General features: G+C 35.2%; 1 protein-coding gene, 1 long non-coding RNA gene and 1 other non-coding gene across 3 annotated transcripts; 1 reads left to right on the top strand and 2 right to left on the bottom strand.

Annotated features, from left to right (window-relative positions):
• The first annotated feature begins 5,126 nt into the window (after positions 1 to 5,126).
• LOC128296301 (uncharacterized) lies at positions 5,127 to 6,208 on the top strand. The gene is made up of 2 exons (XR_008286864.1): positions 5,127 to 5,190; positions 6,073 to 6,208. It is a non-coding gene; the product is annotated as an uncharacterized LOC128296301 (long non-coding RNA).
• A 12,100-nt stretch (positions 6,209 to 18,308) lies between these two features.
• Positions 18,309 to 18,415, bottom strand: LOC128280205 (small nucleolar RNA R71). Its single transcript, XR_008270386.1, has one exon. It is a non-coding gene; the product is annotated as a small nucleolar RNA R71 (small nucleolar RNA).
• Positions 18,416 to 37,236: 18,821 nt separating this feature from the next.
• Positions 37,237 to 40,655, bottom strand: LOC108468891 (protein trichome birefringence-like 43). The gene is made up of 5 exons (XM_017769758.2): positions 40,196 to 40,655; positions 38,302 to 38,473; positions 38,037 to 38,215; positions 37,792 to 37,950; positions 37,237 to 37,685 (listed from the first exon to the last, which is right to left on the bottom strand). Exons 1-5 carry the CDS (start codon positions 40,465 to 40,467, stop codon positions 37,385 to 37,387), a joined length of 1,083 nt encoding a protein of 360 aa, XP_017625247.1. The 5' UTR covers positions 40,468 to 40,655; the 3' UTR covers positions 37,237 to 37,384.
• Between the last annotated feature and the right edge of the window lie 31,434 nt (positions 40,656 to 72,089).

Here is a 72,089-nt window from a genome sequence, read left to right on the forward strand (position 1 = left end):
TTGTTGAAACCATAAATGAATTGCATATAGAACCAAATAAACATAAATGAATGAAAATGATGAAGTTAGAGAAATGGGTCACATTCACAAATGAATATATTTTCTCACTAATTATAGAAATGACTTGAGAATTAATTTAAGGTTTTTGAATTATTATTTAATTATAATTAAATAATTGAAGTTCAAATTTGGAATTAAATTAGTTGGTCATTATGAATCCATTGAATAAGAAAATTAACATACTTCATCATAGAATTTTTTATGATAAAGTTGTTATGACTTTAACGAATTAGAATTAGGTTAAGAAAATTATTTAATTGAGAAATTAATTTAGGTAATTTGATTAATTAATTAATATTTATTTTGGGAAATAGAAAATAAATATTGGGTTGAATTAAATTATAAAGTATTGGGTAAAAATCCAATAAGCATATATAATTGGACACAATATGTGATAGGCCTAATCCTCCTCAATGATTAGTGAGGGGCGACAACCCTAGTAATGTTTATTAGGGAGTGCCACCCATCACTCTCTTAGTTAGACTAAGGGAGTGTTTTCTATTAAATAAATATTACTTGTTATTCTTATTCAACCAAAATTCTCCTATCTGTCCCTATAAATAGATGACATTGGTAGGGTTATTTACACATAGGTTTCATATATTGTTATTTTGCCAAAAAGTAATGGGAATTTATTTTCTAAGAATAACTTCTATTTTTTGGAAATTACAATTTCTACCATTTTCTATTAAGAGAATTACTTTCCTATTGAAAGTAATTAAATCGTTTCTTGATCTGTGTTTGGTTTGTGTTGCTCGTGCCCACAATCGGCGCAATTTAGGATATGAGGATAATGGAAAAGGTCGTTCAATTGAAAGTCGATAATGATTTAAATATATTTCTCTCAAAGCACAAGTACTTTTCGAGAAAAAAATTATTACTATAAAGATAACAAACCGATTTGGTTTTCAAAAATTTAAACTTCCGCTATAACTAAAAATCATTTTCTTAATCGAATTTTCCCAATATTCAACACTTACAAAAAGTTATATTAATCTATCACTCACTCATGACAATTTCCTCACCATTATACCTTGAAAAATGAAACTCTTACCATTAAATTTACCCCTCTGAATTTTGCAAGTAAAACCACAACACAAAAGGTTTTGCTATAAAAATAGACTTACAAAATATAGTTACTCACTTGAAAAGATTATATGCTCAATCTTTTAGTACGATAACCTAAATGGGTCTCTCAATTATATAGAATATTTCGAGACTTGCTAACATAAGAAGGTCTATATCAATCCCTATTAAACAACAATGAAATAAGCTAGATATAATATAATAATGAACAAAGTAAATATGAACTCTTTGGTAGCTAAGAATACGACGTTTCAATCTAATCCAATATCCATGATCCAAGGTATCGGATAGGGGTTATCCGACCCAATTTGATCCTCGAAATATGTTTCCCCAAATAATATAATCTTTATTGATGTACTAGATATCATCTACATAGTCAGAACAAACCATAAACACGATTCAATAAATTTTCAACATTACAAATATGAAAATTGCTTTAACCTAATGTAGTGGTCCAAGGAATGGGCACTCCTCAGACACTCAATCAACCTTTCCATATTTTTCAACAAAGAAGTTTATATATATTAATTTGTATATTGGTAAAAAAAACTAGTTAGGATATATGAATTCCAATAAAATTAATTCATTATAATGGAACCATTGGTGAATTCTAGACTTGTTCATGGGGCGAACTACCCATCCAAGCTTAAAGGTTCACTGAAAATTTGGGAGGAGGGTTGAGAAAAAAATTAAGAACGAAAAATGAGCTTGGATAAAAAATTAAACCCGTTTAAAGTATGGGTTGGACTTGGGCTTGAACATCAAGGTCCAAGCTAAGCCTATTTTAGTGTTTATGTATATTATATTATATTATATTATGTTATTTTTATATATTATGTAATTTATAAAACATAAACTTTAATTAATATATAATATTATAATGTAAAATTAAAGAAATATTAAGATGGCTATATATACAATTTTTAAAAATGAAAATATAAATTATTAAATATTAAATTAAAATTATTTAAAAATAATATGGGTAGGCCTAAAAATAACTTACCAAGTCATTTATAAATATGAGTGAATTTAAACATATTTTTAAACTTATATTCCAGATTAACCCAAACTTAAATAATATAAAATATATTAATATCATACTGAAATCGCCTACCTTTACTCATAATCACCTTTAGTGAATTCCAATAAAATGCATTTATTATTATAATAGAAAAGGTCAAAATAGACTCTACGACATTTATGATAAGTAAAAAATATTTCTTTCCAAACTTCATTTAACCGAAGATTGGAGATTAGACAATGGAGGTCGGTTTTGTATCCATCCCGGCCATTGCGCATCAAATGATTATTTTTTTACCAGTAAAAATTTTGATCCGTATCAATCGTATTGATTCGTTTCGATCAATATTAATTACATTGAGTGAAAAATAGTGTATCGATCTATACTTCAAATAATATTAAAATTAACTATTTATAATTTACTTTATTTAAAAATTTGAAAAATCAACAGTTACAACTAAAAAAGAAAGAAGCCTGCCCTTAATTGGATAAACTTTAAAATTTGAAATATAAAACTAAAATATAATGAAAAAATAAACTCTCTTGGGAGTCAAAATAATTTTCCACACCTTTACTTTCTTTTACCAAAATAAGGAAGGAAGCTGAATATCTGAATCTCTAAAATTTTACCCTCCAGCTTTAATACTTGAGATTTTTTCTTTATTAATTTTGGATTTTTGAACGATATATTTTTAAGTTAGAGTTGATTGGTGAGTATTTTATATAATTGATAAATATTTTATATTTAAAATTTATTTAATATCATTCATTTAATATTTTAAATATTAAAATAAATATGTATTAAAACTTTTTATTTTTATTATAAATCGGAATGATACGTCATAACAAACTAATATCAGTTTTAATAAAAAACGATACACCCATCAATACAATACTAATTTCCTTGAATTAGACCGATTCAATTTGTGTCTGATTTTAAAAACATTGTGGGTGACTTTGATTTTCCACTCGGAGTGATATGCTCATGGTTAATATTCTAAAATCCCTTAAATTGTTACACTTTATTTAAAAAATCTTTTATCTTTTAAAGTTAAATAAGCTCTTATTAATTTTACCTCTAAAACTCTTAATTTTAATATTAAAATAAAATTATTTTGAATTTAGATTCTTTATCTTAATTTATTGGGTGAGGCAATAGAAAATTTATACAATTTAACATTAACCTAAATTTAAAAGAATAATTAAAATTTTTAAAAGAGTAATTAAATTTGTTGTGTATATAAGCACTTTCAAAACAAATTTTTAAAATATGATTTTATTTTTATTTAATTAGGAAATTCATATCAGCATGCAAATTAGATTAAAACTTTTACTTTTACTTTTACTTTAATATTAAAATGTAGGAAGTTATTTAACTAAGGGTGAGTTTGGATGGACGGTGTGTTTAGCTGTAGTTAGTGTAAAAACAGCGGTGGCGGTGAGATTAGATACTGTAGTGATACTGTAGTGTGAGACAATGTAACGCCCCAATTTTCGGGAATTCTGTGAATATTGGCATAGGTTTAATTATGTTAGTGGGCCTCTAGAAGGCCCGAGCTTAAGATAGAACCCGGTAATTTTAGTTAATTTTTGTTCCATAAGAAAAAGGGAGTGAAATTATGAAATAGGACCTATGTGAAAATGTTTGAAAATGCTATAGGCTAAATTGAAGTGGCCAAATAAATAGGAGTGCAAAATAGGAGGATTTGCATGACAAATCTCCCATTTTACATGAAGTGACCAGCCATCATGTTGTTGTAGACAAAATGTGCACTTGATATCTATAATTTATGGTACAAATTGATAATGGGTTAGGTAAATGTTCGATGATAATGGGTTAGGTAAATGTTTCATGATAATGGGTTAGGTAAATGTTCCATGATGGGAATTTCATGTATTTTGTATTAAAGAATTAAATGGATGAAATATGAAGTTTTATTAAAAGAAAAATGGGTGAAAAGAACAAAGTTTTGTCCATCTTTGTTCATCATAGCTGAAAGTTAGAGAAGAGAAACGAGAGGAGAAAGCTCTTGAGTATTCAGTCATTAGGAGGAGGAAAATTGAAGGTAAGTTCTTGGTACCTTGCTTCTATTTTGAGGTTCATGAGTTCTTCTTGATTCTACCTTAACTCTTGAAGTATATTTTGATTTTTAGTTGTGTTGTGACCATTTAGTCATGAATTAAAATGAAGGAAATGGTTGTTGTTTCATGTTCTTTTGATGAAAAATGGAAGATAGGTGAAGTTGAGCCAAACAAATGAGCATGCATGTGCCTTAGATGCTAAAGGGAAAAATCGACTAACATGTTGTGCTTTAAAATGATGAAATGGAGATTATACTTAAGTAAAATCATAGATATGTGATGATTGATTGGTGATATACATGTTTAAATAACATGCATGTAAGGTATGTGTGAAAGAGTGATTTGGTAATAAATCTGCTTGGGACAGCAGCAGTAACGTGACTTTGGAAAATCACCATAAATTGTGGGAGATGAATTAGAAGCTGAATAAATTATGTAATTAAAGCTTATTGAGTCTAGTTTATAATGAAATAAACAAGAACATATTTTGAATTCTGTACAATGAGAAATTTGATTCGTAATGAAGAGTGGTCAAATTAGTCAAACAGTGAAACATGGGAAACTTTAAGAAAAATCTGGTATTGATTGGCCAAACCAAAAATTCTGAAAATTTTATGGATAGAAGATATGTGAGTCTATTTTCATGGAAAATTAACGGCACTTGATTTGGAGTTTCGTAGCTCCAATTATAAATGATTTAGTGACTGTTGCTCAGGAAGACAGCTTGCAATGGAATTATGATTATGTGGTAAACATTGACAAAAATTTGTTAATGAGTTGCTTATTGATTTTTTATAAGCTTACTATGATCTGTAGGTGTGGTTGGCCGAATATCGTAAGGGGTTAATACGTAGTTTGTATTTGAATAGTTAGATTAACGTGTTAGTAATCCAATTGTAGGCGGTTCGTGTGTGGATCTCGTCAGCATATCGTTGCAAACAGGTGTGTAACTAACACCCTCTTTCTTAGTCTAGATCGGCAAAAGTCGAAAAGCTGAAATGCCGAAAACCGGTATTTTGTAGATTTGCGAGTGTGTGAATGCTCATGAGGTAAATCGATTAATGTTTTTGGTAAGCTGCAAAATTTGGACTGCAAAGTTCATCATTTCTGTGCCCTCGATATTTTTGGGCTTAATGGGCCAAAATTGGAATGATGAATAACGGCCCAATTCGGTAAGAACCCTCGATGCGTAATTACATTAGTACGTAAAAGGTAGGAATATGCATGAAAAACCCTAAAATAGATAAATTACTGAAATACCTTTAAAAGTGGAAAATTTACGCTTTACCCCTAAGAGATAAATTACCAAATACCCCTAGGGTTAAATTGACCTAAATGCATGTTTGATTGTTGTTATTTATTGCATGCCATGTTGTTATTATCGATGCATGGGATTGGGATATTGACGGAGGAAGTACTAAAAGTGGCTTGTCCACGTCTTGGAGGCTTTGCCTCAATTCTTTGATAATCGAGCGACAAAGTACAAGCAATCGTGGATGTTGAAATTGGGTGGGTTGAGCTATTCCCCACATGGAGTGTATGGCTGGTACGGGTGGAGTGTAGTGGTTGGTGGGTTGAGTAGTCTCCCCAAATGGGCTTGCATATGTTTACTGATGTTGCATGTATTTTGAAATGGGCCTATGGGCCATACTGTTATCTGAATAAGGGCTAAGGCCCGTTTATTGTAATCTAAAAGGGCTCGGCCATACCACTATTACTGAATGGGCTTAGGCCCAATGGGCTTGAGCTGACTTGGGCTTTGAATGGGTTTTCCTTACACACTGAGTTTCCCCAAACTCACCCCTTTTATTTTCATCCACGCAGGAAATCCCCAACCATAGTGGGCTTGGAGCTGTGAGGGAATTCGGAGTGGCCACCCGTTCTGAAAGTTTGATTTTCTTCTGGTGAACTGGACATCCTTTTAATTACGTTTGAGGTTTTGGGCTTTTAAATGTAATAAGGCTGCTTATTTATTTTGATGGTTTTAATATGTATTACTAAGATAGGTAATACTTATTTTAACTGTTGAAATTGGATAGCTTTAGGGCGCGTTTTCAAAAACAACAGTTGATTTTAAAATAACACGACAACAAGCAAAGCTTCCGCAATGAAAGTATTTTCCAAAATTAATCACTTTTCCTAAAATGACTTAATCAAATCGGTTTCCTAGAAATATCCATGACGTTAAGGTGTGGCAATGGCGGTATGCATGTCTAGGATTGGATCCGAAGGAGCTTGGTATAAGCGATCCGATGGACTCACCACCTCTTTTCCGGTTTCCTACCTGGTGCACAGCTTCCATTCACTTTAATCCTTAATGAATTAATCTTTTGAACATCAAGTACGATTTTCTGGACTTAGAATGGAAATTTTTTTTAACGTTTTTGATGTGGCATGCCGGATCCTGCCAAAACTTCTGGGCCGGGTTTGGGGTGCTACAGACAAAAAGTAAGTTAAACGCACCGCACCGCAGTCAATCGCCCATCCAAACGAAGCCTAAGTATTATAATAGTCGAAAGGCCTTTTTTATTATACTAGTCTATAGTTCTAAATCTTGTTTACGCCTGATAGCTCCATTTCTAAATCTGTTAAAAGATTGTTTTCATGCAGGCCATTTTGCTCGAGCCATGCAGGTTGCAGCTGAAGAACATGTTGTTGTTTTGTTGATTATTTGATGTTTTGCTACTTAGTTACATTTTAACTAAGTATGTAATGTATTTTTTGTAATTTGGTGTGGATGGATGTGATAAATCAACTTAACCAAGTGTGCAAGCAATGTTTTATAACTTTCAAGACTTTGTTAGTGATGTTAGGTGTGTTTAGGTAGCTTTTTAATTTTCAATCAAGCGGATTACTTGATATATGTAATGAGACAATTTTTAGTAATGCAATGTTGAATCTTTCAGAAAATTTCTCTTCTTGTTTTGGTTCTTATTGAGCAATCTGTTCTTGTTACAATTTAAACACGATTTCTTTGTTTGTTTAGCAAGGCATTGTAGCTTCAAGTAGGAGACTCTGCTATGATTTCTTGATTTTTTTCTCAAATCCTACAATTGGTATAGAGAGCCAACTTCTTAGAGGACATTTTTCTTTTCTACTCTAAAAAACAACATGTCTTCATCAGGTTTGTAACACCCCTAACCAGTATCTGTCGCCGGAACAGGGTTATGGAGCATTACCAGAGTTTGCAAAACAATTACAGATAACTCATTTCATTTATTATTCATATCCGAAACTAATCATATCATCCTTTGAATGGACTCTCGAGGCCCAAATTAAACATTTAAATCAAGTTGGGACTAAGTTGAGAGCTCGAAATTTTTTTTGCAAAATTTCAAATTTTTTCTTATATACAGGGGTCACACGCCCATGTGAGTAGGCTGTGTGACTCAAATGGCCAAGTGACATGCCCATGTCTCAGGCTGTGTGGGCATTAGATGTGAGGCACACGGCTGTGTCCCAACTTGTGTCCTTACCCATGTAACTCTCTGACTTGTGCCACACGGCCTGCCACACGCCCGTGTGCTAGGTCGTGTTGTCAATTTAATTTTCACAAGTTAGGTGCAGGTTTCACATGGCCAAGACACACGCCCGTGTTTTAGGTCGTGTAACACACATGCCTGAGACACACGCCCATGTCTCTACCTGTGTGCCCAATTTTGAGCATTCTGTTTCTCAATTTTAAGATGTAGGGAACACACGGCTAAACCACATGCCCATGTGCTAGGCCGTGTGTCACACACAATCAAGACACACACCCGTGTGCCTACCCGTGTGGACAAAATAAAGCTTTTTCCTAGCTTTATTTCTTACCCAAAATTTTCCATTAACCTACAACCACACTTGCACATATATAACAACCAAATTCCAAGCATTAAACCAATGAATCATCATTAACATGCATGAAATAACATCACCTATTTTCATATAGTCAAACTTACCCTTTTTTTTAGTAAAGGCATATGTTTTACTTTAATTCAACCAAACCATACCATATACATATATATTAACATGATATAACCTTATAATAATATACCTAATCAAACCATTACTAGCCATTCTAATGGCTAGATTACAAACATCCACTCCATGCCAACATTGGCAAAGTTAGCCTATACATACCATTATACTAAAAAAAGTTTACTATTTATACTAAAATTTGCTGAAGGATAGTGTGGTGATGCTCCGACCGTTTCCAACCTTTATGAGCTTCCGAGCACTATAAAACAAGGAAAATAAAACCTAGTAAGTATTTAATGCTTAATAAGTTCATATAACGGAAAATAAACTTACTAATTATATTCATTTAAATAAGCATAACAATAACATGCTTTCCAACAAATTAGCAAATTTTCCTAATCACATACACTCAAATAAGCAAGTTAGTCACATAATTCACATATACAGCAAGTAAGCATGGATGAGCTCATCATGCTATAAACTTTCAAGTATTTCAGAAGCATTTGAGATGTAGTTCTCTTAGTCTCATAATTTCTCATCTCAAGAATTTATTCCATTGAATTATTGATATATTGATGGATACTCAGGTAGTACACTCAAGGTGTACAAAGCTGTAAACCGTCAACTCATAATCAGGGGTACCCATTAGGGCACTTAATCAGAGAGCATACTCTCGAGCCATATATCAAGATGCTCAAATGAGCTATGTAACAGGACACTTATCCAAGCTAAACAGGAAACTCATAAGAGTTTTATTTAGGGAGCTTATCAGGTAACTCCGAAGAGTTATTATGAGGGAGCACCGGATAAGGTAACAGAAAGTTAAAGCGAGTCGTGTTAGGAAGCCCATAAGAGCGTATATTAGGACGCTCACAAAGAGCTGCGTTTGTGCCTGCAATAAATGCTGGATCACAACCAATCAAATCATGTAAAAGGAGACGCTCACAAAGAGCTATGGTAGTGCACAATACATGCAGAATCACTACCGATCATGATACTCGTAGGAACTATATAACAAGATGCTCGAGAGGGCTTATAACAAAATTGCTCGTCCGAGCTATATTCTGTCTATAACATGTGTAGGACCACATTCAATACGGGAAATCATGTATCCATCGAATTTCTTTATTCAAACGGAACTTATCATTTTCTGAACATTAATGGGCATGTGATTATTTCATACATTTATAAAATTTATATAATTCATATAAACACATACCACACTCAATTCAAGCATAAAAATAAACAAAATTTAGTTACACGAACTTACATCGATAATCGTTCGTATAAGAAAATCTCTTAATTCGAAACATTTTTTTCCTCGATCTAGCTTCGAATTTAAGTTGTCTGGATCTAATTAAGCTTGATTAGTTTCCTTTCTCTCTCATAAGGTTTCCATGAAAATTTTGGGGAAGATGATATAAAATGATGAGATTTTTCTATTATCATCTTTTAATTATTTTAGTTTCCAATTTAGTCCCTAGCTTTTTTTAATTTTTCCATGGATGAATCACCAAAAATATTTACTAATTTTTCTTTAATGGTCTAATTACCATATAAGGACCTCAAGTTTTGATGTCCATAGCTATTTGATCCTTCTAGCTACTAGAATTCAACTTTTTCATTCTATGCAATTTAGTCCTTTCCATAATTAAGCACATAATTGATAAAATTTTCTTATTAGAATTTTCATATAACATTCCTATCATAATATGGACCATGCAATAATATTAAAATAAATTTCTTTCTAACTTGAATTTTGGTCCCGAAACCACTGTTTCGATTTCACTGAAAATGGGTTGTTATAAGGTTTCTCTCCAACACCACCACTAGTGTTCAATGATGATCAATGGTGAAGGCTACCACATTTGGGTAGTGAAAATGAAGACCTACCTGCAAGTATCTGACCTGTGGGAGGTTGTCAATGCTGATCTCGAACCACTACTTTTAAAAGCTAACCCCATGGTAGCTCAGATTAAGCAACACTTCGATGATAGAGCTAAGAGGTACAAGGCAATGTCCTGCCTCCAAACAATGTGTCAGACTTGATTTTCAAGGAATTGAAAAAACAAGACAACAATAACTCATAAAAATAAGGAGGGACTTTGAAAGCTTGAAGATGAATGAGTCAGAGATAGTTAAGAAATATTCAGACAGGATCATGGCTATTGTAAACAACATCAGACTACTCGGGGAACAATTCAGTGAAAGTAGAATAGTGGAGAAGGTTATTTCAACCTTACTTGAAAGACATGAAGCCAAAATTTCTTCCCTAGAAGATTCGAGAGATATGTCAAGCATCTCTTTGACTAAGCTGATTAATGATCTTTATGCTCAGGAAAAAAGGAGAGCTAGCAGACAGCAGGAGCATTATAAAGGTGCATTCTAAGCCAATAGCAGACCAATCTCGAGCTCCTCTAGCTACAAAGGGAAGAAAGCTTGGTTAGACAAGCCTAAAAGAGATAGAGTAAGAAGAAGATATCCACTCTGCTCACATTATAAAAGGATTAGCCATCCAGAAGCAAATTTCTAGTACAGACCTGATGTGCAATACAAGGTTTGTAAGTAGATGGGCCATGTTGAGAAGGTTTGTAAAAATAAAGGCCAACAAAAACAACACCAACCTCAGCAACTTAAAACAAAAGCTCAAGTGGCAGAGAAGAGTTGTTCTCAGGAAGAGCAAGTATTTGTTTTCTCTTGCTCTACAACCAGAAGAAAAACCACAAAAAGGTGGTTGATTGATAGTGGCTGCACCAACCACATGATAGCTGATGTTGCTATCTTCAAGAGCATAGACATAAGCTTCAATTCAAGAGTAAAAGTGGGAAATGGTCAATACATCAAAGCAGAAGGGAAATGAGATATGTTGATTGACACTGCTTTAGATACCAAACTTATTTCCAATATTTTCTTAATACCAGAAATTGATAGAAATCTGCTAAGTATTGTTCAATTACTTAAAAAGGGATATTATGTTGTGTTCAAATGCAAATACTGCCTGATTAGTGATCCAAGTGGATCTAAGCTCATGTCAGTAGCCATGATTGACAGAAGCTTTGTTGTTGATTAGAGTAAGGGGTTAATTAGTGCCTACACAACCTCTTTAGATGAGTCCAAATTATAGCATAGAAGGTTGGGCCATGTTAACTTCAAGTCACTGCTTCAGTTATCAAAGCAAGACTTAGTTGAAAACTTATCAAAAGTTATTGAACAACAAAATGTGTGTGAAGTGTGTCAACTAGGAAAATAAGCTAGGCTGCCATTTCCAGTAAACAAGGCTTGAAGAGCCTTTGAAAAGTTGTAGCTAGTCCATACTGATGTGTGTGGCCCTTAGAAGACATAATCCTTGAATGGTAGTGGGTACTTCATATTCTTCATTTATGACTACTCTAGATTTTTTTAGGTTTATTTTCTCAATTTCAAGTTAGAAGTAGCCTTAGTGTTTTGGAAGTTCAAGGCAATAGCTGAGATTCATTCAGGTTGCAAGCTTAAGACAATAAGGTCAGGTAATGGGACAGAGTACACCTCTGATGTGTTTCAAAGGTTCTGTGAAGAATCAGGGATCAAACACTAGCTTACCAACACCTATACACCTCAGCAAAATGGTGTCAATGAGAGAAAGAATTGAACCCTGATGGATATGGCCAAATGCGCGATGTTTGAAAGGAGTTTGCCTAGAAGTTTTTGGGCTGAGGCAGTCAATATTGTAATATATCTTCAAAACAAGCTACCAACTAAAGTCTTGAGTGAAAAGACTTTATTTGAAGCATGGTTTGGATTAAAACCATCATTGGCTTACTTAAAGGTCTTTGGTTGCATCTGTTATGCACATGTTCCTGCAATTAAAAGGGGCAAATTGGCAAAGAAAGCTGAACCTGACATCCTTATAGGTTATACCAGTGTTAAAAAGGGCTATAGAGTTCTGGATCCAACAACTTACAAGGTTTTTGTAATTAGAGATGTAATATTTGATGAGATTTCATGTAACGACCCGTTTTCAGTAAAATCAGAACAGTGGTTCCTGGACCACAAATATGAGGTCCTAAAATTTATTTTAATATTTTTAAGTGGTCTACAACATGATAATATGATAGTATAAAAAATTTCATTATGAAATTTTACCGTTTGTATGCTTAATTTGTGAAAAAGGACTAAATCGCGTAAAATATAAAAGTTATCTTCTATTAGCTAAAGGTGTTAAATAGCTATAGAACTTTAAAGTGGAGGTCCTTATATGATAATTAGACCATTAAATGAGTTAGTGGATGTGCATGGCATGGTAATTGAGTAATTTTCGAAATTTGGTAAGGGTAAAATGGTAATTAGGTAATTAAAAGTAAATTAAATAAAACAAAAGAAAAATTCTCCATTCTTTCTTCATATTCCACCGATTTTTCACCAAGAAAATAGCCATTGGAGAGTTCAAAATTTCAGAAACATAAACCCTTGCATGTAAGTGGTTTTTAAGTCATTTTTGATGATTTTTATGTTTTCGAGATCGTTGTAGCTTAACCTAGCTAACTAAGGGACTAATTTGCAAAACTATTGAATAGTTTGAGATTTTCCATTGATGAAAATTCTAGGTTTTTGAAATTTAATGGAAGAAAATGAATCTTTGTTGCTAAATAAACAACTTTTGTTAAAGGAATTTTAATGAAATTACCAATTAAAGGTTAAATTGTGAACTGTGAAAATTGTGTTAAATGTGTGAATTTGTGGAGTGTGTGGGCTGCTATATGCATATAATAAATTCAGGTAGGCTTAGTTGGGGATGAAATTGCATGAATTTCATTTTACGAGCCAAGCGACTAAATTGTAGAGAAGTCAAATGTTTAGGGGCAAAATGGTAATTTTTCCATAACATGAAATTTGGATTGAATTGATTAGAATAATGATTGAATAAGTTAAATTTAATTATATAGATCAAGAAAATCAACATTCAGAACTAAATCGGGGAAAAGATAAAGTCGTGGACTAAACAATCGTATTTCTCCGTTCAAGTTTGAGGTGAGTTTGTGTAGATAAATTGCGTATTTATATGTTTAAATTGAAATATATGTATCTGAATAGTTTAATTATTATGTATAATTATCGAGCACATAAACGGTGATGTATGAAGAATACCGAGCCCTATTTGAACCTTAGAAATTTGTAGGATACAAATGACATGTCATTAGGGTTATTGTTTTGGTTGAGGTCCTGCATGTATTGCAGACTCACCACAGCTCGCATGAGCTTACCAATATTCAGCTCTAAGGAGCTTACTATTTATCGCTCATATAAGCCTACATGTACAGGAATTGACAGATTACAGTTCAGTACACCTCGTGTGTACTACCCGAGTATCTAACGAGATTCTAAGCGGTTCAATGGGCATAGTGTTATTATGAGATTATACAAGTTCAATACGAACTATTACAGCTAGTTACATGGAGATGGTTTATATATATATATATGATAAATGGATATACGGTATAAATGTTACATGTACATGGAATGTTAATAATTGTTGAATTCATACATGATTCTCGGTTTTTATATGTATACATGTCTAACTTGGTGAATGGTTATGTGATAGGCTTTGACCCAAGTTAGTGAGTTACACAGGGTCGAACACGGGCTGGGACATGGCTGTGTGATCCCACTTCGAATGCTCACACGGCCTGAGGCACAGGCGTGTCTCTTTGCCGTGTGAGACACACGGCCTGGCCATACGGGCGTGTGTCCTTTGCACTTTGAAAATTTTCCATGTTTTTCTAAAAATTTCTTAAGTACTCGGTTTAGTCCCAAACCACTTCTAATGTCTATTTAGGGCCTCGAGGGCTTGTATTAGAGACTATATGAATGAATTTGAATGGCTTTTGTTGGAATGAGAAATGAATATGAAATGTATGATTGTTTGAGTTATAAGTCCAGTAATACTCCGTAACCCTCTTCCGGTATTAGATATGGGTTAGGGGTGTTACATGTCAACCTGGAATTGCGACAAAAGTGAACTAGAATGTGCTGCTAAAGATTTAGTGACAATGTAAAATAATGTTGATCAGTGTGATCAAGAGCTGGACATTGATCATATACCGGTTAGGGGAACAAGATTGATCAATGAAGTATATGAGAGAGCTGATGTAGCTGCTGTTGAACTAGTTAGTCAAGAAGAAGCTCAAGCACAATAAGGTTGGAGGCAAGCTATGCTTAATGAAATGAGCATGATACATAAAAACCAGACTTGGGATCTAGTTTCAAGATCAGTTCACAGAAAGGTCATAGGAGTAAAATGGGTGTTTCGAGCTAAACACAATACTGATGGAACTTTGAACAAGCTAAAGGTTAAGGTTAGTTGTGAAAGGATTCAATCAAAAGTATGGGATTGATTATTTTGAAACATTTGCACCAGTGGCAAGACTTGATACCATCAGACTCTTGGTGGCATTGGCTGCTCAAAGGCAATGGAAAATACATCAGCTCGATGTAAAATCTGCCTTCCTCAATGGTTTTATTGATAAGGAGATATATGTTGAATAACTAAAGGGTTTTAAAGTTGCTGGAGAAGAAACCAAGGTGTACAAGTTGAGAAAAACCTTTTATGGCTTAAAGTAGGCATTAAGGGCCTGGTATGACAGAATCGACAACTACCTATCAAGCTTGGGGTTCGAGAGAAGTTTTAGTGAACCAACACTGTATATGAAAAAGAAAGGTGATGAAATATTGCTCATACTCTCCTTGAATGTGGATGAATTTATAGTGACTGGTGGAAATGATGTTATGTTGACATATTTCAAAAACAAAATGAGGAGTATGTTTGATATGACTGATTTGGGTGAAATGTCTTATTTCCTTAGCATAAAAGTATCTCAAACTCAGCAAGGGATCTTCATAAGTCAAAAGGCATTTGCCTTGAAAATTCTAAATAGATTTTCCATGCAAAATCACAAAGCAACTAGTACTCCATTTGCTGTTAAAGAAAATTTGTCTAGCCAAGGTGATTTCAAGAAAGTGAATGAATCAACCTATAGGAGCTTAGTGGGATGTTTGCTCTATTTAACAGCCAAAAGGCTAGACATAATGTTTGCAATCAGTCTCCTATCTAGGTTCATACAGTGCTGTAATGTGTACCATTTTCAAGCTACAAAGAGAGTTCTGAGGTACATCAAAGGAACTCTGAGCTTTAGAGTTATGTTCACCAAGGTTGACAACATGAAGCTCATTGGTTTTGCAGATAGTGATTGGGCAGGTTCAATTGATGACATGAAAAACACTTCAGGATATCTATTTACCTTTGGATCAGTTGTTTTTTGTTGGAGTTCAAAGAAACAATCTATTGTTGCTCAATCAACAGCAGAAGCATAATATGCTGCAAAACAATAGCTGTTAATCAAGCAATATGGCTAAGAAAACTCATGGTAGATATGAACTTACACCAAAAAGAAGCAATAGAGATCAGAAGTGACAATCAATCTATTGTTGCAATTGCAAATAATCCAATATTTCATGGAAAAACAAAGCATTTTAAGATTAAGTTTCATTTTATTAGAGAACTGGAACAATCTCAAGAAATCAAACTGGTTCATTGCAGTTCTGAAGATCAGTTGACTGATATATTGACAAAGCCTCTTGGTGTATCAAGGTTTGAGAATTTTAGAGCTAGATTGGGAGTTTGCAGCATAAAAGCCAATGAGGAGTGTTAAAAGATGGCTTTCATTCATGCCATTCTACTCGCGCCATATAGGTTGCAGCTGAAGAACTTAATGTTGTTTTGTTGATTATTTGATGTCTTTCTACTTAGTTACATTTGAACTAAGTATGTAATGTATTTGTTGTAATTTGGGGCAGAAGGATGTAATAAATCAGTTAAACCAAGTGTGCAAGCAATGTTCTATAAGTTTCAAGACTTTGCTAGTGGTGTTAGGTGTGTTTAGGTAACTTTTTGATTTTTAGTCAAGTTACTTGATATATGTAATGAGATGATTTTCAGCATTAGAAATGCAATGTTAAATCTTTTAGAAAATTTCTCTTCTTGTTTCGGTTCTTATTGAACAATCTGTTCTTGTTACAATTTAAGCTCGATTTCTTTATTTGTTTAGCAAGTGATAAACCGCAATTTATACATATTTTTATCCCATGCTTAGCACATTTATGGATGATTTCTCCTTAGATTTGGTGAATTCGATGCTCCTAATCCTTTAAATTCATGTTTAATACTTAGGTGAGCATAAGAGAGTAAAAAGAGTGAGAGACAGGCAGAAAATGGAGAAAATGGACCAACATGTGAAATCAACACGGCCTAGACTTTCGTATACGGGCAGACCACACGCCCGTGTCCATTCAACAGACTCGTACACGGCTTGAAGCAATTGCATATGGGCGTGTCACATGAGCGTGCCCTTGTCGAGCCCAAGTCTAGTCCTATTCAAAAAATGCCACTCTTGAGGGTTTAGAAGCATTCTAAATCCTATATAAACACCCTAGGAGGTACCAAAAAGGGACACACAAAGTAGGAGGCAAGGAATTACTCGAGGGAAGCCGATTGATCCATCTAAGAAGCCGGATTCACCTTCAAGACTGAAGATCTCCCTTCAATTCCCTTCAAGAGTTCTTGGGTTTTCTTTATGTTTTGTTATCATTATTCTTTTTAGATGTTTTCCTTCATAAATATGAACTAAACCCCCTAAATACCTAAGGGGAATGAAACCTAAGACGGATCTTGTTATTATTATCTGAATTGTATGATAAATATTTGACTTGTTCTTAATTATGAATTCTTAATTCTTGCTTTAATATTCCAGGATATTGATTCCAGTATTGATGTGCTTATTCAGAGGAGCAAAAGTCCCTGTTTAAGAGTAGATCTACATAATTAAGCAGAGTTAATTGCACGCCTAGAGATAGGGTGACAAGATTTTTCCGAATTAGGGTGAAACCTAATAAGGGAATCTATAGATTAAGTTAATGCAACACTAGACAGTTAATTAGAAAGAGATTTTAATTAATCAACCTAGGGTTAGACGTTTTTAGTCTCGAGAGAGATAATAATATAAATTAGGGATTTTTACGGATCAAGTCAAGTGAATAAATCGTCTGATTCAGAGTCAATAACAAGTGAAGTCTAGGTGGAAAAGTTATTTCCCCAATTTATTTTCTATGCATTCTTAGTTTAGTAATTAGTTTAGATAAAATAAACCCCTTTATTTTTAGGCTAGATAATAAAAAGAAAGTTAATACTAGTACTTTTAGTTCCTTTGGGTTCGACATCTCGGTCTTGCCATAAGCTATACTACTGTTCGATAAGGTGTACTTGCCTTTGTTGTGATAATAGTTAGTTTTCAAGGACAGATATTCATAAATTATAAAACTTATTATGATTCACATCACATCAAGTTTTTGGCGCCGTTGTCGGGGAGCTAAGAGATTAGGAACACTCGATTTTTATTACCTTAGCCATTTTACTTTTATTGCAATTTAAATTTTTACTTTCTTTTCTAATTTTTCGTTTATTTGCTTCTGGCAGGTTTTTATAGTGCACGACTAGAAGAAACCCGTCGGGATCATTACTTTTTGATAGTGAAATCGATCTCACAGCCCGCAAAAACCGAAAAGAAATAAGACGAAGCCTAAGATACACAGAGGAAGAGCAAGAGGACGATATTTCCACCACAATCGATGAGATGGCTGAAAATCAGGAAAACTCGCTACCTCCTGCGATAGCTGCTAATCCAGTAAATCAGAATCTTACTCCACGTACTATTTATAATTATGCTAAACCTACTTTTACAGGAACTGAGTCAAGTATATTTAGGCTTGCTATTGCTGCAAATAATTTTGAACTGAAACCTAACACAATTAAAATGATCCAACAGTTTGTTCAGTTTGATGGTTTGTAGGACGAGGACCCAAACGCTCATTTGGCGAATTTCTTAGAGTTTTGTGACACTTTTAAGATCAATGGCATTTCTGATGATGCCATTCACCTTCGGTTGTTTCTCTTTTCGTTGAGGAACAAAGCTAAACAGTGGTTGAACTCATTACCACGAGGGCCAATCACTATTTGGGAACAAATGACCGAAAAAACTTTACTTAAATATTTTCCACTAGCTAAAACAGCTAAGTTGAGGAATAATATCTCTTCTTTTGTGCAGATGGATCTAGAGACACTCTATGATGCATTAGAGAGATACAAGGACCTATTGAGAAGGTGCCCTCACCATGGGTTACCTTTATGGTTGCAGGTTCAAACGTTTTACAACGGCGTGAACCCCTCAACAAGGCAACTTATCGACGTAGCTACTGGTGGGACTATCAATAACAAAACACCTGAAGTGATTTACGAATTTATTAAAGAGATGTCACTGAATAACTATCAATGGCAAGTCATGAGAACAAAGCCGACAAAAGCAGCCAGTGTTTTCAACCTCGATGCGGTTACTATGCTATCTAACTAGGTAGAACTCTTAAATAAAAATATTGACAGTTTGTGTGGTTCTACTCAGGTACATCCAGTGATGAGGTGCAATTCAAATGGAGGAGGAGCATACACAGAATATCAACCCTTCAACCCCAGCACCGAGGAGGAACAAGTTCAATAAATGGGTAATAATAATTCCAGATCTCAAAATAACTCATGTAGTAACACATATAATGCAGGTTGGAGGAACCATACCAACTTCTCGTGGGGTGGTCAAGAGAATCAAAGGCCACAACATCCTCTAGGTTTTCAACAACCACCTTACCAATAGGAAACGAAGCCGAGCCTTGAGGAGATGCTAACAAAGTTTATCTCGGTGTCGGAGACTCACTTTCAGAATACCGAAACAGCACTTAAGAATCAACAAGCATCGATCCAAGGGCTCGAAACTCAGATAGGCCAACTTGCCAAATTGATTTCTAAATGACCACAAGGTAGCTTGCCGAGTGACACTGAATCTAACCCAAGGGAACAGCTCAATGCAATTACCATTCAAGATAAGGAAGGGTTAGTCGAACCTGAATCAGAATCGAGGCAAGAAATTGTGGTAAGTAAAAGTAAAGGTGAGGTAGACCACAATGAACAAACACTGGTAAGTAAAGAGTACAAACCTCGTGTGCGATACCCCAATACAACAAGGAAAGACTACACAGATGAACAATTCGGTAAATTCCTTAAATTATTAAAAAAATTACATATCAACTTACCGTTTATTGAAGCTCTTTCGCAGATGCCAAACGTAGTCAAATTCTTAAAGGAGCTTTTAACAAACAAGGGAAAGTTGGATGAAGCGTCACATGTGGAGTTAAATGCAGTTTGCTCAGCCATACTACAGAATAAGCTAGCCAACAAATTAAAAGATCTAGGGAGTTTTACGATTCCTTGTTTAATTGGTAGCTTAGATGTTAATAATGCTGTGGCTGATTTAGGGCCTAGTATCAATATCATGCCTCATAAAATGTTTAAACAACTAGGTCTTAGGAAACCCAAACAAACTAGGATGAGCATTCAGTTAGCAGACAAAACAATCAGATTTCCTAAGGGTTTATTGAAGATGTACTCGTTAAAATTGATAAATTCATATTCCCAATTGATTTTGTTGTTCTAGACATAGAAAAGGATAGTGACGTGCCTTTAATTTTAGGAAGACCCTTTTTTGCAACTGCTAGAACTATAATTGATGTTGGTACAGGTGAACTCACACTTCGTGTGGATGAAGAAACAATCACTCTTCAAGCTCGTAATTCAAGTAACACATCAAATATTAAGGGTGATTGTATAAATCGTACTATTAATACTGATCATGTGGTAAAACCTTCTTTGCAGGAAACATGTTCAAAGAACACACTTGAGCCATGTTCGAGTAACGACAAAGGACCCATCTATGAAGAATGAAGTCTATAGGTCGAGGAACTAGATGAGTGGCGAACACAGAAATTGAGATCACACGATAAACTGAAACCATGCCATGATGAGCTCAATATTTCACCAAATCAACTTAAGGTTGGAGACAAAGTACTATTAGATGCAGCAGACCCTCGGTTTGCCACCTCTGAACCTAATGGAGAAATCCCTCTTACGGTACTTAGCATTTTCCCATACGGCACAGTCGAGGTAATTCATCCTAAATTTGGTACATTCAAGGTAAATAGTACTCGTCTAAAACCTTATTTTAATAAAATTGATAGCAGAGATGAGGCGTGTAAACTCCTCGCACCACCATGACCATGTAACAGAGAGGTAAGTCGAGCTTAGACTATAAATAAGCGCTTCTCAGGAGGCAACCCGAGCACTAACGATGTTACTTATTTAAATTTTAGTTTTTAACATTTAATTCACTAACTAAGTCACTGAACATAAGTTTTCCAGAACCACACGGCCAGGCCCACGGGTGTGCCTTAGGCCGTGCCCACGCCACGGAAGGCAACACAACTGTACGATAAGGCTGTGTAAAAACAGGGAAAATTTTTTCCCAAACACAGGAGTCGATAAGTCACCACAGCCGTGCGACATGGTCGTGGGTGAATCTGTCAAAACAATATGGGCGTGCGACACGCCCGTGTCTAGATGCCATGGTTGAAACTGAAAAAGTAACACGGGCGTGTGGTATGCCCGTGCTCACTACCCGTGGTCAAGACTGACAATATAACACGGGCGTGGACATCCATACATGGGCCTGAGAGAAGCGAACAAAGTAGAACACGGTCGTGTGCATCAACACGCCCAAAGAACACGGCCGTGGGCCGAATTTCAGACACGCCCAAATTTGAAAATCACGATACACACATGCTAAAATTAGGGCTCATGCCCGTGTGCCTCAATATCTATATAAACCCCTCACTATTCATCATTCTCTTTCCTAAAAACTCTAAACCCTAGCCGCCGCAACCCCTCCCCCACCGCCGACTGGCCACCCTAGCTTTCCTTTCTCCTTTATTTTTCTCCCCTCTCTCCCTCCACTCCTTTTCTTACCCTTGCGTACCACACGACACACCGCCCACGCCCGTGGCAGACTTCAACCGCTCCCCACCATTACACCATTGCTCCTCCGGCTACCACTCCTCCATTAATGGTTTTCTCTTCTCTATTACTTCATTTGGATGCTTATTAACATGATAATCCTAATTTTTATCCTTTTATCGCTTTTGCTTCTAATTGTTTATCACATCATCTTCATTTTTAGGATTTAATTCACCATGCTTAGATACTTTCATTTTGAATTTAGTCCTACTATTACTCTGCCATGTACCATAAAATCTCTATCAAGTTTGATTGCTTTTGGTTGAGTCTTGTTAGTGTTAATAGTTTTTGATTGCATTTGTTAGTTCAATTCATGGTTAACTCTTTTTTGAATTTGTTAATATATGTTATCTTTTACATTCATTAAGATTTAAGTTCCTTTTGCAGGTATATCATGTCGAATCCACGCAGAAAGAAAACCGCAGTCCCTGCCTCGAAAAAGAGGAAAGGAGCAGCATCATCCTTTGGTCCTATCGAGGAGATCAGGCACCTATTCCTCCAATTCCCATCGGGACCGTAGGAGGAACTATTTCAAAAACTACGAGCCCGACCTCTAGGTACGGGCCGTTGCATTGACTGGGCTACACCTGAACAAATCCAACTGGCTGACGCGGTCCGAGCCCTTCTCATGACTGACCTATGGGAGCTCTTTTTCGAGATCATCGAGCCGACGTACCTCGAGCTCAGACTTGAACTCTGCTCGACCTTCCATCTTCAAGTAGTTATGATAGAGTTCGATGATCCTGGAACGGTCTAGTTCAGTCTCGGTGGTTTAGTCCGCCAGTTGAGCGTATCTGAGTTTGGCGCCACTTTGGGGCTCTATACAGGGGAGTTCATGGACGACGATGATTTTGACACCCTCCATTGCCACATCCACTTGTCTCCCTCCAATTGGTGGAGGGCCCTCGTTCCTGCTTCAGCCACCTATGATCCCAGACGCTCTAAGGCATCGGCCCTCGCCCCATCCTTGAGGTACTTACACGCCATCTTGGCCTACACTCTGACAGGGCGACGAGAGAGCACCGATGTCATCAACACTCACGAAGCCTACTTTTTATGGAGTATGATGAACAAGCATGTCTTCGACCTTGCCTATTTCATTGCCCTCGCCATTCGCCACCAGACGGAGCGGCATAGGAAGGGAGTCATATCCATCGGCCTTTATGTGACTCGCCTAGCGCGGTATTTCGGCCTACTCAACACGGCGGCACAAGCATCTTCCCTCACCCTCATTGATCAGATGTCCCCATAGGGCATCTCGAGTATACTACATATGAGGATGATTGAGCGATGACATGGAGTTGACCCTCCCCAGTACCGCCTGGTCTAGTCCACCGAGGAGGAAGACCCAGAGGACATTACTGATGATGTCCCTTTACAGCACAAGGAACCACCATCTCAGCCGCCGCCATTCATTGCCCAGTTCATGCGGCTGCTTTATACTCTGACATCTCTGAGTGCCTTACTCGATTTGAGCAGCAGTGTTTTCAGCGCTTTGATCACATTGATGCTACTTTACATCAGATTTGTCAACACTTTCACATCTCATCACCACCACCACCTCGCGAACCATCCAGCGATGACGATGTTTAAAGACTTTTTATTTCTTATTTTTATTTTCACTTTTATCTTTATTTATCTTCTTTAAGTACTTTTTATTTTATCTTCCTTTAATACTATTTCATTTTTAGGTTTTATAATTTTTATTGAACAATTTATATATTCGGCTATTTCATTACGAGTAATTATGCTTCTTTATATTTCCTAAAGAGTTCTTTATTTTATCACAGTTATAAAGAGCTCCAAAGCACCATCACTTAGGAACTTGAAACTCCATTGGAAAAGGTTCTCCATGACTGCCATGTCCTGCCCAACCACCACACGGCCAGCTATCCTCTTCGCTGGACACTGTGGTTGTGGAACCCAACCTCTACCACCATCGGAGTATCCTCCTCCAATCTTATCATTGCCTTGGCCGATTATTCTCCATACCTCCAATTCAAGGATTCCATTCAACATTTAAGAAGTTTCACTTCTCTCCCTCTCTTTTCTGATATTATCTTTATATCACTATTATATATCTTTGTACATTGAGGACAATGTACATCTTAAGTGTGGGGGGGATATTTATATCATTATCAGAAAAATCCCTAAATTTTGTCTTGCTCTCAAATGATCTTCTCATATCATTATTAGAATAAATTTTGATTAATTTATGATTTTTATTGATATGTCTTGAATTAAAACATTGGCATTTATGCATTGATTATTAGACTTTAAGGAATTAGAGAATCAAGCATGATGAGTTGATTTTTGATATTTAAAAATTTTTAGGTTGTTTTCCCAAGTTTAGGTACTATCTTGAGTTGAAATTCACAAGTTTAAACATCAAAAAGCCATAATTTTTGTGAGATCTTGAGCCTTTAGAGCATATATTATTTCTTTCATGGTCACATTTATTGTTGCTTTGAGTGCGTTAATATTGATATGTTATTTTAGAACTTACTTGATTATACATGTCAAGACCACACCATTTGATTTGATATGTCAAGTTGATAAAGGCACTTAGGTTTAACCCACTCACTCCATAAAAGCCTACCTTCATAATAAATCTTTAGTGAACCCCCTTGAGCCTAACAATCCATTAATTGATTTGCCCTCAATACTAACCCATAACCTATTATTGTTGAAATCCCATAAATTAATTTGATCCCTATTTTTGTCGAGATTTGATTTGAATAAATTGCTTAGCTATGTTTTATTTTTGATTGCTAGCCTATGTTATTTGACTTGTTCTTAAAAAAAAAAATTAATACATACATATGTATTAGTAGTAATTCTTGGTTTTTGAGCTTAAGTGTTTAATTCCATATTCTGAGAAAAAGCTCACATATATTCAATTGATGATTAATTATTTTTCTAGTTAGGTAATTTTTTTTTTAATTCAATCTAGATTCTAACCTTCTTTTCCAGCTTGTGACCACACCCCTAACCAAAGCTACATTATAACCCTCTAAAGACCTTTTGATTGATGTTTCATCTCAATTTATAGTGGTGGAGATTTGATTTTCATGCAAGCCTATGGTAATAGCTTTTTATATTGACTATTGAGTGCTTAATGTAACACCCCGTACTCGAGTCCGTTACCGGAATCGGACACGAGGTGCACACAGACTTAACTATTTTCACAGTCCATTTAGAAATTTCCAGACTAGCTGGTCACTGCATCACTGTCGCCTTAAAAATCATATCTTGAGTTTAAAAGCTCGAAAATTAGTTTCGTAATTTTTTCCTGAAACTAGACTCATATGTACATCAACAGATTCTTTTCTAGAATTTTTGGTCAAGCCAATTAGTACAGTTTATTAGTTAAAGTCTTCCCTATTACAGGGTTCGACTACACTGACCTTCGTGCATTACGAATTGAATATCTCCTTGTAAAGGGATTTAATACTGATGCCGTTTGTTTCTATAGAAACTAGACTCAGAGAGGAATCTATAAATATATGGTATGACTACTAATTATCTCTGGTTAATTTACAATGAATTTCCAAAGTCGGAACAGGGGATCCAGAAACCGTTCTGGCCCTGTTTCACGAGAACTTTAATATCTCTTAACATATAACTCATATGACTGTTTCGTTTCTTCCATATGAAAGTATATTCATCAAAGTTCATTTAAATAATTTATTCACTATTTAATACCATTCCTACTATTTTTAATGATTTTTCACATCCACATCACTGCTGCTGTCAGCATCTGCCTTTAAGGTAGGCTTTACCTATTTCATGATTTCCATGATTCAATTAGCCCTTTTTGCATACATAGCACAAAGTGTGATCATGATTAACCATTCCAATGGCTAATCATTTCAAAACAATTCCATACCTCATAATGATCAACATACAAACAATTATGGTACTATGCTAAAAACGTATATAAGCCATTTTCGCATGGCTTCCAAGTTTACACAAAACCGAAAGGTACATGACCTTCAACAAAAGGGTAGTCCTATACATGCCATTTCAAAGTTCAACCAAAATTGTACCAAAATGGGGGCTTTGATAGTGTGGGAGACTTCGACTTCCAAAAATCCCGAGTTTGATAACTGACGAGCCAAAATCTATAAACAAAGAAACAGAGAAAACGGAGTAAGCAATTTATGCTTAGTAAGTTTGAGCAAGAAATTCCAGCACAACAAAAGCATAGCATTCATAAAGCTAACGGATAATTTCATATGCACAAATTCTCAATATCCTACTCATTTCACATTCCAACCCCTATGTTCATACATAAGGGATCATCTTAGCCAAATACCGGAAACTCATTACTCGACTGAGCGAATATTATTCGAAGGGAATCAACTAATTCAAGCACATACGAACATACCTCATTGCTGGAATTTTTCAAGCGTATTAACTGAAAATTTTACAGCAAGATCGCTCATTCTCGAATCACGTACCTTCGGAACTTAACCGGATATAACGACTCGCTCAAATGCCTTCGGACGAAGCCGGTTATAGTGACTTCGCACGAATGCCTTCGGGACTTAACCCGGTTTAATAACTTGCACAAATGCCTTCGGCTTAGCCCGATTTATTAACTCGCATACGAATGCCTTCGGATCCTAGTCCGGATATAGTCACTTAGCACAAAGCCTTGGGACTTAGCCGGACATCATTCAATAACCGAGCACAATTATCAATAAATTATGACACATTCGTATTTCATTTTCATTAGCAAAACTCAAACACAAGGCACTTTTCACACTTGCAATTTCGGCTCAATAGCCACACACAAAGAGCATGATTTTAATTTGCTTTAAACATGATCTAATCAATTCAAATTTAAGCTCTATTACTCAAGAACTTACCTAGGATGTCGTCGAGCGATTTCAATGGCTATTCGACCACTTTTTCCTTCCCTTTGTCGGATCTAGTTCCCTTTGCTCTTGAGCTTAATTTAACAAATAAATCGATTTAATCATTTGAGCATCGAAGAGGAATACAAGGTACTTAGCCAATATATATATACTCATTAGGCATCAAAGTCGCATGTGTACGAAATCATGAATCGAACTCAACACATTAGTTAATATTCCTCTTAGCGAATTTTCTAAGCCAAGAATAGGCATCAATATGCTTGCCTCTAACCGAATGCATGCACACCAATTTCCCCTCATGTGGCGAATATGCATGTCCATGTTGAGGCCAATTATACACTTAATACCACACAAAACAGCATACATTTTACTAACTAACGCATTACATATCGTAGCTCAATACACATCTCTCATTTACTTCATAACCAAAACATCATCACAAGCAAATATACACCTTGAAATAGTATATATGTCATACCAATACATCATGTACAAACATATATACATATATATATGCTAGAGCCGAATCTCAAGTTGATTGTAACTAAACATGAACATAATTTCAAAACACAAATCTTACTTTCCATGCAATGAGCATAAATCACACTTTTGGATGTACCATGGCCGAATACATCACAACACCATAATTTTGGTCATGATTAAACAAAGAACTTAATGTCTTACTCAAAAATACTAAAAAGAAAGTCCAAGAGCCATCAATCCACCATCACATATATCATTAGCAAGCTTCATATTTAACATGCAATGGCATTAACACAAAATCCACCTTGGCCAAATACCATCCCCATGATATAACAAAGATTTGAACCATGGGCTAACAAGAGCATCAAGCTATCAACTAAAAACATGCATGAATCTCATGGCACAACCTCAAACATACCTTAATCTTGATGCAAGTATAGCCAAACCTCTTCCTAATCCTCTTCCAAACCAAGCATGAAGCAAAATTCCTCCTTCCCTCTAGTATTTTCGGTCAAGAGAGAATGAAAAATGGATGAACAAATTTTTTCTTTTCTCTTCCTCAATACACGCAATGGGGCATGCATGAGACCATTTTTTCTTTTTCCATTTCTTTATTACCCATGCTCATTAATTTATTTTTTCACCCATGATTCACCAACAAAACATGTCTATGACATGTTTTGCCCATATTCTTTGTCATGGCCGGCCATCACTTGTAAAAGAGGGTATTTGACATGCAAGGCCATTGTTTTGCATGCATGCTTTAATTAGTCATCACACATTCCCCCATCATACTTTCAAAGTTTTCTACTAGGTCCTTTCTAGTGAAATTCACATTTATAACTCTAAATTAAAGCATCAAAAATGTCACACATGAGTTAACACATATTATAGGCATCAAAATAAATATCAAATTATTTTTATGCCTCGTTTTTTTGTGGTCCCGAAACCACATTCCGACTAGGGTCGTTTTAAGGATGTCACAACTCTCCCCCACTTAAGAAATTTTTCGTCCCCGAAAATCTTACCGGTAAATAGATTTGGGTATCGCTCTTTCATAGAGTTCTCGGGTTCCCAAGTAGCTTCTTCTATTCCGTGTTTGAGCCATAATACTTTCACTAGCGGGACCCTTTTGTTTCGCAACTCTTTTACTTCACGAGCTAGGATACGAATCAGTTCTTCTTCATAACTCATATCGGCTTGAATTTCAACCTCTGATGGACTAATTACGTACGACGGATCAGATCTATAGCGTCGAAGCATTGAAACATGGAAGACGTTATGAATCTTTTCGAGTTCAGGGGGAAAAATCAAATGATACGCAACTGGGCCAACTCGTTCAGAGATTTCGTACGGCCCAATGAATCTCGGGCTCAACTTGCCCTTACTAGAATCTGAGTATCTTTTTCCAAGGCGAAACTTTAAGAAACACTTTATCTCCCACGATACTCAATGTCCTTTCGTTTCAAATCCGCATACGATTTCGACGATCCGTGGCCGCCTTCGACTTTCACGGATTACCTTTACCTTCATTCAAAGATCTTTAATCAAATCCACTCCGAAAATTTTGTTTTCACCGAGCTCGGTCCAAAACAATGGTGTACGACATTTACGCCCGTACAAAGCCTCGTAAGGCGCCATCTTAATACTTGATTGAAAACTATTGTTGTGCTTAATTCAATCAAAGGTAGATACCGCTCCCATGAACCATCGAATTCGAGGATGCAACATCTCAACATATCCTCAAGTATCTGAATTATCCGCTCGGATTGACCATCGGTTTGAGGGTGAAAGGCGGTCTGAAATGCAACTTGGTACCCAAAGCTTCTTGCAATTTCTTCCAAAATCGCGAGGTGAACCTCGGATCTCTATCCGACACAATGTAAATCGGTACCCGTGTAATCTCACAACTGAGAAGCGTACAATTCAGCTAGTTTATCCAATGAAAAATCCGTACGCACAGGGATAAAGTGAGCCGACTTAGTCAGTCTATCAACAACAACCCAAGTCACATCCTTCTTACTTGTTGTCAATGGCAGTCCGGACACAAAGTCCATTGTGACTCGATCCCATTTCCACTCGAGTATCGTAATCGGCTGAAGTAATCCTGAAGGCACTTGATGTTCCGTTTTCACTTGTTGACATATTAAACATCTCGAAACAAAGTCGGAGATGTCTCGTTTCATACCATGCCACCAAAACCGACGTTTCAAATCGTTGTACATCTTCGTACTCCCGGGTGGATTGCCATTCGGCTACAATGGGCTTCGTTCGAATTATCGAAATAAGTTCTCAATTCTTTGGAACACACGACGACTTCGAACCTCAAACAATCGTCATCATCAATTTGAAACTCGATTCCTTGTTCGAACACACTCACCCGTTTGCAACCAACTTATCGTCGACTTTACGAGCTTCACGAATTTGATGAGTCAATAATGGTTTGGCCTTTAATTCAGCTACTAACACATTGTCGGGTAGAATAGACAAGTGTACATTCATTGCTCGTAAAGCAAACAGTGATTTCCGGCTCAAGGCGTCCGCAACCACATTAGCCTTTCCCGGGTGATAATCAATGACAAGCTCATAATCTTTTAACAACTCGAGCCAACGTCTTTGTCGCAGATTTAAGTCTCTTTGAGTCATCAAATATTTGAGACTTTTGTGATCCGAATACACATGGCACTTCTCACCAAATAAGTAATGTCGCCACATCTTTAAGGCGAATACGATGGCAGCCAATTCGAGATCATGGGTCGGATAATTTTTCTCATGTGGCTTTAATTGTCTCGACGCATAGACCACAACTCGACCTTCTTGCATCAATACGCAACCTAACCCAAGTAGGGAGGCGTCACTATAGATGACAAACTCTTTGCCGATTCGGTTGTACTAATCTTTGGAGCTTCCGTCAAATGAGTTTTCAATTGGTCGAAACTTTTCTGACACTTTTCCGTCCATTCAAACTTGACATCTTTCTGAAGCAGTTTCGTCATGGGTGTGGCTATCATCGAGAATCCTTTTACAAACCGTCGGTAGTAACCGGCAAGTCCCAAAAAGCTCCGAACCTCGAATATTTCTGAGGCTTCCGATTAAGTATGGCTGAAATTTTACTCGGTCGACTCGAATACCGATGCGAGATACCACATGGCCCAAGAAGCTAACCTCGCTAACCGAACTCACACTTGCTGAACTTAGCATATAGTCGCTTATCCCGTAAAATTTGCAACACTAATCTCGGTGCTCGCATGTTCGGTCTCATCTCTTGAATAGACCAAGATGTCATCAATGAACACAACTACTGAACTGATCCAAATACGGTTCGAAGATCCGATTCATCAAATCCATAAATACCGCGAGGGCATTAGTGAGCCCAAACGGCATCACTAAGAACTCGTAGTGACCATATCTTGTTCGAAGGCGGTTTGGGTATATCCGAATCTCGGATTCATGAATCGATAATAGCCCGATCTCAAATCTATTTTGAGAACACCGAGGCTCCTTCAGTTGATCGAACAAATCATCGATCTGTGATAGCGGATATTTGTTCTTTATTGTCACCTTATTAAGCTGACGATAGTCGATGCACAACCTCATGGTTCCGTCTTTCTTTTTCACAAACAACACTGGTGCACCCCAAGGTGAAAAACTCGGGCGAGCAAAACCTCTATCCACCAACTCTTGCAACTGAGCTTTCAACTCCTTTAATTCCGTTGGTGCCATATGATACGGAGCTATCGAAATCGATGTGGTCCCAGGTACAAGCTCAATACCAAACTCTATCTCCCGAACAGGTGGCAAACCCGGTAATTCTTCCGGAAAAACATCCGGGTAATCACAAACCACCGGCACAGATTCGGGTTTTATTTCTAACTCCTTATCATCAAGTACATACGCAAGGTATGCTTCGCACCCCTTTCTTACATATTTTTGGGCCAACGTTGATGATATTACAACGGCAACCCTTTAAGTCCGTAGACTCAACTCGGATCATCTCGTTATTTGCGCACCTCAAATCAATAGTCTTGCTTTTGCAATTCACAACCGCATCATGCACGGTCAACCAATCCAACCCAAGAATAACATCAAATTCATCGAACGGCAAAAGCATCAAGTCCGCCAAAACAGAACCTCGAATTACTAGGGACATTTCTTACACACTTTGTCGACCAAAGACGAACGACCCAAGGGATTTGACACCCAAATTACGAACTCAAGAGACTCAATAGGTAAAGTCTTCTTTGGATGCTAAGGTTTCGCATATATAAGAATGAGTAGAACCAGGGGTCAATCAAAGCAATCACATTAGTATCAAAGAGAGTGAAAGTACCGGTAATAACATCCGGAGAGGAAGCATCCTCGCGTGCGCGTATAGCATAAGCCCTAGCAGGAGCGCGAGCCTCGGATCTGGTCGTAACATCTCTAGATCCTCTCGACCACCACTAGCATTGCCCGTATTTCTAGACGGTCTACCTCGGCGATGGTAGCACCCGTTTCCCACTCGATCTACATTCATTCGCTCGACAACCTCGGGCAATCTTTAATGAAGTGGTCAACTGATCCGCACTTGTAACAGGAGCGGTCACGGAATTTGCAACTTCCAGAATGCCATTTGCCGCAATACTGGCACTCCGTTCTCTCTCGACGATCATTTCCACCACTGGCGATCGAAGTGACTCGTGTGGTCACGGGGGTCGATCGCGATCTCGTCTAGAAAAGCTGAAGTGTCTCTAGACCGCCTAAGCCATCTCTAAATTTCTTTGATGATGTGGGAAGGGTTTCCCGAAGACCTCTTCTGAAACTCCCTTGCTCCCACTTCAGCTTTTCTTTTCTCCATACTAAGCTCCTCGGCTTTGCACGCCGCTCGACAAGAGCCACAAACTCTCGATTTCCAAAATGCCAACATATAGCTTTATATCATCATTCAGTCCATCTTGAGCGTTTACACATCACGACTTCAAGAAATGCATTCCCGCGCATCGCCGAGCCTCACAAATTTTCGTTCATAGTCGATGAACCACATGGAACCTTGTTTAAGTTCGAAAATTCCTTCCGTTTTGATCCATAAATCTCGATCGATATACTTTTTCCAAACTCGGTTTGGAAAAACTCTCAAGTTACTTGCTCTCGGGCACAATGTGAAGTCGAGTACACCACCAATAGTAGGCGTAATCACGTAGCAAGGAGATAGTACACTTTAGGCATTCATCGGTGTACAAGATAGCTCATCGAGTGCCGGATAGTGTTGTCCAACCAAAATTCAGCTTGCTCGGCATCGTCGCTATCCGTAGCTTTAAATTCAGTAGCCCCATGTTTTCGGATTCATCAACTTGGGGCTTATTCGACCTTATTTGGTCGATTCACGGAGGCATTGTAGTTCTGGGGTCGTATGAGTCGGGAATGGAGGTTGTGGAACAGCCGTTTTAGTTCGAATGTATTGGTTGAACCAATCATTCATCACGCTATAAAAGCTTGCCTAGCCTCATCATTCAGATTGCTAGCAACAGGTTGAGAGTCCGCCGCGCTTGTCCCTTGTGCGGAGCAGCACCACACTCTCCACATCATCGCCTATCGCTTCGGTTGGGATCGGATCCATTACTATAATTAAACACAAATTCAAACGTCAGAAATCACCACACTATCAATTAATCACATAATGGCATGTATAGCTAGACCTAAACGTATTACGGTAGTCCTAGAATCGACTAAACCGTAGCTGTGATACCAATAAAATTGTAACACCCCGTACCCGAGTCCGTTACCGGAATCGGACACGAGGTGCACACAGACTTAACTATTTTCACAGTCCATTTAGAAATTTCCAGACTAGCTGGTCACTGCATCACTGTCGCCTTAAAAATCATATCTTGAGTTTCAAAGCTCGAAAATTAGTTTCGTAATTTTTCCCTAAAACTAGACTCATATTTCCATCTACAGATTTTTTTCTAGAATTTTTGGTCAAGCCAATTAGTACAGTTTATTAGTTAAAGTCTCCCCTATTCCAGGGTTCGACTACACTGACCTTCGTATGTTACGAATTGAATATCTCCTTGTACAGGGCTTTAATACTGATGCCGTTTGTTTCTATAGAAACTAGACTCAGAGAGGAATATATACATATATGGCATGACTCCTAATTATCTCTGGTTAATTTACAATGAATTTCCAAAGTCGGAACAGGGGATCCAAAAACCGTTCTGGCCCTGTTTCACGAGAACTTTAATATCTCTTAACATATAACTCATATGACCGTTTCGTTTCTTCCATATGAAAGTAGCTTCATCAAAGTTCATTTAAATAATTTATTCACTATTTAATACCATTCCTACTATTTTTAATGATTTTTCACATCCACATCACTGCTGCTGTCAGCATCTGCCTTTAAGGTAGGCTTTACCTATTTCATGATTTCCATGATTCAATTAGCCCTTTTTGCATACATAGCACAAAGTGTGATCATGATTAACCATTCCAATGGCTAATCGTTTCAAAACAATTCCATACCTCATAATGATGAACATACAAACAATTATGGTACTATGCTAAAAACGTATATAAGCCATTTTCGCATGGCTTTCCAAGTTTACACAAAACCGAAAGGTACATGACCTTCAACAAAAGGGTAGTCCTATACATGCCATTTCAAAGTTCAACCAAAATTGTACCAAAATGGGGGCTTTGATAGTGTGGGAGAATTCAACTTCCAAAAATCCCGAGTCCGATAACTGACAAGCCAAAATCTATAAACAAAGAAACAGAGAAAACGGAGTAAGCAATTTATGCTTAGTAAGTTTGAGCAAGAAATTCCAGCACAACAAAAGCATAGCATTCATAAAGCTAACGGATAATTTCATATGCACAAATTCTCAATATCCTACTCATTTCACATTCCAACCCCTATGTTCATACATAAGGGATCATCTTAGCCAAATACCGGAAACTCATTACTCGACTGAGCGAATATTATTCGAAGGGAATCAACTAATTCAAGCACATACGAACATACCTCATTGCTGGAATTTTTCAAGCGTATTAACTGAAAATTTTACAGCAAGATCGCTCATTCTCGAATCACGTACCTTGAACTTAACCGGATATAACGACTCGCTCAAATGCCTTCGGACGAAGCCGGTTATAGTGACTCGCACGAATGCCTTCGGACTTAACCCGGTTTAATAACTTGCACAAATGCCTTGGGCTTAGCCCGGATTTATTAACTCGCACGAATGCCTTGGATCCTAGTCCGGATATAGTCACTTAGCACAAAGCCTTCGGGACTTAGCCGGACATCATTCAATAACCGAGCACAATTATCAATAAATTATGACACATTCAGTATTTCATTTTCATTAGCAAAACTCAAACACAAGGCACTTTTCACACTTGCAATTTCGGCTCAATAGCCACACACAAAGAGCATGATTTTAATTTGCTTTAAACATGATCTAATCAATTCGAATTTAAGCTCTATTACTCAAGAACTTACCTAGGATGTCGTCGAACGATTTCAATGGCTATTCGACCACTTTTTCCTTCCCTTTGTCGGATCTAGTTCCCTTTGCTCTTGAGCTTAATTTAACAAATAAATCGATTTAATCATTTGAGCATCGAAGAGGAATACAAGGTACTTAGCCAATATATATATACTCATTAGGCATCAAAGTCGCATGTGTACGAAATCATGAATCGAACTCAACACATTAGTTAATATTCCTCTTAGCGAATTTTCTAAGCCAAGAATAGGCATCAATATGCTTGCCTTTAACCGAATGCATGCATACCAATTTCCCCTCATGTGGCGAATATGCATGTCCATGTTGAGGCCAATTATACACTTAATACCACACAAAACAGCATACATTTTACTAACTAACGATTACATATCGTAGCTCAATACACATCTCTCATTTACTTCATAACCAAAACATCATCACAAGCAAATATACACCTTGAAATAGTATATATGTCATACCAATACATCATGTACAAACATATATACATATATATATGCTAGAGCCGAATCTCAAGTTGATTGTAACTAAACATGAACATAATTTCAAAACACAAATCTTACTTTCCATGCAATGAGCATAAATCACACTTTTGGATGTACCATGGCGAATACATCACAACACCATAATTTTGGTCATGATTAAACAAAGAACTTAATGTCTTACTCAAAAATACTAAAAAGAAAGTCCAAGAGCCATCAATCCACCATCACATATATCATTAGCAAGCTTCATATTTAACATGCAATGGCATTAACACAAAATCCACCTTGGCCAAATACCATCCCCATGATATAACAAAGGTTTGAACCATGGGCTAACAAGAGCATCAAGCTATCAACTAAAAACATGCATGAATCTCATGGCACAACCTCAAACATACCTTAATCTTGATGCAAGTATAGCCAAACCTCTTCCTAATCCTCTTCCAAACCAAGCATGAAGCAAAATTCCTCCTTCCCTCTAGTATTTTCGGTCAAGAGAGAATGAAAAATGGATGAACAAATTTTTTCTTTTCTCTTCCTCAATACACGGCAATGGTGCATGCATGAGACCATTTTTTCTTTTTCCATTTCTTTATTACCCATGCTCATTAATTTATTTTTTCACCCATGATTCACCAACAAAACATGTCTATGACATGTTTTGCCTATATTCTTTGTCATGGCCGGCCATCACTTGTAAAAAGAGGGGTATTTGACATGCAAGGCCATTGTTTTGCATGCATGCTTTAATTAGTCATCACACATTCCCCCATCATACTTTCAAAGTTTTCTACTAGGTCCTTTCTAGTGAAATTCACATTTATAACTCTAAATTAAAGTATCCAAAATGTCACACATGAGTTAACACATATTATAGGCATCAAAATAAATATCAAATTATTTTTATGCCTCGTTTTTTTGTGGTCCCGAAACCACATTCCGACTAGGGTCGTTTTAAGGCTGTCACACTTAACTTATCGTCCTTAAACACCTCGAGTGATTTGAGTGAATCCTTAGTGAAGATGTTAAAACTCTGTGATATTTTGAATCAAAGGTAATCACTTAGATGAGGGGAGAACCTATATTTTCGTGATAAAATGCTCAACTTAGAATGTTTTTGATGTTCTTTCAGTTGAATTCTCAATGTATGATTACTTATGGTTTATTTTGAGATATTATTGATAGGAATTATAAGTTAAGAAAAATGAATTCTTAATTGTGAGTTGAGGATTTTGCTTGAGGACAAGCAAATGCTTAAGTGTGGAGGTATTTGATAAACCACAATTTATACATATTTTTATCCCATGCTTAGCACATTTATGGATGATTTCTCCTTAGATTTGGTGAATTCGATGCTCCTAATCCTTTAAATTCATGTTTTATACTTAGGTGAGCATAGGAGAGTAAAAAGAGCGAGAAACGGGCCAAAAACGTAGAAAATGGACCAACATGTGAAATCAACACTGCCTGGACTTCTGTACACGGGCAGACCACATGCCCGTGTCTATTCAACAGACTCGAACACGGTTTGAAGCAATCGCACATGGGCATGTCACACAAGCGTGTCCCTGTCGAGCCCAAGTCTAGTCCTATTCGGAAAAGACCACTCTTGAGGGTTTAGAATCATTTTAAAGCCTATATAAACACCCCAGGAGGTACCAAAAAGGGACACACGGAGTAGGAGGTAAGGAATTACTCGAGGGAAGCCGATTGCTCCATCTCAGAAGTCAGATTCACCTTCAAGACTGAAGATCTCCCTTTAATTCCCTTCAAGAGTTCTTGGGTTTTCTTTATGTTTTGTTATCATTATTCTTTTGAGATGTTTTCTTTCATAAATATGAACTAAACCCCCTAAATACCTAAGGGGAATGAAACCTAAGACGGATCTTGTTATTATTATCTGAATTGTATGATAAATATTTGACTTGTTCTTAATTATGAATTATTAATTCTTACTTTAATATTCCAGGATATTAATTCAAGTATTGATGTGCTTATTCAGAGGAGCAAAAGTCCCTGTCTAAGAGTAGATCTAACATAATTAAGCGAAGTTGATTTTACGCCTAGAGATAGGGTGACAAGATTTTTCCGGATTAGGGTGAAACCTAATAAGGGAATCCATAGATCGAGTTAATGCAACACTAGGGAGTTAATTAGAAAGAGATTTCAATTAATCAACCTAGGGTTAGATGTTGTTAGTCTCGAGAGAGATAATAATATAAATTAGGGATTTCTACGGATCAAGTCAAGTGCATAAATCGTCTGATTCAGAGTCAATAACAAGTGAAGTCTAGGTAGATTTTTCCCTTAGGTATTGTTTAAATCATTCAGTTTTCCCAAAAGTTATTTCCCCAATTTATTTTCTGTGCATTCTTAGTTTAGTAATTAGTTTAGATAAAACAAACCCCTTTATTTTTAAGCTAGATAATAAAAAGAAAGTTAATACTAGTACTTTTAGTTTCTTTGGGTTCGACATCTCGGTCTTGCCATAAGATATACTACTGTTCGATAAGGTGCGCTTGCCTTTGTTATGATAATAGTTAGTTTTCAAGTACGGATATTCATAAATTATAAAACTTATCACGATTCACATCACATCAGCAAGTCATTGTAGCTTTAAGTAGAAGACCCTGCTGTGATTTCTTGATCTATTTTCTCGACTCCTACAAAATCGCTAGTTATGGAACTGGAGAACCTACCAGGTTGACATTCACAACAATCAAAAACATTCTTTTCCAATATTTAATTATTAGGAATTGCAATATTTCTTCTAATTATCATATTGTAATTCATTTTTATTTATAAAAACATGATAAATAGATTGGAATGGTAATTTCAGCTTTGAATGAGAGCTGCATATAAAAGTTGATTCCAAGTATCGGGAACACCAGCCAAACACCAATGGCTGCAGTCCATATCTCTGTGGCCGCCATGGCCATACACCGATGGATGCCCATCTTTTCTCAGCTGTGACAGATTCGTTACGTTGAGTAGATAAACCGGTTTCGACATGGTCTTAAGCACTTTCTCAACCACTTTCTCTGCTGGATGTTGACCTCCTGGGTAATCTCCTCCCTTAATTGGCTCTTTCTGCCCTTCACAATTCTTTGCTTTAGGTTCACCCCAATCACTTGAACTGATCATTTCAAAACATTAAATACAAATCTAGGATTAGTGTTTTTGAATTATGTTGTGACGGTAATTTGAATTTAGGGTAAAATATATATAAGTTTACGCTTTACTTAATGTGATCCGGAGAAACTCCTTGAAAGAGAACTGTAGTTTTTGAAGTATTAACATTGGCGTCAACCCATTTAGCCCATGTATTTAACCCTTTCTCATAGGCAACCAAGCGGTCCATGTCTACCTGTGTATGATTTCCTTCTTTAATGAAATCCCATCTGCAAACCCAAAAACAGATGATGGACATGATTCAGCACAAGCAAATGTTGAGGATGAGACAATATATATATTATTTAAATCATACGGTTGTTTCCTTCCGGTGTGGAGCCACCAATGCCAAGTATTGAAGATCAAAACATCAATTCCTTTCCATAATTTCGCACCTTCTTCAACTGAATCAAGCTTCAGAACTCGACCAATCGGCAGGCTTACAATATCCACTAGGAATGCATTGCGGGAGAACATCACCTTCGCATTGTACTCCTGCCAAATTAACCATTCTGAGTATTCATTCTTCATTACTTTTACTCTAGTAGTAATGTAATGGGGATATTGAAATTTAGTCTTACTAAAAAAGTGAAGGTGGAGAGGCCTTGAACAGTTATAGTTTTGTACTGTGCGTGAGGGACAGCAGTGTGAAGCATGCAAGTGAGTGACTGCCATTGATTTAGACTCAGAGAATCGCCAACGAACATAATGCTCTTCCCTCTAACTCTCGATAGCATATCTTCTCCATCAAACCTTCATTAACCACATATTTTAAGATTAGATGACAACATAAACAATTAGCTTTCAATAAGTATCGGATTTGTAATGTCTTTTTTTACTGTAGGCTAGGCATGAAATTATAGAAAACAACATGACAACAATATCGTTAGGTTCAGAGTCAATTGATGTGAGAACCTAACAACATATTCCCTATTGAGTTTTGGTAAAAACAAAAATAAAGTAATGTTCTTGAGATGCTCCATGTCTATTGGCATATCGTGCACGCATTTTTTTTCCCCTCAATATCTTGTTATTTCGTAATGTCATTCAAAGGTGGAAGTGTTAAGACATCTTGTTAGGTCACTTACACAACACAACAATTAACAAAATAAGAAACTTCCTTTAATTACATTTTCTTAATTTATAATTGTATGCATTATTAGAATATAAGAAAACTAACAAACATAATTAAGGATTGGTGGTGCTATATCGTTTACATGTTTTATGAATTTCAATTTTCAACCTCCTATTATATATATAATAGATTTCCATACTCCCACAACAACATGGGTGAATAACCAAAAAATTGAAAAAAAAAATGAAATTGGATAAATGAAATAACTGTACATCTTAAAGATATTTAATAAAAATATTTTTACACTCAATATTAAATTTTGAATATAAGATTAATTTTATCCACTTCTAACTTAATTTATATTCGATTAACTCGCACCATTTCATGATAAAAATGAGTTAATAAAGATATTCATACAAATAAGTTAAGTAAAATCAATGGAAACAATTCCAGAATTGAACATGATATGCAAGTGCCTTTAATTCAGGGCGAAGTCAAAAATTTTTTTAAACGGGTTGGGATTGAAATATAAAATTTTAAGAGATTAAAAAGTAATTTTATGGTGTACTAATTTATAATTCCATTATTTTTAAAGGGAGTAAATCATACAAAGTGTAATTTTATCATAAATTAATTTATAACTTTATTATTTCTAAAAAGACTAAACTGCAATTTTTCATTTTTGGGGACAAAGCACCTATTAGCCCCTATCTTCGCCTCTACTTTAATTCTTGTGAATTTCCACTTAAATGCTTGGGTTCATAAAGCAACATTTATAACTATATAAAGGCATACGCCGATTGAGTTTTAACTTGATGGATATCGACATTGTTGTTAGTGTAGGAGGGTGTGGGCGTTCGAATGCGTTGAAATGCATTATCCTTCTAGTTAAAGTTGGGAATGTGGTATGAATAGTTTTAGGCCTTATATAAAAAACAAGTATATATGATAACAAATTATAATGAGATTAATATTAAAAAAAATATATATATAGGCATAAACAATTATTATCTTAGTAAATGTGCTATAACGAAAGTGGATGCATGAAGGTTAAAATTTAACTGTTATTTATCCTTATAGTGTTGTTTGCCTATACAGAACTCATTTTGTTAATACAAACGCAACTCCCAAATAAGGTAACTTCTGTGTCAAAACCTCAATTGTTTTTCTTTTTCTTTTTTAACTTCTATGACAATCACAAAAATATATCTCTCTTTTGCCCAATCATTAAATTATTTATTGCCATTTCCCCTGGAAATTTCAACTATAGTGTTAACGGAAGTTGGATAACATGTTAAAAGAGGTTGGTTTTAAAAAGGATAAATTTGATTCAGACCTTATAAGTAATGATTTTGAGTGTTGATATTATACTCAGAATCATAGAAGATAGGAGGAGTTACCGTGACAAGTTGCACGTAGTGGGCTGCCATCGATACTTGAGATAGTCTTTATCAGGCCGACCATTCTTCAAGCAATCGAACTGGCTCTGGATGAAGGAGCAGCTGGATGATTGGTAAAGTGGGTAGGATTCATCATACACCCAACTGCCTTGGAAAAGATCACAATAACCATTTACAGTTAAACCTCTCTCCACCTTCTCCCCATGTCCATGAAGCTGGTATGAAAGAGAAAGCACTGCAAATACTGTGGTAGCAATGGCGAAAGGATCCATCAAATAGCCGAGAGAGATGGGTTGGTGAAACTGTGTTCAGTTGGATGACAAATATATAATTCAGAGGAGAAATTTAAGGGACTCCACTAATGTACACCTGTGAGTCCAAGAAATGAAGTTAAAAATGGAAGGATGAGCATAGCAATTAATAGGGTGGATTTCTTTTGGATTTCATTTCAAGTAAATAATTTACGACAAATGAATTGTAGAAGTAGAAACAGATTTGTTTTTTCTTTACTAAATTGATATAGGGTTTCTTTGGAAAGTTTAAAGTAATTGAATTAACTATTAAAGGTTGTAATATAAATTTTTGTTACGACTTGATGAAGTTATTTTTTATAAATAAGGTACGATATAACAATTTTAATGAATAAGTATAATTTTTATAATATAGTATATGTTGATATTTCTTGACGATAATTTTCTATAAATAAATATATTGTAATACTTTTTACAATATGTAAATGATTTTATAATAATTTTTTAATTATAACTTTAGAATTTTTATGATTAAATATTTTTTATTATAATTTTATAAAATATACAAATTATTTTATAATATAATTTTCAAAGATTTTTAATATAAGAATTTTTTGTCAGTAACCAGCCCAAACACTCATTCGTATTTATGTTTATAATATAATTTTTAGAATTTGTATAAAATAATTCCTAAAATTGGATTTGGGTGCAATTACTTGTAATTTCTCCCATTTTCATCTTCTAAGAATTGTAAAGTGTAATTGGAGTATTCCAATTATACCCAATTCAGTGGAACCCACCAATTACAATAATCATACAAACATGCAACTCTTGTATACTTACAAAAATTACACCTAAATCCAATTATTAGGTGACTTTTCAATACTATATTAGTAATAAATTTCAAATTTATTGCAAATACATTAAATTTGATACAATAATATGAGTTAATTACGCTACACATTTCCCAAATTATGACCTTCACTCTTAATGGGCCCTTAAATTCAAAATATTCTAATTATATCTCCTAACTATTAATGTTATATGAATTAGGAATTAATTAGAATTGTTAACTAACACATCAAATCTTATGTGACATAATTTAATATGAAAAATTTAAAGAAAAGTAAAACGTTACCACATAATATTTAAAAGGTAAAACTAAAAATAAAGTTAAAAAAAAAGAGATCTTGAACGATAAAAGCTTTTGTAAAAACTTTGAAAACCTCAAAACTAAGATTTTTACGATATTCTTTTTTCTTAAAATTTTCACTTTAAATTATGCCAAATAAGACTTGACATATCATATAATGGTTAAATTAATTATTTTAATAATGAAAGATCTTTATTGATATAATATTAATAGTTTAAGAATATAATTAGAATATTTTAAATTTTAGAAACCAATTTAAAGTTATAGTTTAAAAATGTATGATGCAATTAACTCTAATTACATACATCAAACTTTGGTTTCAACATTATATTCATAAACTTTTGATTTTGACAAGGTTTTAAACATTTTAAAATAAATATATCAATTAATTTCATGGTAGATAATTTAATTATTTAAATAGTCAAAATTTAAAGGTAAAATGATAATACATCGATAACAATATTAATATTTTGTGAAAATTAAATTAAAATAAAATTTTATGTAAATAATTGTATATAAATAAAATTATATATATAATATTACGTTGAACTAAAGCTCACATATAATTTCGATTTAGTTTGTGTCATGAATTAATCGGACACTAACTTAAATGAAAAAGAATTAAACCTTTTAAACAAATTATAAATATTATTATAATAATTTTTCATGAAAGTTTATATAAAATATTTTCAAAATTACTTTAAAATACAATATCAATATTTGAGGTTGAGACGTTAAATCATTCAAAAAAAATTCAAGCAATGTTTCAAAGAGATGTTACATATATAATAATGGGTAAACAACATAAATAGCCATCCAATAATTATTAAAAAATTATTTTAGATACTCAAAATATAAAATAATTGTAATATGAGCACCCACATTATATAGTTCAGTTATTTTGGTCACTTTCGTTAAAATCACAAACAACAAGCTAACATGAAAGTTGAAAGATCGATATAATAACAAATTTAGCTATTAAATTTAAAATATTATATCGATTTAGTCATAATTTTAAAAAATTAACACTCAAAAATTTATAAATATTCTCAATTTGATCTTAATTCTAACAAATTCAAAAAATATATAAAAATAAATAAATATTTTCAAAAAATAAAATTATAAATTTAAGTTTTATAGTAATATTAATATTAATTAAATATAATTATATCAATATTAAATAAAATAAAATATCGCCTCTCTCCCTCACCTACTTTCTCCCCCACTGGACCATTGTTTCCTTCCACTAACGATGTATCAAATAATTTTCCATAATATATAATTTCTAGACTATAAAATATATATTTTTCTTACTTTCAACCCATTTATAAAGTGTAAAAAACTCTACTAACAATGTATCAAATAATTTTCCATAATATGTACTTTCTACTATATACAGTATATATTTTTCTTTAAACCACGTTGTGTCACATAATTAGTGTTTCCAAAGCTCAATTGCAAAATTGCAAACTCTTTGTTAAATTAGGAAAAATATCTATTGCATTGATTTAAAATTTTTAACTATATACTATTATTTAAATACGTAATTGAGTTTGTGTCACGAGTCAATAAGGCACCAACTCCATTAAGAAAATTATTAAATTATCTTTTTATTTTAAAAATAAGTTATATTATTTGAAGATATTTTAGTCTTTTAATTAAAAAAACTATAGGTGTGATGATATTTGAACCATTGCCAATTACATTAATAAAATTTTAATTTTATCACTCGACTATAGCTTTATTTTAAAATTTTTATATCACATTTTAATTTTATTTTTATCCAATGCTTAGCACATTTATGGATGGTTTCTCCTTAGAATTGGTGAATTCGATGCTCCTAATCCTTTAATTTCATGTTTTAAACTTAGGTGAGCATAGGAGAGTAAAAAGAGCGAGAAACGGGCCAAAAAATAGAGAAAATGGACCCACGTGGAAAATCAACACGGCCTGGACTTTCTCACAAGAGCGTGTCACACGACCGTGTCCCTTGGCAGGATTGAAGCACGACTTACACGGGTATACTACACGCCCGTGCCTGTTCAATAGCCTTGGCCACAGACTGAAGTAATCGCACAAAAGCGTGTCACACGGGTGTGTCCCTACCGAGCCCAAGTATAACCCTATTAGGAAAAAGGCCGATTTTAGGGGCTCTTAGGTGTTCTAAAGCCGATTTAAACACCTGAGGAGGCACTTAAAAAGGGGGACACAGAGTAGGAAGCAAGGAATTACTCAAGGAAAGCCATTTGATCCATCTCAGAAGCCAGATTCATCATCAAGACTGAAGATCTCCCTTCAAGTTCCTTCAGGAGTTTTAGGTTTTCTTATGTTTTGTTATCTTTATGCTTTTGAGATGTTTTCTTTCATAAGTATGAACTAAACCCCCTAAATACCTAAGGGGAATGAAACCTAAGACGGATCTTGTTATTATTATCTGAATTGTATGATAAATATTTGACTTGTTCTTAATTATGTGTTCTTAATTCTTGGTTTGATATTCCAGGATATTGATTCAAGTTAAGCTCTTATTCAGAGGAGGAATAAACCCTTTCTAAGAGTAAATGTGTCATAATTAAGCGGAGTTGATTGCACGCCTAGAGATAAAGTGATAAGATTTTGCTGGATTAGGGTGAAACCTAATAAGGGAATCCATAGATCGAGTTAATGCAATTCTAGGTTGTTAATTAGAAAGAGATTTCAATTATTCAACCTAGGGTTAGATGTTATTAGTCTTGAGATAGATAATAATATAACTTAGGGATTTTTATGGATCAAGTCAAATGAATAAATCGTCTGATTCAGAGTTAAATAACAAGTGAAGTCTAGGTGGATTTTTCCTTAGGTATTGTCTTAATCAATCGAATTTTTCCCAAAAGTATTTTCCCAAATTTTCTTTCTGTGCATTCTTAGTTAATAATTAGTTTAGATAACCAAACCTTTAATTTTTAGGCTATATAATAAAAAGGAAGTAAATACTAGTACTCGTAGTTCCTTTGGGTTCGACAATCTAGTCTTGCTGAACTATACTACTGTTCGATAGGTACACTTGCCTTAATCATGATAAAAATTTAGTCTCAAGAATGATCCTTTCATAAATCTTTAAAACCTGTCACGAATATCACGTATCAAAGTCAAAGCTGAACATCAAGTACCTTCTGGTTTACTACAGCTTGTGATGGTCCCCGAATGGAAGTGGGACTGAATGACTATGGACTTCGTGACAGGATTATTATTGACCTTGAAAAAGGAAGATGCTATATGGGTTATGGTTGATAAGTTGACAAAGTCGGCTCATTTTATTCCGGTAAGGACATATTATTCACTTGACAAGTTGGCCAATTTGTATATATCTGAAATTGTGAGATTACACGGGGTACCGTTGTCAATTATTTCAGACAGAAACTTGAGATTCACTTCGAGATTCTGGAAGAAGTTACAAGAAGCCTTGGGTACTAGGTTGAGTTTTAGTACAGCTTTTCACCCATAGGCTGATGGTCAGTTTGAATAGAAGATTCAGATTCTTGAGGATATGTTGCGATGTTACATCCTTGAATTTCAAGGCAGCTGGGAAAAATACCTACCATTGGTAGAGTTCGCCTACAACAACAGTTTTCAAACGAGTTTAAAGATGGCACCTTATGAGGACTTGTATGGAAGAAAGTGCCGAACTCTATTGTATTGGACAGAACTCAAGGAGAGTCAGTTTCACGGAGTTGATCTAATTAAAGAAACTAAAAAAAAAGGTTGAAGTGATACGTGATTGCTTAAAAACGGCATCGGATAGACAAAAGTCATATGGTAATTTCACCTCTTATGTGATATCGATCAGACCCCTCTTATGTGATTTCACCGACTGGGATCGAAATTAGATCGGACATGACCTATGGTGAAGAACCGGTAAAGATTTTAGCTCGTGAAGTTAAAAAGCTGAGAAATAAAGATGTGGCTTTGCTAAAAGTCTTATGGCATCGACATGGTGTGGAAGAGGCTACATGGCAGCCAGAAGAAACCATGAGAAGCCAATATCCAAACCTGTTTACTGGTAAGACTTTTAAGGACGAAAGTCCCTAAAGGGGGGGAGGGGGAGAAATGTAACATCCCAAAATAGGGCCTATCAGAATAGTGATTTTGGGACCACAAATTTGACGTTGAAATATTTATTTTATGATTACTATAAGGTCTAGAATATGAGTATATGCATGTGTTAAAGATTCATGAAGAAATTCTATGAGTAAGGTGTCCAATTGGAAATTTAGGACCAAATTGAATAAGGTGATCAATTGGAAATTTAGGACCAAATTGAATAAAGCGTAAAAATTGGATTCTAGAAGTAATTTGTATGAAATTTCTTTAGATTATTAATTAGAAGGTCTTAAAGAGCAATTTGCCCAATTTCTAAGTTTTTGGACAAAAATGGGCATGTATGGATGAAATTTTAAAGAAGGGGCGGCTTAAGCCCTCTATAGCTAGGGTTTTCAACATTTTTCAAGCTCAAAAGTAAGTGCTCCCAAGCCCCGTTTTTAATGTTCTTTGTATTTTTGAAATCCTGGTAGCTTACTATCTCCATTTCTACCCATATTTTAAGTTAGAGTTCATGTTTGCAAGGTGACCCATGTGTGACATGTTTATTCTTTGATGTTTTATGGAGGAATATGAAAGTTGGATGTATGTTAAACATCTTTTCTTCGGTGATTTTCATGAAAAACCCCTAAAATGACCTTTTTGCAAAAGGTGTAAAATATGTGGTAGAAATGTGAAATAAGGGAAAAATGTGGGCTGCCATAAGAGGAAAGAACATTCGGCTAGGCTTGGGTAATGTAGAAAATTCATGCATTTAATTATACGAGCCTAGGGACTAAATTGTAAAAATGTGAAAGGTTAGAGGCAAAACGGTCATTTTGTCCGGGGGTGAAACTTAGACTCGAAAGGAATAATGTGAGGTACTAATGATTCAGTTTATTGTTATACACCTCGAGGAATAAATTTCGGAGGTCGATCGAGGAAAACGAAAGGTTTCGAAATAACCGAGACGCAAAACTGAAACGGATACCAGGCAAGTTCGAATGACTTAAAGTAAACTCATAATATATCTAATTGCATGTTTTATGAATGTATGAATATTGTATTTGATGATGGCATGACAGTCTATGATATGTGTTATTAATAATGACATTATGATAAATGTCCCGGTTGAGGTTAAAAATGAAGTCCGATGGGTAAACCATGATTTACATGTGACTTAAGATCCTGCATGTGTTGCAAAAAGGATTTTGTAATAGCCCGATTTAGGGCCAAAATGGAACAGTGGTTTTGAAACCACGAATTCGAGAATTTTTTATTTTGATTAAGTTTTAGTGTTTATATTATGATTGCATAATCGTGTGAAAATTTTGTTGCGAAATTTTATCGATTGGGTGTTTAATTTGACGTTTAGGACTAAATTGAAATAGGTGAAAAATGTGTGTGTTCTAGTTCATAAAGTACTTGATTGAAATGGGGGTTTTAATTAGAGGTCCTTAAATTGCAATTAGACCATTATACTTTATATGGACAAAAATTTGGACATGGATGGAATTTTTAGAAAGTTTAGTAGTAAGGGCATTTTGGTCATTTGCATAATAAATGAAATAAAATGGGAAAAATAACACAAAAATGTGTTCATCCTCATTTAACTTGGCCGAAACTTGCATGTTCTCCATTGCTAGGGTTTGTTTCAAGCTTTCAAGCTCAATAGTAAGTGCATTCAAGCCCCGTTTTTAATGTTCTTTACATTTTTGAAATCCTCGTAGCTCGGTTTACCTATTTCTATCGTTATTTCGAGTTAGGGTTTATGTTTAAAAATTTACCCATGAATGATATGTATGTATTTTGATGTTTGATGGTAGAATATGAATGTTTTAGGTTAGGAGAACGATCTTTTCTAAGCGATTTTTAGCGAAAACGAGCAAAACGGTATAATCGGTAAAAATACCTAATGCTCATAAGTACATGTTAGAGTGAGAATTTGATGTTGTTATAGAAGAGAAAAATGTTCAGCATGTCATAAAACATAAGAATAACGCATGAAATTAAATTTTCGAGCCTAGGGGCAAAATCGTAATTTTGTAAAAGTTAGGGGCAAAAAAGTAATTTTTACATAATGTGATTTTTGGATTGTAATAAATAGTATGAGTGTTAAATGAGCTAAATGTGTTGTTATAGGTCAAGAAAGGCATGGAATCGACCTCGAACGGGGGAAGGAAAAGGTTTTGGACTAAATTGCAAAATTTCCATATTTTGCACCGAGGTAAGTTTGTATGTAAATAATACATTAACTTCATTTACATTTTTGTATTTCAGCCTATTATATATATTTTAGTTGATTTTTGAATCATAAATCGACTATTGGAAGAATGGAAATAAGTAATAGTGAGAGAAATCCCGGTTGAACTTTCGGAAAGATTGAATAATATAGATGAAAGTAGCTAGGTCACATGTATGGTGCTAAGTGCACATCATGTGTACAAGAGAGATACGAGATACTATGTAGTAGCTAGGTCACATGTGTGATACGGGATGTATCCCATGTAGACAAGAGAGCTACGGGAGAGATAAATGTAGCTAGGTCGCATGTGTGATTCCAAGTGAAGGACACCATGTAGACAAGAGAGCTACGAGATGAATTGGCTAGGTCACATGGGTGGTACTAAGTGTTCACCATGTGTACAAGAGAGTCGAATTATATGAAATATGATGGTGGAGCTGTGTGCTGAAACCACTAAGTATCGAGGATTGATCCGAATTGTTCAACGGGATGATTTTATAGTGACATTGTAATCATGAACCTACACTTGTGATGTATGAAATGTGGTGAAAGTGAATTGTGATATGTAGGCTAAATCAGGTAAATACAAAGAAAGTGTGAAAGAGTGAATTAGCAATAATACTGTTTTGGACAGTTGCAGTAATGTGAATTTGAAAAATCACCAAAAATATTAGGAATTTAATTAGAGGCTGAATGAGATATGCATTTAAATATTAATGAGTCTATTTTCATGTAAAAGAAGCAGAGCAAGTAAAGGAACTCTATAATTTGAGATATTTATAATTGTGTGTGACTTGCTCAGAATGACTATGTGATCACCTGTTCTAACTTTGAAAAATCATTAAAAATTATACAAAACTAATTAAGAAATATAATTTATATGTCTAGATTCCTTATTGAGTCTAATTTTAAATGAAATAAATTTCATGGCTATTTGAATTGTGTACTGGGAGAAATTCAATTCATAGTGAACAGAGGTCAGATCAGTCGAGCTGTATAATAGGGGAAACTTTAACTAATAAACTGTACTAATTAGCTGGACCAAAAATTCTAGAAAAAAAATTAGTAAAAATTAATATGAGTCTAGTTTCAGGAAAATTTTACGGATTTGAATTTTGAATTTTGTAACTCGAGTTATGATTTATTTAGTGAGTATGATGCAGTAGAGATAGCTTGACCAAAGTGGAGTAAATGGTGAAATTAATAGTAGATACACTTGAGTTATTGTGTAAACATATTAGATTCTTTATTCATTATTTACATACTTGCTTACTAAGCTATAAGCTTACCCTCTTTTCTCTCTTTTGTCTTATAGTGTCGTCCAGCTTGCACAGGAGTCAAGGATCATTGAAGATCTGCCTGCACTATAAATATTTTTGGGTATTTGAACTAAAGATTTTGAATTATGGCATGTATAGTAGACTTAGTTATTTTGTTACGTGTCATAATTGTCTAGGTTTTAAAATAATAAGTATAGTATTTGACCGATTATTTTGTACGAAGCCTTTGAAATTGGCTAATATTATTAAAGGCATATGTTATAATGATTCATGATCTAATTGTATGCCATATTTTTGTTTTGGTTTTATTTAATGGTATGTACTATGATTCGGTAATACTTTGTACCCTGTTCCGGCGATGGATACGGGTAAGGGGTGTTACATTTAGCAGTATCAGAGCTATGGTTTAGTCAGTTCTCGGACTAATAAAGTGTGTGTAAAAGTCTAGCTATACATGCCATAAATATACTGTGATAGTGTGGTGACTCCTGATTATTCTAAACTGTGTTTTATTTTAATATAGTAATGGATCCTGACGGAACTGCGGCAGATGATGCTGCTAGTAATGCGCCGACTCTCGCACAAGGGACCGCGCCTGTAAAAAGTAGACCTGAGACATTGAGACAGGGAGATGAGGCTCAGGATGCCTTTCTCCAAATGATGAACAATTGGTATACTGAGTTTATTCGAGAAAACCCAAATGCTCAACCTCCTCCACCCCCTCCCATACCTCAGACGGTTCCTGTAGCTGCTCAAGGCATAGATTTGGTAAGAATGAACAAGCCTCCGGTTGACAAGAGTTGAAAACAAGGGGCCAAAGAGTTTCGAGCAAAGATCGATGATGATCCCGAGAAGGCGGAGTTCTGGCTTGAAAATTCTATTCGTGTATTTGATGAGCTTTCATGTACACCCAATGAGTGCTTAAAGTGTGTTGTATCACTTTTGAGAGATTCGGCCTACCATTGGTGGAAGACTTTGGTAGTAGTGGTGCCAAAAGAAAAGGTTACTTGGGATTTCTTCCAGGAAGAATTCAGAAAGAAATACATAAGTCAACGATTTATTGATCAAAAACGAAAGGAGTTCCTTGAATTGAAGCAGGGCAAGATGTTTGTGGCAGAGTATGAACGCGAATTTATAAGACTTAGCAAGTATGCCCAGGAATGTGTGTCCATCGAAGCTATTATGTGCAAGATATTTGAGGATGGGCTAAATGAGGACATTAAAGTGCTTGTGGGAATTTTGGAGCTGAAAGAATTTGTAGTATTGGTTGACCAAGCTCTTAAAGCTGAAGAATTGAACAAAGAAAGAAGGAAAGCTGCTATTGAGGCTCGAGATGCCAGAAAGAGGCCGATAAGCAAGTCATTTCAATCTCAATCAAAGAGGTCCAAAGAGACAAACCCTTGAATTATAGTTTCAGATGGGGATTCACACAGAGATCGTGGCAGGGCATATTCGGGGTCTAAAGCTCAAGCTACTTCAGTGGCAAGTGTGGGTAATGTACGGCCTAGAAAGCCTGAATGTCAAGAATGTGGCAGGCAACATTATGGTGAGTGTTGGGGAAACGAGCGAGTTTGTTTCAGGTGCGGTTCTCACGAGCATTTTATCAGAGACTATCCGGAGAAAGGTAAAGAAGAAAAATTTCAGAGTACTAGATAGAGTACTACCGCTAGCAGAGGTAGACCACCGAGAAATATTGGAAGTGGAGCTAGCAGTGAAACTGTAATGAAAGATTCAGCGGCGAGATCAGAAGCTAGAGCGGCTGCTAGAGCTTATGCCATACGTGCCCGAGAGGATGCATCATCTTCTGATGTCATTACTGGTACATTTTCTCTCTATGATACTATTGTTATTGCATTGATTGATCCCGGGTCAACTCATTCCTATATTTGTGTGAATTTAATATCTAATAAGAAGTTCCCTGTTGAATATACCGAGTTTACGATTAAAGTGTCGAACCCCTTAGGCCAATATGTGCTAGTTGATAAGGTTTGCAAGAATTGCCCATTAATGATTCAAGGTCACTGTTTTCCGGCTAATCTGATGCTGTTACCATTTGATGAGTTTGACGTTATCTTGGGAATGGACTGGTTGACATTGTATGATGCCAAGGTAAATTGTAAACAGAAAACACTAGAGTTGAAATATGAAAATGGTGAAATTCTATGGGTTGAAACAGATGAATCAAATAAATTGCCTATGGTGATTTCGTGCATGTCTGCTCAGAAATACATGAGGAAAGGGTGTAAAGCTTATCTTGCCTATGTAATGAATACTGAGATGTCTGAATTGAAGCTTGAATCAATGCCGATGGTCTGTGAATTTCCAGATGTGTTCCCAGAGGAATTGCCAGGGTTGCCTCCAAATAGAGAGATAGAGTTTGCCATTGATTTGTTGCCAGGGACTGTACCGATCTCAATTACTCCATATAGAATGGCTCCGACTAAATTAAAAGAATTGAAGGCTCAGTTGTAAGAGTTAACAGACAAGGGATTCGTGAGACCGAGTTTCTCTCCCTGGGGTGCTCCTGTATTGTTTGTAAAGAAGAATGATGGCTCAATGAGACTTTGCATTGATTACCGTCAGCTCAATAAGGTGACTATAAAGAACAAGTACCCGTTACCGAGGATTGATGATTTATTCGATCAGTTAAAGGGGGCAACAGTGTTTTCAAAGATCGATTTGAGGTCCGATTACTACCAGTTGAGAGTTAAGGAGTCGGATGTGCCGAAAACTGCCTTTAGGACAAGGTATGGACATTATGAGTTTCTTGTGATGCCTTTTGGCTTAACAAATGCTCCAACTATATTTATGGACTTGATGAATCGAATCTTTCGGCCATATTTGGATAAGTTTGTAGTAGTGTTCATAGATGACATTCTAATTTATTCTCGGGACGAGTCTAAGCATGCCGAACACTTGAGAACCATATTGCAGATCTTGAGAGAAAAGAAACTGTTTGCTAAGTTTAGTAAAAGTGAGTTCTGGCTTCGTGAAGTTGGATTTTTGGGGCATATAGTCTCAGGTGATGGTATTCGGGTGGATTCGAGCAAAATTTCCGCGACCGTTGACTGGAAACCGCCAAAGAATGTATCCGAGGTTAGAAGCCTTTTAGGCTTAGCCGGGTATTATAGACGTTCTGTCGAGGGATTTTCGACGATTACCTCTCCTATGAATAAATTGCTGCAAAAGAATGTTAAGTTTGAATGGACTGATAAATGTCAGCAGAGTTTTGAAAAGCTAAAAGCACAATTGACTGAAGCACCAATTTTAGTACAGCCCGAGCCAGGGAAGGAGGAGTTCGTAATTTATAGTGATGCATCATTTACAGGACTTGGGTGTGTACTGATGCAAGAGGGTAAAGTGGTAGCTTATGCCTCGAGACAATTAAAGCCGCATGAGAAGAACTATCCTACACATGATTTGGAACTGGCCGCTATTGTCTTTGCCTTGAAATTCTGGCGACATTATTTGTATGGTGAAAAATGCAAAATTTTTACTGATCACAAAAGTTTGAAGTATTTGATGAATCAAAAGGATTTGAATCTGCAACAACGGGGATGGCTTGAATTATTGAAGGATTATGAGCTAGTGATTGATTATCATCCGGGAAAAGCAAATGTAGTTGCTGATGCCTTGAGCAGGAAATCTCTTTTTACTTTGAGAGCCATGAATATGGGGTTAGCATTGTCTGATGATGGGTCAATCTTAGTAGAGATGAGGGCTAAATCATTATTTCTCCAGCTGATTTGTGATGCTCAAAAGAACGATAGTGAGTTGCGAACCAAGAGAACTCAGTGCGAATCAGGTTACAACTTAGATTTTCGAGTTGGACTAGATGACTGTTTGATGTTTCGAGACAGGATATGTGTATCGAAAAATGATGAATTGATTCAGAAAATATTACATGAGGTGCATAGTGGCTGTTTGTCAGTTCCCCCTGGTAGCACAAAAATGTATAATGATTTAAAGAAGTTATATTGGTGGCGGGCATGAAAAGGACATTTCGAATTTGTAACTAAGTGTTTGATCATCAACAATTAAAAGTCGAGCATCAAGTGCCTTCAGGATTACTCTAACCAGTAATGGTGCCCGAGTGGAAATGGGATAGGATTACCATGGATTTTGTAACCGGTTTGCCAACGACTCCTAGAAAGAAGGATGCTTTCAGGCAAGAGTTGATAGGTTAACAAAGTCGGCTCACTTTATACCTAGACGCACTGATTACTCACTTGATAAATTAGCTGAATTATATATTGCTGAAATTGTGAGGTTGCACGGGTACCTATGTCTATAATATCAGATAGAGATCCGAGGTTTACCTCGAGATTCTGGAAAAAGTTACAAGAAGCTTTGGGCACAAAATTGAACTTTAGTACCGCGTTTCATCCAAAAACAGATGGTCACGAAAGAGTAATCCAAGTACTCAAGATATGCTTAGATGTCTTGTTTTTAGAATTTGAAGGCGCTTGGGAGAAATATCTACCTTTGGTTGAATTTGCCTATAATAACAGTTTTCAGTCGAGTATACAGATGGCACCATACGAAGCCTTGTATGGTCGCAAGTGTTGGACTCCTTTATATTAGACCGACCTTAGTGAGAAACAGATTTACGGAGTTGATCTAGTTAAAGAAACTGAAGAGAAAGTAAAAGTAATTCGGGATTGCTTGAAAGTTGCTTCAGATCGACAAAAGTCATATACAGATTTAGAAAGAAAAGAGATTGAATTTCAGGTGGGTGATAAAGTGTTCTTGAAGGTGTCACCATGGAAAAAGATTCTGAGATTTGTCCGAAACAGCAAGTTGAGTCCGCGTTTTATTGGGCCGTACGAGATTATTGAGAGGATTGGACCAGTGGCATATCGGTTGGCATTACCCGCAGAATTAGAAAGAATTCATAACGTGTTTCGTGTATCAATGTTGCGATGTTATTGTTTTGATCCTTCACATGTGATTTCTCCAACAGAAATTGAGATTCGTTCGGACTTGGCCTATGATGAGGAACCGATTAAGATTTTGGCTCGAGAAGTAAAACAGTTGAGAAAGAAAAGTATAGCTTTAGTGAAAGTGTTATGGCAAAGACATGGAGTAGAAGAAGCTACGTGGGAACCGGAGAAAGCCATGAGAAAACAATACCCAAACCTTTTTACTAGTAAGATTTTCACGGACGAAAATCCCTAAAGGGGGAGAGTTGTAATAGCCCGATTTAGGGCCAAAACGGAACAGTGGTTTTGAAACCACGAATATGAGAATTTATTATTTTGATTAAGTTTTAGTGTTTATATTATGATTGCATAATCGTGTGAAAATTTCGTTGCGAAATTTTATCGATTGGGTGTTTAATTTGACGTTTAGGACTAAATTGAAATAGGTGAAAAATGTGTGTGTTCTAGTTCATAAAGTACTTGATTGAAATGGACATTTTAATTAGAGGTCCTTAAATGGAAATTAGACCATTATACTTTATATGGACAAAAATTTGGACATAGATGGAATTTTTAGAAAGTTTAGTAGTAAGGGCATTTTGGTTATTTTCATAATAAATGAAATAAAATGGAAAAAATAACACAAAAATGTGTTCATCCTCATTTAACTTGGCCGAAACTTGCATGTTCTCCATAGATAGGGTTTGTTTCAAGCTTTCAAGCTCAATAGTAAGTGCATTCAAGCCCCGTTTTTAATGTTCTTTACATTTTTGAAATCCTCGTAGCTCGGTTTACCTATTTCTACCATTATTCGAGTTAGGGTTTATGTTTAAAAATTTTCCCATGAATGATATGCATGTATTTTGATGTTTGATGGTAGAATATGAATGTTTGAGGTTAGGAGAACGATCTTTTCTAAGCGATTTTTAGCAAAAACGAGCAAAACGGTATAATCGGTAAAAATACCTAATGCTCATAAATACATGTTAAAGTGGGAATTTAATGTTGTTATAGAAGAGAAAAATGTTCAGCATGTCATAAAACATAAGAATAAGGGCTGAAATTAAATTTCTGAGCCTAGGGGCAAAATCATAATTTTGTAAAAGTTAGGGGGCAAAAAAGTAATTTTTACATAATGTGATTTTTGGATTGAAATAAATAGTATGAGTGTTAAATGAGCTAAATGTGTTGTTATAGATCAAGAAAGACGTGGTATCGACCTCGAACGGGGAAAGAAAAAGGTTTTGGACTAAATTGCGAAATTTCCATATTTTGCACCGAGGTAAGTTTGTATGTAAATAATACATTAACTTCATTTACATTTTTGTATTTCAGCCTATTATATATATTTTAGTTGATTTTTGAATCATAAATCGACTATTGGAAGAATGGAAATAAGTAATAGTGAGAGAAATCTCGGTTGAACTTTCGGAACGATTGAATAATATAGATGAAAGTAGCTAGGTCACATGTATGGTGCTAAGTGCACATCATGTGTACAAGAGAGCTACGAGATACTATGTAGTAGCTAGGTCACAAGTGTGATACGGGATGTATCCCATGTAGACAAGAGAGCTACGGGAGAGATAAATGTAGCTAGGTCGCATGTGTGATTCCAAGTGAAGGACACCATGTAGACAAGAGAGCTACGAGATGAATTGGCTAGGTCACATGGGTGGTACTAAGTGTTCACCATGTGTACAAGAGAGTCGAATTATATGAAATATGATGGTGGAGCTGTGTGCTGAAACCACTAAGTATCGAGGATCGATCTGAATTGTTCAACGAGATAATTTTATAGTGACATTGTAATCATGAACCTACACTTGTGATGTATGAAATGTGGTGAAAGTGAATTGTGATATGTAGGCTAAATGAGGTAAATACAAAGAAAGTGTGAAAGAGTGAATTAGCAATAATACTGTTTTGGACAGTTGCAGTGACGTGAATTTGAAAAATCACCAAAAATATTAGGAATTTAATTAGAGGCTGAATGAGATATGCATTTAAATCTTAATGAGTCTATTTTCATGTAAAAGAAACAGAGCAAGTAAAGGAACTCTATAATTTGAGATATTTATAATTGTGTGTGACTTGCTCAGAATGACTATGTGATCCCCTGTTCTAACTTTGAAAAATCATTACAAATTGTACAAAACTAATTAAGAAATATAGTTTATATTTATAGATTTCTTATCGAGTTTAGTTTTAAATGAAACAGATTTCATGGCTATTTGAATTGTGTACTGGGAGAAATTCAATTTGTAGTGAACAGAGGTCAGATCAGTCGAGCTGTATAATAGGGGAAACTTTAACTAATAAACTGTACTAATTGGCTGGGCCAAAAATTCTAGAAAAAAATTAGTAAAAAGTAATATCAGTCTAGTTTCAGGAAAATTTTACAGATTTAATTTCGAGTTTTTTAACTCGAGTTATGATTTATTTAGTGAGTATGACGCAGTAGAGACAGCTTGACCAAAGTGGAGTAAATGGTGAAATTAAAAGTAGATACACTTGAGTTATTGTGTATACATATTAGATTCTTTATTCATTATTTACATACCTACTTACTAAGCTATAAGCTTACCCTCTTTTCTCTCTTTTGTCTTATAGTGTCGTCCAGCTTGCACAGGAGTCAATGATCGTTGAAGATCTGCCTGCACTATAAATATTTTTGGGTATTTGAACTAAACATTTTGAATTATGGCATGTATAGTAGACTTAGTTATTTTGTTACGTGTCATAATTGTCTAGGTTTTAAAATAATAAGTATAGTATTTGACCGATTATTTTGTACGAAGCCTTTGAAATTGGCTAATATTATTAAAGGCATATGTTATAATGATTCATGATCTAATTGTATGCCATATTTTTGTTTTGGTTTTATTTAATGGTATGTACTATGATTCGGTAATACCTCGTACCCTGTTCTAGCGATGGATACTGGTAAGAGGTGTTACAGATTTAGCCCGGATGGGTAATCCATCGATCTCAAATATCGAAAGGATCTAGACCAGATGGGTGTTCCTTGAATGATCAAGCCTCCCAAAGAATATGTGTGCATTGTGGATTTAGCTCGGATGGGTAATCCGATTAGGGTCTGAATTTAGCCTGGACTGGTAATTCAGATCCAAGCTCATTAAGGGTGTTTGTACCTATAAGGGATTTATCCTGGACTGGTAATCTCAAACCTTATGAGTTGATATTACGGGGGATTTAGCCTAGACTGGTAATCCTGCCGTAAGATGCGAGGTTCGCGGGAGTGTATACATGAGATGATCGCTCTTATGACTTGACGGTAAATGGATAATCCATCGAGATTTCCAGGAAACTCAACGGGATTAACATGGGATATAAAAATGAAAACATTGGATGATGATCTCATCTAAGACAAATTACATGGTGCATTGTTGTGAGACTAACTTGTTGGTTGAGTGTATGTGATAGGGAAACTATTTCTTGCTTGTTGGTTTTATTGCCTAATATGGATGCATGCTAATTAATCGGTAAGTTTAATTTCTAGTTATTAGGGCTTACTAAGCATGTAAATGCTTACCCCTCTCTTTTCCCTGTCTTACAAAGCTCGTAGACTCGCAAAGATTGGGAGATGGTTGGAGAGTCAACACACTATCATCTTGTCTAGCTTTGGTATATAGATACTCTTATTTGTTCAATGGCATGTATAAGCATTTTTTTTATTTTGTTATATGTGTCATTTGATTAGCCAATATGAAGGCTTATAAAAGTATACATATTCACTTGTATATGGCCATAGAAATTGGCTCATGTTAGTGTAGGTTATGACTTACCAAATTATGCATGTTATGTTCCAATGTTCTTGTGATGATTAAATATGGTGTATTACAATTAGTCATATGTAGCATGACCAAATCACATGAGGTGGTTAAGCCACAATTTTGGCAATGAGTTAAGATAACGAGCTAATCTTTATTGAGTCACAAGTCATGGAAATCTTTAAGATAAAGGGGACAACCTAGCATGTATAAAAACCGATGAGATGAGGTTTACATGCAATGAGGTATATTAAGGTCATTTAAGAGTATAATTAGACCATGTTAACTGTTATTGAAAACTATAAGTGGATATTGTTATTAGAGGGTGAATAAGGCTTGGAAAATAGCCTAACAAGGTCCACACTGGTGGACACACGGGCGTGTGTCTAGGCCGTGTGTGACACACAGACCGCCCCTTGGGGTGTGAAATGGTCATGTGTCCCCTGCACCTAAAAATATTAAGTCAGAATGCATAGTAGTAAATACGAGTATAGACACCACCGTGTGTCTCAACTGTGTGGAGGCACAAGCTAGCACACGGGCGTGTGTCTTGGCCGTGTGCCCCTAAATGCATGCTGACGTCATAAATAGAATGCTCGAGTTTTTGGACACGGGCGACGACATGGCTGTGTCTAGGCCTTGTGAAGGACACGGGCTAGGGACACGGGCGTGTGCTTGGCCGTGTGAAAACCCTTATAGGTTCAAAATAGATAATAAATTCAATTAATTCCACACGGGTAGGGGATAAGGGCGTGTCCCAAAGCACACGGGCGTGTGCATTGCCTCTGCACGGGCGTGTGAGGCTTAACTTAGAAAATTTTTCAAGAACTTTCTCAGGTCCTAAGTTTAATCCTGAACCTTTCTCATTGTATGTTTTGGGCCCCGTAGGCCCATAATAGGGACACTAAGATGTTGTTTGATTGGGTTCAAATTGGAACGAAATTTTATAACCCGTATTTCCCGAAAATGTTTGAGTGCATGTCGGGTAACGCCTCATACCTAATCCCAGTCTCGGGTACGGGTAAGGGGTGTTACACTTAGTCCATTACTTTTCATTCTTAAGTGTTACACTTAGTCCATTACTTTTCATTCTTAAGTGTATTGATAGTAGAAAAGGAATCAGTTGAAGGGAACTACGCCAGAGTTGCGATTGCGAGTGAGCCACTTGCTTATTTTTGTATCATGCATGGTTATTTTGGCAGGCGACGTATAGATTTGTTTTATATTCAACTTATATAATTATCTTTGTTAGTTGCACTGTTTCTGTTTTAAAAAGAATTGCCTCTTTAAGCTGAAAGTGTATGCGTAACTTCCTTGATTTGTTATGAACTTATCATTTATATATATAAGCTATAGTTGGGCAGTAGATGGATAATAGGATTTTCTTTCATAATTCATAAGAATTTTCTTTAAAAATTCATTACAAAATGAAAGAAAAATAATAATTTTTAACTAAAAAAAAGGAAATCTTCATAACTATTTTTCTAAAAATTTTATGTTAAGTCAAAAGATTTGAATCCGTAGGTAACACCCAAATCTGTTGGGCAGTCTATATAGCTGAATTTTATGTGCCATGTTTTCCTGATAGGTTAATGGTAGTTACACCCCATTGGTCGTAAACAATGCAATTATGGGAAAAATACATGTTAGATACTTCGTGGTAAATAAAATAGAAGTTATTAGTGTTAGTGTAGAAGATACTTAGATACTGGAGAGAATTGAAAAGACTCGTGTGTTAAGAGAAATAAATCAAAGGTATTGAATAAATCGTAAGAATATGAAAAGTGTAGGGGGAAAGTGTGAAAATTAAAAGTATAAACAAACTAAATTAAAAGAAAAAGTAGAGGGTCTAGGAGTGTAAATTTACCAATAATGAATAGTGACACCAACAAAAAATTGTAGAGAATTTTCAAGGACAAGATGCTAATTTCTTAAATAGGATATTTAATAGAAAAAAATGAAATGTTGGCAAAATAGGGACTATTGGATTGAAATTATGACTGATAAATTTTTATGTTATATTTTAATATTTCATTAATTAATTTAATAAAGATATTTTTTGTGAAAAAAATGAAGAATTCTCTTCATGCTTCATGCTTCATGCTTCATCATTCCAACATCACCACCATTATAAATAGAAAAAAAACTTTCCATTTTTTACGAGTTGGTCCTTTCCCACTAAATTTCACTAATTTATCCTAAAACCTTGAAAATTTTCATAGTCACCAAAGACGAAATACGAAATAGAGGTCTTGGAGAGCTCGTATAATATCTTAAAGGCAAGAGATAAGAAATTAGAACGAAATAAAGTTGAAAGGAAAGTGAAAGACTATCATGAGAGTGAGAAAGGAAGAGAAGAAAAGTAAAGAAAATGAGGTTCTAGCTAAAAGAGGGGTAAGTACTTATTGAACTCTTTTGTTACCTAAGAATTTAATTATGTTAATTGTATTAAATATTGATGATTATGATAAGGGCATCATAGGTTAAATCATGTGGAAAAATATGATTCATAAAAGTTTGTAAGTTTATAGAAAATTACGAACTAAAATGTTAGAATTTATGCCAAAATAGTTTTTTTGACAACAATGGTAGTTCAACTTTGAAAGTTCACTAATAATTGTGGACATTAAGTTAAATGTTGAACCAAGTATGAAATTAAAGCTCAATGAATCTAGTTTTGTATAAAGGAAACAATTTAAGCAATGAAATTTTAGATTATGAGATTAATAAATATAAGTGAAACAAAGTCAAAATGATTTCAGATTCCCTTATCTCGACTTTGAAAATTCATTAAAAATTTGACAAATATTTAGGAGATGAACATTATATTTCTAAAAATCTTAATGAGTTTATTTTCAATAGAAACAAATGAAAACATTATATGAATTATGTACTGGAAGATAAATATTTTTTAGTGGAGAAGGGCTAGAGCTACCTAACAGCAAAACCTGGGAAGATTTGAAGAAAAAAGTTGTATTAATTGGCTTGCTACCAAAATTTTTACATTATTAACGAGATGTCTACTTTTAGGAATTTCAAGAAATTTTATTATCAATCTTGAAGAATGAGATATGAATAAAAATGTGAATGTTGCATAATGGAACATGAATGAATAATTTAAAATTTTAATGAAGTGATTAATTGAAAATTGTAGCCTTCCTTGCTCGGGTTAAGGTACGAACTCGAGTAAGGGGTGTTAAATATACTCCTTTTTGCACTTTTCCAATTGTAGTGCCATGAAGAGTGGGCATTACCTTAGACACTGAATTCCTCCATCTCAAATCATAAAACATCTTGAAGCAACATGGTCTTATATGACCAGGGCCATCACATTAGTGGCAAATCACCTTATAGTAACATCGGTTAGAACTTTCACCAACTTCTATTGATCTTGAAGGTTTAAAAAATTGTGGGGTTTTCCATTACAACTATACTTATCAATATAACCTATTCATCTTCTGCCTGGATATCTTCTTCCTACTGTCAAAATCTCATCAAGTTTATTGTTGCTAGTAGTAAACTTCTTGAGCATAAGCTTGGATTCTACAAGTTCCTTTTTTGTCTTCACAATATTATTCAATTCCTCTGTAAGTAGATCCTCTTTAGCAATTACCTATTTAATCAAATCATCATTTTCATCTTTCAATTTATTATTTTCTTAAGACAATTGAGTGCTGATTTAGTAGACTTGTCCCCATTTTTCCCAACATCTCTCTATAAGTCTTTAGGAATTCTTCATCTGAAGTAAGATATGAATCATTATCATAATCACCATTATAAACAGCATTGGCAAAAGAAGCAACAAAATTGTGATGATTCTCCTTTGAGTCAAATCCACTAGATGAATCCTCATCACCCTAAGATACATAGATTGAATTCTTCTTCTTCTTCTTCTTCAAAGTGTTTGTACACTCAGATTGGTTATAACCATATCCTTGGCACTCAAAGCACTGCACCTCTTCTTTTTTTCTTTTAGGTTCCTTTTATGATTATTGCTTTTGACTTATTTCTGGGAATTTTAATACTAGCTTTGAACCTCTTGAACCTTCTAGCTTGTTTCTTGAAAGCCTTACTGAAATTCTAAGTAAGCAATGCTATTTACTCTTGAAAATCTTCAACGAAAATTGGTTGGAGAGTTAGCACTTCCTGATTTACCTAAATAATAATATTTCTATCTTCTTTTGTTCTACTACGTTTAGCCTCATCAAAATTCATCTCCAAGGTCTGTAAGGAACCTATGAGTTCATCAAAGGCCAATGTCTCAAGATCCTTGGCCTCCTCAATGATTGTTATCTTAATGGAAAATATTTCTAAAAGATACCTTATTACCTTCCTAACCAGCTTGGCATTAGAACACTCTTCACCTAAGGCAACATGTTTGGTTTGATAAGTCACACAACTTAGCATAAAATTCTTCAATTGTTTTTTATTCATGCATCCTTAGACTCTCAATCCTAGAAGTCATCATCCGTATATCTGATTGCTTGACATTAGATGTTCCTTCATGTACAGTCTCCAAAATATCCCAGGTAGCCTTAGAAATTGTGCATTTTGATCTTCTTAAATTCTTACATGCCAACTCTAAAAAATATTGCACATAAGGCTTTTTAGTTAGCATTTTTTAGCTTCCCTTCCTCAGTGGTACATTATGCTTTTAGCTCAATTACTCTTCCACTTTTAATATCCATTTTAGGTGGCTCCTATCCAGTCAACATAGGACATCATGCCTTCTTATCAATGGACCTAATGTACACCTTCATACGTGCTTTTGAGTAAAGCATAATTACCAAGTGACCTGCCATCAAATGTAATAGTTATTTTGGTATATTTTTACTCTTAAGGAGCTTATTTTCTAGGAATTTTAATATTAATTATACCATTTCCAGTAGTTAGTAGCTAAGTACTAAAAGTTAATAAAATAAGTATTTTTAACAAATTTTTTTTTGTGCTGATGAGCTATTAGGTTGACACAGGCCTTAGTTAGGTTTAATTTGTGTATTTAAGCGTACATGAGGCTAAATTTTAGGCCCAATTGATGTAGGATCTTGGGAGGAGTGTTGCACAAGCTTTTTGAAACACGAAATCATGGTAAGAACATCCAAGCCCACAAAATTAATGTTATGGCCCAACACTTCGATTAATCGTTGTATAATTATTAGAATAGATTATTATGCTTATTTTTTATTTCGTACGTTTCAATTATTAAATTAATTTATTTGTTAAGTAATTATTTATCTGAAATTGGTTGCTTATTCAAGAGTAATTAGTATATTAGGGAGTGACACCCCTAATAGGATATCAAGACAGGTGAGACTAGAAGGGTATTCGTATACCTAGGAAGAGACCGAAAGGTGATTTAGGTGGGAATCCTTATTGAAGATGAACTGGCAGGGTAGTCTTATTTAAGGGTGATAAATAACTAGATCTAGGATAATTAATTATTTAATTAGATAATTAGGGATTTAATTGATCATAGGCTAGAGGCTCACATTGTCAACATTAGGAATAGGAAAGTCCATTAGGGTAATTTTAGGTTAATTAATTAAACTAGTTTAATTAATATTTTTATTTGGATTAACACTACTAATTCATGACTTGATTAGATTAGTAATTATTTTCTGTAATTGATTTAATATTCCTTTCTCCAATCTGCAATCCATTCGGTATGATCCTTGAAATACTTTTAAGTGTTTTGTTGTAACTAAACTAGGTTACAATTTGACCCGTACACTTGCGGACACCGTTGATTTAATTATATGTATTCGGTGTGATATTTAACTATAAACAATAACATGTTTATAGGCGTTAATTTGTTGGTGTCATTGCTAGGGATTGCAATTGTAAAATTTTTATTAGATTGATTATGATAAAAAAATATTAATCAAAAGACAAATGAGTTAGATAATGTTCTAACCTTTAATTAATTAATTTTTTAAAAATATTATTCTAAATTTTTGTAACTAAGTAAATATTTTGATTTTAATATTTTTTATTGACCTCGTTGATTATCAGATTTAGTTATGAATATTGATTTTTATAGGTCGGTGTATGAGTTATTCAGATTGAGTTGGTTGTATAGAGATTTGACAAACTAATGGAGTCGAGATTACAAAGGTGAGTAGTCTAAGTGTTGGAACGAACGTCCACTGAAACCGAGCAAGTATACGTACGAGAGGGACAACGATTTAATAAAACTATGGGATGAAGTCAAAGCATACAAGGAGGGAGTCTATGAACAATGGGAAATTATGTAGAATCAAAAAGTGCTTATGCTATAACTTTACCAACAAAGAAACAAAATAATAATTGCATTGGAAGAGATAGATGAACAACAATTGAAAACATCTGAACATCTAACTGAAACTCCTTGTGACTCGTATGACTATACATTTGAACAAGAAAGTTGTGAATGAGAATTCCAAGATAACTTAAAATGAAACCCACGATAGTTGGATCAATCGAAGGAATTTTTCTAGAAAAAATCCCAAGTGAATACTCCATTGGAAGAGGTCGAACATGATGTCTCCAATTGTGATATGAAGGACCAGTGTACTATTGACTGAAGATGTCTTCGATCAAATTAACATAGATGTAGACATAGATGTGAGAGTAGAATTAGAAGTAGAGGCGCTACAACCTATTTTGAATGAAAGTGTAGACAAGCTGATACACTTTCTAGATATAAGAGAGGAGGTGGTGGCTGAAGAAATTGACAAGATATGGTTTATCTCATTCTCGTTTGATGGAGAAGATAAAGATCGAGTTAACCAAACCTCAAATGACATAGAGGTGAAGTGGCTCGAGGTAATAATACCTTGAAAGATAATTTAGGGTTGGCTCAGATTCGACACCAAGTGGCTCGGATGTAGATGTTGCAACGGTTGAAGATAAGGCGAGATCATTGGAAACAACTGAGGACATTGGTTTATATCTCCAGATGGACGAAAAAACAACGAATCAAAGTCTTAAGAACTAGCTTGAAGTTCTTCTTCGTGGGCGATACGAATTGTCCCGATCCCGAAAGAGGACTTTAATTTTAAATTTGTGTCAATTTAAATTTTGTTAATTATATTTTTTATTAGGATTAAGTATAGTTATTTTTATTTTGTTTTGTTTCAGGAATGTAGAGTTCACAACGGGAAGTCAATCGGAGACTTAAATTTGTAGACAAAACTAAGCAAAAATAGGCGACATGTGTGGAAGAGTCTTCATCTATGTCGAGAAGAGCCGAGCTAGGACGTCGGGACGAGCTTGCTCCCAACGATGAAATAAGCTAGCCCAAAGAAGTGACTAAGGTTATGCAACGTTGTGGCGAGCCGCAAGGAAACATACCTAAGGTTTCAAGTTAATGTCAGGATGAGTAGAAACAAAACAACCAGGAAAGAGAGCTATATGCGGTGTAAAGGCGTCATAGGCCTCCTCGTTGAGACAAGCAATGGTAACGACTAAGGACTTATAATGGGAGGTGAAGTCGGGAAAAGACAAGCCTTCACGTCCTTACAGCGTGACAAATAAAAGGTTGCGCTTGACATATCCATACCAGAATCATTCCACTTTCTCCACTATACCAACGCCCACCACTTGCAACCACTCTTGACCATTATAGCCACCATTACCGACGAACATTCATGAAGGAAACAAACAAGCCTACCGCCACTTTTACGGCCAGGATTTGACCACTCATCATCGTCATTCTTCAACAAATACGCTGACTCCAATCCTCCAAGTGATGGTCACTTATGACTCTCAGCTATAATCATGCAGTCCATCACCCCTGTGGTTTTGTCTTCGTGCACTTTACCATCTATTGTCGCGCACTCCGCTGTCAACCACCACTTGTTCTACTTCCACCATTTCAACATGCCGACTATTCGAATGGCCTCCTTGTTGAGTAGAGACCATTCCTTCTTGTTTCGGTGACAAAAGGTCGTGACTGGAGACGTACCAAAGTGACCTATGGGTACCACCCTAACAAAAATTGATGATATTCACTGTAGTCGATAATTACTTGCACAATTTTGTGATAAATATAGTAGAAAACACTAATTTTAACTGTAATTATTAGTTGCTGAATATTATCAATTATGACTTCTTGAAAGAGGACGACATCCTGGAGAATTGAGGAACATGATGTTCCTCACGGTTTGAAGGGATGATTTATCTCTGAAGATGCCGCAAAAAGATTCAAAAAATTCTCAGACAAACCACTTATATCGAAACATTGATTTGATTTTTCCACAAACTTATTCAATAACTAGATCCTAACTAGGATTGAGAGATTAAGTTGGTCTACCTTTTGTCGACATCTCCTTCAACCTACAATCATCATGATCGTGCAAGAATTTTATGCAAACTTTATGGAGGTAAAAGACAGAAAGGTCTTTGTGAGAGGCATTTTGTAGATGCCTATCCTATTGTGATTGAGGCCTTCCATAAGACCCCTTGTCACAATCTAGACTTTTACAAGGAGTTAGACGAGCATGAGGTGGACGATAATATCATTATCAATTTTTTAACAGAAGGCCAGGGCACCTAGGTTTGAAGGGAGGGAACTAATGACCCCATAAGGTTCTAGCAATCAATTATGGCACTTGGGGCCAAAATGTAGATTTATTTTATTCCTACCTAATTATTACTTGCACAGAATGTCACAGAAGTTACCGATGAATGTGTCGTTATGTTACAAGCCATTTTGCAAGATTCGTGGATCATTGTGGGAGGCAAGATTTTCCACAACATAAGATTGTGTGTAGAAGGGCACATATAAAGGTTTCTATATCCAGATATGATTACAGAGTGGTGTAGAAGAGTTGAGGTCGAGTTTGGTACGAACGTGTCGAGCTGCCCACAGAAGGGCATACTAAATGATATTATTTATGTGCAGTTTTGCACGTGAGATTAGGGGTTGCCAGATCCCATGAAGGAGCCTCAACCCATACCACCGAGGGTACAATGATGGGGGCCTCATCGACTTTGACAGCCTTAATGATTAAAGACACATCTCAACGCATAGAGGCATACCTCGTATATAGCATAACGTGCTACGGGAAGATGATCAACCATCTGGCCACACAATTCAGCATAGAGTCATTTGAATGCCCACAGCCTCCACCTTTTTGGACCGCCCCATCTAACACCACACAACCTGCACAGTTAGGACCATCCACTAGATGAGAGACGGAGCCGAGAGTCCTCTTGGACTTGGACGAGGGTGGAGACATCGAGGAGTTTGATGTAGAGGACTCTACTGACAATTTAGGGGTGATCTACAGTAATTCAATGTAGCAAATTAAACTAGTTTTAGCATTTGAGGAGCTTGAATACAAGCATTTTCATTATGTTTTATTTGAGTTTTTAGGATTCCATTTATATTCAATAAAAAGTGATTTGATTATTTTATTGACCTTAGGGGCTGAATAAGGCCTAAGGGTGAGCTAATATACTTTGTGAATGTGCAGGAGACCATTTGATTGCGTACCAATGCAGTATTGGTCGCTATGTTACAACATGGGGAGTAAAGCACAAGAATTCCAAGATTGCCTTCAGTGTCCTAACACAACCAATGGATGTCGCGACACACCCTTGAAGCTACCCTGAGTATAAGCATACTACCTTCGATGTTGTGACAGAGGCACTAGGGTGTCGTAACATCGGTCTTGTACGAGAACCAAGGGCATTTTGTTCTACACAATCAAATGTTTAATACGAGAGTATCAGTTGACCTAGGGTTGAGGACAATGATAACCTTGAATCTATAAATAGGCTCATTTAACACTTGTTATGGATGACTATAAACTCTAAATTGTATAGTTTTTTTTGTAGTTTATGACACCTTTTTACTTAAAAATAATATTAATTTTGAGTATTTAATTATTAATTGGGTGAATTTTGTTCATATTAAGATAACGGGCATGATTTAATAAAGAATAAAATTTTATGTTATTTTTCATTAAATTTGTGAATAATTTAATTATTTTATGCTACATACTAATCTTGATTTATTTGTTGTAGTTGGACCAAAGACTTATGCATAGCTTATTTATTAAAGCTACAAGGACATGAGCCAATTTCACTTTACATGGATGAAAAAGGAAAGGAAAATTGGGTCATGAAGAAACTAATTTGATCCAATTGAAGTTGGTGTAATTGATGAACAAGTCTGGTAGGCATTTAGGTCACCAACCCATCCAATTAAGAGAGAATGAAGCCCAATTTGAAAAAGGCATTTGGGCAGCTCAAAATTCACTTTTGGAAGATTTATTAGAGGTCTCTACAATTGCAAATGAATTAGAAACCAACATACAAAACTTACCCTTGAAATTATCCACCACCTTGCTTGATTCAAGCATGATTTCATGCATAAATCAAACAACTAAATAACCCCTTATCTCCACAAATCATGGCCGACCATTGGAGTGAGAAACTTAAGGGATTTTAAGCTATTTTTAGCAAACATACTAGCCATCTATCTACTATAAATACTACCATTTACACCCCTCAATCATTCTTCATTTCATACTTTAACGCACATTCATCCATCCTCTCATTTCTCTCTAACTTTCATTCTTTTCCACCCATCTCATTTCCCTATTTAGCTAAGCAATTCCTTGAGAAAAATCTTACTCTTGACCGGCCACCTTGCAGAGCAGTTATGAGAATTGGAGGAGGCTTCTATGAATAGTGACCACACTATCAAATAGTTTTTTATTCCTTTTTGCTCTTCCTTAATTATTAATTATATTTGCAAATTGCTTTGTTGTTTTTTCATCAACAATGGTAGCTTAATTCTGTTTAGCTAGGATGATTGCATCAATTCAATAAAGTTTATTGAAAGCATGCTATGATGTTCTGTGCCTCAGTCGATCATGCTTTCAATTAAAATTATACATGTATTTCATTCATTAAAATGTGATTGAATGCATTAAGCTTAATTCGACCCAGATGGTGGCTAATAGACACAATAATTGAAAAGTGCATGCTTAATTTATATTCGACCCAGAACAAATTAAGGTTCGTAATAACTTGACTGAGCTTTATTACCTTGCATAGCTTTTAGGTTTATGTGATTAAATTATTTCAAACCAACCCAGTCCCTAGTACTTCACATGAGTTCTAAGAAACCCTTTGTTAAATATGATCTGTAATATGCATGTTTTTCTAAGTAAAATATTCCGAAAGGACTTAATATTGGTTTCAAGCTTATGAAAGATCAAGTTTCCATGGAATATTTTTCGGAGCATTATTAACATGATGAGAATGAACTAAGTTAATTGATGTGATTATCCTAGCCTATTCATGTTATTATTCTTGAAATCTTGTGAATTCTGTTGCTAAATCCATCTCATCCATTTTAACCATTCATTTCATTTGCATTTATGTTAACTTGCATTAGGGATCACTTTGCATCTAGTCATTTATTTTTTCCAACACTCAATATTATTGTGTTTTTCTTACCAAATTATTAATATTAATTTTGTGAAATATTGATTAACATATACAATCCTTGTGGAGATGATAACTCTTATACTTACTTATTACTTGACAATGACTATGTTCACTTGCACAAACCACACGTTACAAGTTTTTGGCGCCATTGCCTGGGGTTGTTGCCTTAATCATTTTTTGTGAAATTATTTATTATAATTTTATTTATTAATTATTATCATTTTTTCTTCTTTAATTTTTTTTATTATTCTTTATTCTCTATTTTTTGTGGTTTTTTTAAGTCTTCATGAGCATAGATCAAATCATTGATTTACTCCTTGTAGATCCCAAAATCGAGCGAGCATTGTCGAGTATGAATATGGTATGCGCATTGTGCAAGTATACACGCTGAATCAAATAATAAAGTGATAAGCGTGATCGTCTCCACAAGGATTGGATTAGGTATAAGAGTAGTCAAGTTATTATAATGATTAATGTTATGGCAAAGCCGAGTTAAGTACACAGTGGTAAATTAAAATAATAAAGGCGAGTGTGAAATATATACTGACTGATATTGGAAAATGTTAAAGTAAAGAAAGAGAAAAAATGCAATGGCAATTACGAGAATATTTACATGAATAAAACATGAGTGAATAAATAAATAACTAAGACTACTATGACAAAGATGCTGCGACAGCGGTTTGAAGGTCTACGATGTTGATTTGGAAGGTTGGGATTACTAAGAATCTGCCCTTACTTTTAGTAACGCCTCAGCATAATTGTACCCAATCTACTACTCAGAGAGACCTAAAGTGACTTGCTTCTTTCAAGAGCTAGATTTCAAGTTACCTGACATATGTCTATAGGCCTTAGCACGGTACCCTCCAATGTTTTTTCTTCATTCTATACAAGCATTGCTCTATGTCTAGAGTTTGTTGCAAGTATTCGATCAAATACCCATTTCTATCATTCAATTTTGGTCCAAATAATCCAACCTTTTAAGAATTAGATTCATTTTAGGGGCATATTGTACACTCATCTATGTCGAGGGAATCTACGCATACAATTGGGAAATAAAACAATTGAATGGAATAATAGGTTAAGTCAAATATATGCTTCAACAACTAAAAAAAATAAAAGTTTTCATCATGTAATCCCAACCCTATAAGATTTAACTCATAGGTCGGCGATTAAAATTTAAGTTTGAAATAACACCCAACATCATTCTGATTAATTCATTTTACGGAGAACAAAATAAAAAATAATGGAAGAATTTAGGAAGATGGTTGCCGCCAAATCAATCCTCAATCCAGCAGCACAGTGTCCTATAATAACTGAGAGGGACTGCCTTCGATCTCATCTTTCTAGCTTTACTCAGCCACTTTCCTCTATTGTTGCCTCCGGATCTTTATACCTAGGGCTTCCTCTTTCGGCTTTTTATAAGCATTTCGTCCTAGGGCATCTCCAACAGCTTATAATATCTTCTCTTTTTTAGGCAAATTGTTTTGGTGCAAGTAAAGTTGGGTTGAGATTGGTATGTGCTAAATGTTGACTCTATCATGTTCCTAAATTGCCACGGCATATAAGGTGGCAAATTGTCTAACCTTTTTCCCTAGGAAACCTTCACTCCTTTATTTCTTTTTCCATATCCTGCACTTGCCAAACCACCAAACACAACCCTTCAACATGCAATTAAAAGTATCTAACATGTAAACACCATCCAAGCTCCTAATGCAAATGATAAATACTAATAAAATGTCCTAAAATGCCACTGAATGTACCCAAGTATAAGCAATTAGCTAGGTCTAAAGGCATGAAATATAACTTTTTTCAAGAGTTATCACATCCCCAACTTGAGTTACTGCTTGTCTTTAAGCAAAATATGCATGAATGCATGTATGCAGCAATATTGCTAATGCATCTACCCATCTTGTATTGTCAATATATTCAAAGACCAATATATACATCAATTGTCAACCATTTACTCTCATTACAAACCTATTAAAGTTTCAAAGGTAGTGCAGGAAATTGCTACCTAAAAATAAGATTTTTTAAGTTTCATGTATGTTCTGGCCATAACAAATATCTCCTAACTTACTTAGTTCATATGTTTCCTAAACTCAAGTCACTCTTGCTCTGAGGATACTTGTATAAACCATTTACATTTGTTTGTTTTGTTTGTTTGTTTGTTTTAAATCAAATATATTTAGTACATTAAGGGATTTAGCATGTCACAAAATTCTTTGACTTTATAATCACAATAGAGCATACACTAAATTACCTAGTACTCAATCATGTCACAATTTAAATAGAAATCAGTCTTGAAGCTAAGGCTTTTGACTTAGAAGATGGATAAAGCAAACAACTACCTCTATAACATCCTGAAATAGGGCCTAGTCGAAATAGTGGTTTCAGGACCACAAATATGACATTAAAATAATTATTTCATGATTATTATGAGTCTAGAATATGAAAATAAGGATGTGTTAAAGTTTCATGAAGAAATTCTAAGTACAAGGTGTCCAATTGGAAATTAGGGACCAAATTGAATAAATTGAAAAACTTGGATTCTAGAAGTAATTTACATGAAATTTCTTTGAATTATAAATTAGAAGGTCTTAAATAGCAATTTTCTCAATTTCTAAGTTTTTGGACAAAAATGGGCATGCATAGAAAAATTTGGAAGTTTTGTAAGGAAGGGCATTTTGGTCATTTGGTAATAAACTTAATAAAAAGGGAAAAACAAAGCCAAAATCAGCCATCTTC

The sequence above is a fragment of the Gossypium arboreum genome, chromosome 8 (genome assembly GCF_025698485.1).
Source record: "Gossypium arboreum isolate Shixiya-1 chromosome 8, ASM2569848v2, whole genome shotgun sequence".
Lineage (NCBI taxonomy): Eukaryota > Viridiplantae > Streptophyta > Magnoliopsida > Malvales > Malvaceae > Gossypium > Gossypium arboreum.

Excerpts from the sequence above, each read along its gene's own strand:
- LOC108468891 (XM_017769758.2), bottom strand. The coding sequence starts at position 40,467 with ATGGATCCTTTCGCCATTGCTACCACAGTATTTGCAGTGCTTTCTCTT. Across the intron at positions 37,951-38,036 it reads CACACCGGAAGGAAACAACC|ATGGGATTTCATTAAAGAAG; the intron begins GTATGATTTAAA and ends TTGGGTTTGCAG. Across the intron at positions 37,686-37,791 it reads GTTTCTCCGGATCACATTAA|TTCAAGTGATTGGGGTGAAC; the intron begins GTAAAGCGTAAA and ends TGAAATGATCAG.